We start from the raw sequence: 72,089 nt of genomic DNA on the forward strand, positions 1-72,089 counted from the left end.
TCATAGTTCTTGGTATTTTTTTTTTTTTTTTTAGCATATCTGGAAACAAAGCCATGGCCGCTAATGCTATATTACCTCTTTTAAGCACAGGAGGGTGTGGGACACAGGAGGGTCCGAAATTAGGCCCGATCATTTAAGATTGGTACATAACACTGACCCCTCAGCATCATACACTAGCGACAAACCACCAAGCTCCATCAGAATTCTAACCACAACGCCTAAAGATATTGTCATCTCCAATTTCACACAGTATTGTAAGACAGATAGGCCATTAAGTTGAGAACTGAATTACACCTTGGAAATTGAGTTCTCCATTAATATTGGTCACGAATTTTCAAAAGAACGTACCCTGGGTCCCCCCATGCTGGGCAGTTGTTGAAACTCTGGCTTGCTCCTTCTCAGGTAAGAGTCATGTTACTGTGGCTTTTCCATATTAACTTAATTGAGGTCTTCATCCTTTTCCGGCTTATTTCACGCAGCTCACTGTTGGAGAAAGTCAGCACTAAGACTCTACATCTTTTCCTTAGCCGATTTTCATGGATAGCACCACATGAAATCACTTGCTGCAGCTAATGATTCAAGATGGAGAGATGGGAATTCCAGGCCAAGTTAAAGTGGACGGAGAGTTTTGGCAGGAGAATTTACACGACCATGAAGCAATGTTGATGCCTTCGAAATTTATGGGAAACCCTGCAGCTAATTTAATGTGTAAGTTCAATGGTAAGCGATAATCATTATATGTTTCTTCACTCCAGTTAGAGCTATCGATATGCTTAAAGTGTTGTGTCTTTTTGAAGTAATTTTCCGTGATGTATTTCTCGATAGTTTAAAGGAGAAGCTTTTGCCTTTATTTTTCATATTTTTTTTCTTTTTACTAAACTGTCCTGTCCTCGTATACTTGTAAACCATCAAGGTTGTCTGTAAATCGATGCAATGTACTTTTAAGCATTCTTTCGTCAGTACTATTACAGAGATATTCCGTAGAATGAATACCATTGTCTATACGTACAGATCCAATTTTATAATGTACAATTTGCAAAAATAACAAAAACCAATGAAATATAAAAGGCAGCTATGAAAGCTTCTTTTTAAGACTAGGGGAAAATATGTCATCATACTTTTATGAGATTAAGCCTTTGAATATTTCTACTAGGACAATTTCAATCAGCCAAGGGGAAACTATTTATTGACAAACCCGTTTCTGTAGTTTCCTTCGAATGTCTTCATTACCACACGCCTTCTGAGCTACAAATGCTGTGTAATGGTAGCAGGAGTTAATCAGGCGTCATCGTACTGCAATATTTTATAAAATTTCCTTCCAAGTAATACAGCATAGATTAGCATAGGGGTATACGATCATAACTAGCACACACACACACACACACACACACACACACACACACACGCACACAGTGAGAGAGAGAGAGAGAGAGAGAGAGAGAGTCTGAAAGTGAATGACAGAGGGAGTAGTGGGAACAAAGGCAGCCAAAGTCAAAATCAGAGACTGGTTGAAGAACGTATGGGCTGGGGGTATGCTCAGTCAGAGATGGTGGAAAAAGAGTCTAGAGGAACATTAATCCCTTTGCGCCACGCATCCCCAATATGGGACGGAATTGGGCCTTTTCCAGTTTTAATAAAGAAGGGAACCCCTATGAGCTTTGCGACCCTGAGCCGGCAGGCGGAGGGCAATACGCCTAGCACCCTTTCTCCGAAATCCCTCGCACATGAACTCTTGGTGGTAAGGGGTTAATGGAATGAACTCACAGTCATAAGTGACTTTGTATACTCTTCACTTGTAGGGTGTTTTGGTGCGGGGGCAGATATACTCTTTTCATTATAATGATGTCATTTATTTCACCTTTGGTACTACCAGTCAATGTAGTTTAGCTTCGCAGTGACTTTTCTAACTGGAGGGATTAGCTACAGCCTTCATTATCTCCAGCACTGCTTGATGTCATTCTAATAACTAATGATATTGTTTGGAGGTAACAAGAATAATATGATGAATTACGCTATCTTTGTGACGTGAAACGCTAGTAGTTATATGCTTCATTCTTACACCTCATACACCTGTTTCCAATCACTCACACCATCAGCTACACTTAACACTGTACATAACCGGCTCACTACCTCCAGAGTACAAGCACATCTCGGCTCTTTTGTTAGTAAATATTGTTCATAGCCACTTTTTGTACATAAATCATATAATTCTCCAGGAGAGCAGAGCTATCAATGGAACTCCCTCGTTGTAATCGCCGTATGCCAGTGTCTTTCCAATGTCTAAAACATACTTACCTTTATAAATCAGTTATTCATAATTATAACTAAGTTTGACTCAGTTACTGAACACAAAAGCTACCTGAAAAACATTAATACAAAGGCATAAGCATGCTAGAAGGAGTAACTTCTGCGAGTCCTGTCTTTTATTTGACCACACCCCGCAGTTCCGTCCTCTATCCCTGTGTCATCAATCCTCCCTTATCTTCTCTCCTTTCTTTATGTCGTCCACCCTCCCTCCTTTATCTTTGTTATTCATCCTGTCACGGTCTCGCCTCCTTCTTTATCCTTTCCCTCTCACTTGTTACTGTAGCTAAATCTCTTTTATGATACTGTCTGAAATAACCTAATGAGAACTGATCCAGTCAAACCTACCCTAAGAAGATTTACTCTAAATTGATTTAACCTAAGTCGATGAGGTACAGCATTCATAAACTAACCAGAATAATTAAATTTTTCCCTACGGAGACGAATTAGTTTATTTCATTCTTGCTATCTCCAGATAAATTTATTGGACTTTGGAAACTTTTTTACATTGTAGGGGTTATTAAAACCTACATAGAACCACACTGGCTTGAAAAATCTCCCCTAAGCTGAATAAAGTCATCACCAAGAATATTCTTGAGTAAATTAAGTGACATCCTCTGGCTGACGGGATAAAAATAACCTGGAAATGCTCGGTTTTAATTTTTACCACACTGGAAAAGGATAAAAAACCTGCGTTACCCCCAATCCTCTTGTCCAGTCCCTACGCACTAGATCAGTCTTGCACATCAAACCTTGGCTACTCAATCTACGGAAGATCATGAAACCTCGAAGTTTGAAAACAAGCGTAAATAATATCAAAAGGAGCCCTGGTGAGTTTCTCATAACAATACATTACTTAGCACTGAACCATTTCATGTAACACTTTCCAACGCTCCTGGTTACTAGGCAATGGTTACGATTAAATCATCCACCTGGAGAGATACGGTGACGTGTCTCCTCCCAGGAGCTTTACAAAGTACCTTCCACCAGACGATACATAGTGTCAAAGTAAGCTTTGCTGTTGTTCCTGTTTTCTTTTGATACATTTCTAAATGGATAGTGTATTTCTCATACTGTTTAAACTTCACGTTCATATAAAGCTAATGCAAATTATTAAAAGTGCATAGTTCTATGTTGCCTATGTTCGCTTTTGTCTTTGACCTTGTACCTTTCCTTCTTGCTGTTACTTTGCTCTCATTCAGGGTGACCATTCCCAACCCTCATACAATTGTCAAATTGCTTTAACATCCTGTGTCTCAAAAGTATTGTAGTTTACTCTTAACAAAAATTTTAAAGCATCTTTCCTATCACAACCTTCATTCTGATCGTCAGTATGTGTTCCGTCAGGGAAGCTCCACTGGCGATCTTCTCGCCTACCTTTCAGACTCCTGGTCATCCCCCTTTCGGGACTTTAGTGAAAGCTTTGCCATCGTACTTGACACCTCAAAGGCTTTCGATCGAGTCTGGCATAAATCTTAAATTTTCAAACTGCCCTCCTACGGTTTCTATCCTTCTATCTGTGCTTCTATCTGTGCTTCCTTTCTGGTCGTTCTATAGCCGCTTAATGTAGACGGTCATCGTTCTTCTCATAGATCTATCAACAGTGGTGTTCCTCAGGGCTCTGTCCTATCACCAACTCTCTTCGATTTATTCATTAATGAAAATAAGCTGTACATCTAACCCTATCCACTCGTACACTGATGATTCCACGCTTCACATTTCCATTTGGTTCTCGGAACGTCCATCCCAGCAGTTACTTCAACAAACAAGAGATAAGCCTATGGCACACCTAGTGTCTGACTTGGCTTGTATCTCTGACTGGGGTAAAAATAATTTTGTTGTTTTTAATGCATCAAAGACTCAGTTTTTACACCTATCAACCCGAGAAAATCTTCCACAGGAGTATCCACTAATGTTTAATAATACCCACCTCAATCCTGCATCATCCTTGAACATGCTTGGAGTTTCATTCACTCGGGATTTATATTGGAAAGATCATATTACTTCTCCTGTAACATCAGCTTTCAAAGAGATTAGGTGTGCTAAGCCGAATCTGTACCTTCATTACCCGTACACAGTTGTTGACTTTATACACGGGTTTTATTCGTCCCTGTGTGGAGTACAACTCTCATGTGTGGGGAGGCTCCCCACATACAGCTTTTCTCAGTAGGGTGAAGTCAAAGGCTTTTCGTCTTATTAACTCTCGTCCTCTTAGTGGCTCCCTTCAACCTCTGTCTCTTCGCCGCACTGTTCCACCTTTATCTCTTTTCTATCGCTACTTCCATGGTCACTGCTCCTCTGAACTGTCTACTTGCATCCGTTCACCTCTACGACGGGTGCGTAGCGCCTGTCTAGCAACTATTTCTCATCCCTTTTCTGTCCAACCCTCTAATGCAAGAATTAATCGTTATTCCCAGTCCTTCATTTATGCAACAGGTCCACTCTGGAACCCTGTTCCCCTGTCTGTATTTTCTACTTCCTATGATCTCCAGTCTTTCAAACGCAGGGTGTCCAGGCATCTCGAAATGAACAGTTCTTGAATTTGGCTCACTTTTGTATTGTTTTTGTTTTTTCTTTGAAGAAATTGTTTACGGGCTCCTAGCCTTTGGTTCCTTCTTACTCTAAAAAAAAAAGTAATGACGAAAAGAAAACCGATTTACTTTTTGATCTATTAACGAAGATTCAGTGTCTGTCTATCTATCTATTGCCAGACGCCTCAATCCCGTTTGGGGTGGCCACAAACAAATCGCCTCCAAGTCGCCCTGTCCCCCGCCATTTCACTGCCCTGCTCCCAACTCACACCCCCCTCTCTCATATACCTCTCCACCCCATCCCTCCATCTCATCCTCGGCCTCCCCCTCCCTCTTCCCCCCTCCACCTCACTCACATACACTCTCTTCGTCAGTCTTTCACCCTCCATCCTCTCCACATGGCCAAACCACCTCAGTGTGTTCCTCATAACGCTTCCTATCACATCCACATCCACACCACAACGCTCCTTTATATCCTCATTCGTCAGCCTGTCTCTCCATGTGACTCCACAGGCTCCTCTTAAATAACTCATTTCCACTGCTCTCACTCTTGACTTGTGTCCTTCCAACAACAGTGTAACATTAATTATTACTCATGTCAAGGCATTAAATAGTCCGACATCTAATTACTTACGCGCTCGCGAATCGAGAGCGGGTCTTATGTTTTTAGCAGTGTGTGTGTGTGTGTGTGTGTGTGTGTGTGTGTGTGTGTCTTTTAACAAGACAACCCAAACTGCTTTTAACTCTTTTAAACCAAATTTAGTGGAATGGTGAAGGTAGAGCTGAAATAAACACTCCATGATTTTTAGTACAAGTCAAAGGTCAAGGTCACAAGGCTAGGCCAAACACAGATCTTATAAAATTAATTGAATTAGTTTTTGTCTCATTTTGACCCAATTTGGGGAAAAGGTTTAAGGTTTGGTAAGAATGAAATGGTTAAGTTTTAAGAGCAAGTGGTCAAAGTTAAAGGTCACAGGACAATATCAAAGTTCGATTCATGGGTGGAATTGTTAACAAAATAACTAAAACAGTTTTAATCCTATTTTAACCAATCTTGGTGGAAGGTCTGAGGATTAGCCAAGGAGGAAACCTATCTTTTTATTTTTTTTAGATCAACAAGTCAGAGGTCATGTAAAGGCCACATGAAAAGGTCAACTTAAAGATTTATCTGATGCAGACCAAACATAGTGAAAGTGTGCGGGGTGTACCAAGGATGAGAGTTTCTTTTGGAGAAGAACGAGTTAAAGGTAATGGTCACGGCAAATGGCAAAAGTCATGGTCAGTGGACCCTGAGTCTAGTAGATGGGTGCGGGTGTTGCACTCTTTACGTGCTCTTTCTGTTTTTTTGCTGAAATGTTTCTACGTCCAGATGATTGTTTTCATTCTCTGGGAGCCCTCCTTTAATAAAGAGTTTCGAAAAGTTTCCTGAGTCAATTTATTTGGTGGTATCATGAATATGATTACAAAATGTTTTATTTTTACTACAATATGGAAACAGATGTCCCTTTATGCATGCAATAATAATAATAATAATAATAATAAAAACAACAACTGCAATTACAGTTATAATATTAATGGTAACAACAACAACAACAAAGATAATAACAATAACAATAATAATAATAATAATAATAATAAAAATAGTAATAATAATAATTTTCAGTTTATATATTCATCACTGCCAATGGCTGAATATACAAAGGTTGTTCTTGAGGACCGTTGACACACTACCAAGCCATACCGAGACTGCAGTGAGGTGTAGGCACAAAGGGACAGACCGCCTAATCTTTACCCTGCCAAGCTTCGAACCCTTGTGGGTCTTCTACCACAGTGTGGCTTGAGCTACACTTAACGTGGGAGAGCACACCTTCCCCAGGCAAGCAGCGCCGTCTGAGTGGGATTCGAATTAGGGTCACCTGGAATGGCAATGGAGTGCTATATCTTCCACGCCACCATGTGTGTGTGTGTGTGTGTGTGTGTGTGTGTGTGTGTGTGTAGCTGAAAGTCATCTTGTGGTGGTTCAAGTTTGGTGGCCGGGTGGGTAGGTTCGTGGGCGGATGAGTAGGTTAGGTGAGTGAGTGGGTGGGTGGACATGGGGTGGGTGTGTAGGGAGGGAGGGCCGGGTGGAGGGACAGGTTGGATTTGTGGTCTGGGTGGGTACGGTTAGTGGAATAGGTCGAGAAGGTGAGGTACCGTAGGTGGGTGTGATGTGCGAAGTGGGTGAGGTGCGTAGGAGCCAATGACGTGGGTGGGATGGTTAGGTGGGTTAGGTAAAATGGATGGAGTGGATGGGGTACGATAGGTGGGTGGGGTTTGGCTGGTGTTGTGGGTTGGGTGCAAGGATGGTGTGTAGGGCTTTTCAGGTGGGTGGATGGACTGCTACGGTGAGTGTTTTTTTGAGTGGGTGGGTGGTTGTGTGACTTCGAGGGGGACAATCTAGGGGTTGGACTGACTAGTCTGAAGACAAAATACATCCATGTAGAAAGCTGTCCTGTGGTCCTGATGGCCCGAGGTTCGAATCCTGGCTGGGGCAGAGAACAGTTCAATTATCTGAATTTAATAAATCAGACTCTACTGATGTACCAGCCGACCCGACGACATTTCATAAAACATCTCTGCTATACCTGTAATACCAATACACCAATCCTGTATGAGATAGCCCTAGCATGCATTCAATATTGACGGCGGGTGCTAGCGCCGAAGTGGTGATATGTGGCCTTGAGATTAGGCTGTGAAACCAAAGCCCACACACACACACACACACACACACACACACACACACACACACACATAGCTATCTATCTACCTATCTATCTATCTATGTTTATTTTTATATACGTAAATCAGACAGAGAGAGAGAGAGAGAGAGAGAGAGAGATCATGTGTGGAGAAAGGAGGTCCATGGAGGAAAAACAGGTCCATGGTAGGAATTAGTCTATGGAGAAATTAGGTCTACGGGGACAAAATTCAATATCAGCAAAAAGCTTCAGACTTCGCCTGCTGAACCACCTTAAGTGAAGTTCTCAAGATTGTCACTGCTCTGTGCAGAGGCCCAACGGCATGATCGTACTTTTGGCAAGCAGGGGTGGGGGGTCCAGCATTGCATCTCAGGCTCCTAGCCAGCAACAACACTTCAGTTGCTCTCTGACAGTCAGGCGGGGAGTATGTTTGGATGCGTCTGTTTCATTGTCCCCAGGTTTCTGACAGAACTGCAATATTATACCTTATTTTTTTTTCTCTGTGATCCACAATGACCAAGAAGTGTCTTAGGAAGGAGGATGGAGTAAACATACTCCCGCTTAGGGAAACATGTGTGCTCATGTGGGACGCTTAACCCGCCCCATCCCGACCACTTTTCCACCACTGACTCCCCCCAATCCTGACCATTTTTGGAAATATTTTTTTTGGGCTCAAACCTCCGCTTTTGGTGAGGAACATCGAAAATTCATAGAGAAATCGCTCACCTGAGGTTTAAAATACTCGATACAAGTAGGAGTACCTCCTTACCTTACTGGGTTTTCTAACAGGCTGGCACCAAAGAAAACAAGTTCTATGGGAGGATAACTATTTCACACCACTCATAAACGATATTTATTTATTTACTTGGTACGAATTTATATGTAGTATGAGAGTATATTGGTTTTCAAGCAGTAATATAGGCATTATAAGCATTGTTTCACTCACTAACTCATCACCTTACCTGACCGTTTTTTTGCCACATTACCTGATCATCATTTCTGATTGTTTCTTCCTCTAATGCTATGTAAAGTTTGTCATCCACATTGTCATTGATTGGGGAATCACTCTGGCCCTGAATTTCGTACCGTGGCATGACATGGCTTTACTGGCCAGGTCACTTATAACAGGTGAATTGCTGAGACAATGGCATGCAGGGGGGGGGGAGGTCATGCTGGGTAAGGCATTGTCCCTGCCTAGCATCTTGTAGAGGAAGGTGTCTCGTGTATATGTACCAAAAATTACTCGCGAAAATTGAAAATTGTGCAAATTAGGGACCTTGCAATTGATTCACGTTTATGTACGTCGATGGGACTGGCAGTGACAAAACGTGTGGATGTTAAAGAACGTCGGTGGGACGCCGCGGGTTAATAGCCACCATTTGCCGCCTGCTTGCTGCCACCCGGAATTTGTCACCCGACGTGACCATTGCACACGAACGCTTCCCTGGCCGCCCTGGGAAGACTTCTCCATAGACAGACCATATCATAAGGAGAGAAATGATGAGGGAGTCCACAACTACAGTACATCCACACGATAAAACAGAGCAACCCCAAGCTGCTCAAGAACCTCTCCACCTGGACCATATGTCATTATGAAGTGGTCAAGGAAAGGGAAAATAACAGTAAAACAACTATTCGGAAAATAACAGTAAAACAGTTATTATCCCCTAGGATGCGACAAAGTACCGACAGTGTTTTATTTCATTTTTCATAAAACAGTTATATTCTGTAGGGAAAGAAAGTAATCGGCACCATCATCATTCTCACCATTTCTTCGTCCTTAAGATGGGATTTTGAAAACAGTAAACGTAATGCAAGGAAAATGATATACAGTAAGCCCCCTCGTTTGGCGAATTTCAACTTGGCGAAACTCACTTTTGGCGGTAGGGTTGCCACGGACCACCGAATGCGCGCTTGGCGATTTGAATTCAAACTTGGCGGTCCCCTGGCGGCCGCACGTTGAACAATATCAAGAAAAATTGAAAATGTCAAAGCAGGCAAAAATAACAAAGTTTTTCTTAGAGAACCTGGACAGACAACGCAATATCCAAGACGTCATTGCCACCATTCCCGTAGACGATGATAACTGAAATCATTGATACCCCCCCCCCACTCGATGTGCCACAAGAACAGCCCCAAAAGCAGCCACAAGAACAGCCACAAGAACAACCGCAACCTCCCCAGCCATCCCAACCTCCCCAGCCACCCCAACCTCCCCAACCTCCCCAGCCAAGCTTCGCTGCCCTCTTTAAGCTGGATGCTGACTTTTCTGGCTTCGATGAAGTGGATGATCAAGCGAGACAAATGGTTGCTAAGGGGGTTATGGGGGAGGAGGGGGAGAGTGATAAGGAAAGTGGTGGTAGCAACTAAGCTGCCCCCACTGCCACTCCGACGTCCCCAGCCAAGCAAGCCTATCTTCACTCTATTTATGGTTAGTTACAACCTTTATATCATGTCTTATTAGCTTTATTTATTGTTTATTGGTCTGTTTTCTACATGTGTATTAATATGTGAAGGCAAAAGATTTTATTTCAGCTCGAAAGATGGTGTTTTAGGGGTCAAAAGGGGGACTTTGGCAATGACCAAAGACTGATTGAGGCACTTTATAGGCAATTTATATGGTAAAAAGAACTCGCGTTTGGCGAAATTCGAATTTGGCGGTAGTTTCGCCAGACTAATTGGATCGCCAAACGCGGGGGCTTACTGTATATATATATATATATATATATATATATATATATATATATATATATATATGCCAACAGCATATCCAGTAAAAAGGGAAGAATTATTCGCAGTTATTACTTTAGGTTCAGAACAACACGTAGGCTGGAAATGTTCCTTACCTGATGGAAAAGAAGACCAACGGATAGTGAAGCATGGCTGGTCGCCATATTAGGATGTCCTTGGTCTTCGAGAATCGCTTTCTATAACAGCAAGTTTGCACGTTTGTTTATTTTCTTACACTCACCATCAAACTATAGGTCAGAATACCGCCATTAATACCCAAATGGTGATATGTATGGGTGTGTAGCGAGTGGCGACATAGCAGTACTGGGTGGGAAGACTGATTGGTGTTATGGATTGGAGTGAATGCATTGCGTTAGCATCAGCCTGACGAAGATCTCTAACATCAGATTTAAATTTGTTGACTAAGTGTTCTGAGATTATTATTGTTAATATTAATATTATTATTGTTATTATTAGTATTATTTTTGGCAATTAACCAAGAAACTTCCGGTATTTCTTAACTTTTAACTAACGCTCATCGATTTTAATGTAACCATGGGTTAGTGTTTATATTGTGGAAGTGATCTAGTTCTTTCAGGTGAAAAAGCGCACAATAATCACAACTGTTCTAACAGGATATGCTTAACTAGGGCCAACAGCCCTACAGAAGGTATCCTATTGTCTTGTGCTTTGATGGTCTAACCACTAGATGAATGGGTGTTATTTATAATGCATCTCGAGAACACACATGTATCTTGAAACCCACACAGTTAAAAAAAAAAAAAAAAGTGATCAATCCGTACCGTCTGTGGCTGATGTAGATAAAATAAAAAATAGCAGGATAACAGGAGGTCTTAAAGTCATGACATACCCAATCTACGGAGAATTAACAGCTTTGCCTATGCATTAAGAGATTGTCGCCAAGATACTGCGTATCGAATTTAATAAGAATTGCTCTCACAACATCCAGGTCAAATTTCGAAATGACTTTCAAATGTAGATTTAGCAACATACCAAAATGATCCATTAATTCATAGTTCTTAGTATTTTTGGAATCAAGTTTCTTGTCTTTTTTTTTTATTTTTTTATTAGTATATTTGGAAACAAAGCCATAGCCTCTAATACTATATTACCTCCTTTAAGCACAAGAGGGTATGAGGCACCGGAGGGTCCGAAATTAGGCCCGATCATTTAAGGGTGGCACATAGCCCTATGACCCCTCAGCATTATACATTAGCGACAAAGCACCAAGCTCCACTAGAATTCTAACCGCAACGCCTAATGATATTGTCATCTCCAACTTCACACAGTATTACTGTAAGACAGATAGCTTATCAAGTAGAGAACTGAATTACTCCTTGGAAATTTAACTATCCCTTAATATTGGTCACGAATTTTCAGAAAAACGTACCCTGGGTCCCTCCATGCTGAGCAGTTGTAGAAACTCTGTCTAGCTTCGTCTCAGGTGTAGGGGTCATATTACTGTGGCTTTTCCACATTAACTTGCTTGAGATTTTCGTCCTTTTGCAGCTTAGTTTACGTAGTTTACTGTTAAAGAAAGTCAGCACTAGGACTGTAACATTACGTCAGGCTGTTAATAAAGATTTCAGCTGTGGTCGACAGGAATATGTTAGGTCCAACTGTGCTGACCCAAAGAGATGCGCGTCCAGTAATTAATGCAAGTGTTCCAAAAGCAAAATGAAATGGTCCAGCTGTTGTCATGGCAGCCTACTATGCAAAAAGAAATGACGTTTCTTTTCTGATGAATTCTGATATATGATATTCTACTGTATGCGCTCACCATCCGCTCACTCGATGTAGTGCTGCTCGTGTAACTGCCTTTCCTCTCTTCCTTCCTTCTTTCCTCCCGTCCTCTTCTGTCTTTCTGTCCTTCATTCTTTCCTCTCCCTTGTGCCTACAGGTGACTGTACAGTCCCTCTTGTCTTTTTTTTTTTCATTCTTTCCTCTTCCTTCTGCCTATGGGTGACTCTACACTGAGTGACAAGCCAAATGGTTTCCTGTACTACAGGAAACCATTTACTACGCTGGGAAGTAACCATATAACCTAATTATGGCGCCTGATGGGTTAGTGGGTAATTCAGGTATTCCAATTGGATTGAGCCTATGCAGGTTTCCATAAACAAGGGGTGGTTGGGGTTTATTGCTTATGTATTGCCACTCAGGGATGAGTGAGGCTGGTCAGTTTCATCTTAAATGTAAGGGCGAACTTGCCTAGCTCCGGACTCCTAATCTCCTCATTGGGCAACAGAGGATAAGATGATGATGATGATGATGATGATGACACTGATGTTTTACAAGCTTTCTGTCTGATGTATAAATGTGTAAATTGATTTATCTTGAGTAACAATAAAGGTTTTACATTACAAATTCATTGTCACTGAGTAATAAACAGCACTTCAGTCATTTCATGCAAGGACTGGTCATGGTTTTTGGTCCTTTTATTAAATTACTGGAATTTTTTGTCATTTCACATATTGCCTACAGATTACAGGCATATAGCGAAGTTACTGATTTGTTTAGGCACTACGTAAAATGACTGGTTTCTCAGATGGACTGTATGTACGAGTAGAGAGAGAGAGAGAGAAAGCAGCGCCATTGAGAGCAGAGAGATGCAGCGATTTCTCTATGGCGCTGGAGAGAAGCAGTGCCGTCAGTGTGCTGCTCGTTATACGAGTATAACTGTTAGATGCATGTTTCTCGAGTATCTAGTGTCAAGGAAATTAGAGTTCGCAGTTTGCATTGTGATATAAAATTAATGATCATTTATTAAGTTGCAATAAGACTTCCATTACGTGTTTGCATATCTCTGTTCATAATGCCATAGGGCTTAGATTTTGTAAATTGTATTTAACACAGAAGCAGAACTGTACATAAAAGCTTAGGTAATAATGACAAAATATGTTCCGATATGCATATTTGTATTACCCAGTGACCTTACTTTTATGTATTATGTGTGCCATATAAAAAAAATTATGTTCATGTGGTAGGTAAACCAGTTCTGCTGTCGGGCCCTGCTGCGGATGTCACTGATTGCATTGCGCAGTTGACCCTGGTGCGGTGTGGTGCGGTGAGGATCTGTCCGTTCTCCCCTTTGGGGCTAAGATGCGAATGAATGTGTTTGAATGGATGAGTAAATGGAGAGTGTGTCGTCCTGTCTCGGCTACCTCCCTTTCCTTGGGGGAAGCAGCCTAGGTATATAGATAGATAGGTAGGTGGGGGCTACTACCATTTACTCACTCGATAATATGCAACCTTTAGGCGATCACAGCGAATGGCAAGCCAAATAGTTTCCTGTAAACCAGGAAACATCCATAAATGATTACCGAACAACCAGATGACTCCCGATGGTTTAGTGGGCTAAGGCGCTCCAACCAGTTTGGGCTTATAAGGGTTTATACAGTATCTGAGAAGTGGTTGGAGTTTATTGTTCACATATCACGTAGGAGCGAGTGAGGCTGGTCACCCTCGCCTTAAATGTCGGGTGTTAGTAGCACAGTCCCGGATTCCTATGCTCCTGATGGGGCAAAATAGGAGTGGATGATGATACGGTAATAAATTCTTAATGTGTCTGACTGCCTATTGTAATACTGCAGGACTTGAGATAGATGTGTGTGATTTAAAAATAGGATCTGAGATGAATGGTAGCAATAAAAAACGCCGGAAAAATTACAAATGAAATAGTTAAGCACGCCACAGTATTGAGCGACGTACTTTTTCCCTGTCGCATGCTATAAGTTTGCGTACAACTTTTAAGCGAAGTTTTGTGATTATTCTTGGGTAGATGTTATAGTATACTTAGAGTTTGATGAATCTGAAGTGAGCATGCTGGTTCTGGCGGAGCAACTTTGCCTGGACTGCGTTTAACACGGCACGCGAGAACTCCATCACAAGTATATGTATAGAGTAAAACGCGATTGGGAGAATGGGGACTTCGTATGCGTCGTGAAAAAATGGAACATTTGCTTGTAAAAAGATTTACTTCCACAAAAGAACGTGGATTTATCCGTTCACTATATATATATATATATATATATATATATAAATTTCTGGTCTGTTCTTTTATGTTGGTGTCACACGGTTATATTCAAGTCATAAAGGATTTCTAGCGGTAATAGGGTTCAACAAGTCTATATCTAACATCTTCAGTTCTCAAAGTCCCTCCCAGTCTGACTAGAGTTGTGTGATGGGAAGAACAAAAATATGCAGACGGCATCATGTTCGTGAAGTGATTACTCCTTCACTACGAAAGCGTCCAAAATGCATATCTCTGCTATCCCCAGACGATTATATTCAGATTAGGAGAGGCTTTTCTATCTGGTGGGGTTGGCCTTTATAAACCCATTCTAATTAGGAGGATTATCCCTAACTGAAAGAAATCAGTTGGTAGTAGCAGGGATAAAAGTGAAAAATATATATATATGCCCAAATTAAGAGGGAATAATGATTTCTTCACACACACACACACACACACACACACACACACACACACACACACACACACACACACACACACATACGGAGAGAGAGAGAGAGAGAGAGACGTCCATTGTTCCTTTGTTCTGTATGCCACTCGCTGCTGCAGGTGTGCATAAGTTAAGCCGCAGTATTTACCCCTGTTGACAGGCGCATCCCTAAGGTAAAAAGTCAGGTACCTACTGTTCTGTGTATCGATCAGTTTTGATTCAGGTCGTCCTTTGTTCTGTGTGCCACTCCCTACTGCGGGTGTCCATAAAAGACCTCTACCCGTTACTTTTCTGTCACTCTGTCTAAAAATGTAATATTGGAAAGTACTCACTGTCGCTCCTTTCATTTCCCCTGTGGTTATTTTGCATATATATATATATATATATATATATATATATATATATATATATATATATATATATATATATATATTATGCTCTCTATATCTACACTCTCTCTCTCTCTCTCTCTCTCTCTCTCTCTCTATATATATATATATATATATATATATATATATATATATATATATATATAAAGTATATATATATATATATATATATATATATATATATATATATATATATATATATATATATAAAAGAATGTTCCCACTAATACTGTTAATGGCTATGCACACCGTGAAAACTAAATCAAAGTCACTGCTTCATATTTTTTCAGTACAAAATTACCCTTGCTCCCTAAAAATATGAGTGTGTGGTTCATTAACAAAACTATACTTACAATGTAACTATAAGTAACAGCTCCAAACACGTTGGCCTGGGTCAGTTTGCGGTGGCTGGGTTGGTAGGCTTTGGCTTGCCACCCAGCTGACGTTGGTTGAGTCCTGCAGCCCCCTTGGCCAGGAACAGGGCGCAACGCCGGAGTCCGGCCCAGGACTGACTGACCCCGTGACTGGCCTCTACCACGACCGTGACCACAACAGTGACGTCGCTAATGATGCCTCAGGAAGAGTTAAGCTCCTCCGGGAGATACTGTGTTTGGGGTTCACGGTTTTCAAAAAAGCCCCCCTTCTGTGGTGTTACCAGCCATGTCTGGTTAGGCCTCAAGATCATATAAAGTCCTCACAGACTTTATGATCCTTTCTTTTTTTTTCTTTTTTTTACAAAAATGTTATGTCTTGTTTCTGATAAATCATGCTATTCACACTAATGACTGCTCTGGATTAACGAATTTCTGAGGGTGCAAAGAGCAACATTAGCTAACGCTGAAAATATAGAGTAAATGCATTGTGTGTGTGTGTGTGTGTGTGTGTGTGTGTGTGTGTGTGTGTGTGTGTGAGAGAGAGAGAGAGAGTGTGTGTGTGTAACATCAAGCAATTTTATTGGGCTTTGGTAAGAACTCACTGTGCCATAAGAATCTGTAACCCTTCAGTACGCTGATTTCTATATTCTTACCTGCCAAGTTTTGTTTACTTAGCTTAAGAAAAAAATCTTGAAGGAGTTACCTAGTGCTTTAACTCTTTCATATAACCATTCCATCTATCATCCAATTGTCCCACGAGGAGTGTAGGGGCCTGTGACTAGGCAAGTTGGTCGCGACATTTAAGTTGAGAATGGCCAGTTTCTCTCATCCCTAAGTGGCATTACTTGAGCAATAAATCCAAACCACCTCTTGGATATAAACCTACACAGGCTCACTCCGAATGGAGCACCTTAATTACCCTCTAAACTACCAGTCGCTATAAATTGGTTACATGGTTACCACCCAGCGCAGGAAATGGTTTCCTAGTGTACAGGAAGCCATTTGACTTGTCACTTTGTGTAGATTCACCCATAGGCAGAAGGAAGAGGAAAGAATTAATGGAAGAAAGACTGAAGAGGGAGTGTAAACTCATCCGCAGACAGAACGAAGAGGAAAGAATGAAGGAAAGAAAGAAAAGGAAAGGAGGAAGAGAGGAAAGGACAGACACCCAAAGCAGCACTACATCAAGTGAGTGGATGGTACGCACTTTCAGATATTTTTCGTCTAAAATAACTCTCGTGGAGAAGATGTTTAGAGACAGTTGACCGTATTTACAATGGAGTCAAATAAATTTTTCCATTAAATTTAAGTATTTTCTCAGATATTTTCGCAAAATTTCACTCTAATGTTCACGTTGATTTGGTTATGTGTCTGGTATACTCTTTTCTCTCTAATTTGACCTATAATCGCTACCTGTCCATCTTGAATACTGAATTGTAACAATGGATTAGCACTTGAAAATGAAGTTGGTCACAAAGAAGTGCTGTGGAAAGAATGTAAAGCCGTAGCTTTTTTCGTTTTACGCCGTAATCTACGTGAAATAAACTGAAAAGGACGATCATCTGGGCCAAGCTCAGGTAAAAATAAGACATTTGTACTGTACGAGGGAAGAAAGAAGTATTAAAAAATCCTGCATATAACACACTAAACTAAGTCTATTAATACTGTCAAATAACCATTAAAGTTTTATAGTTGTTGTTGTTGTTGTTTTGGAGTCTACTTTTATCTGAAACATGAGCCTGATGGGCTGCTGGCTTACGTTTCCTTTCTCTTGCAGTCAACCATTATCCTTTCGGAGGAGATGCAAGTAGTTGAAGTGCGTATGTATGTCCAGGCACCTAAGTCTTCTGTTATATTGGTGCCACCACAAGAAAGCATTTTTCTGCAGCACCACCTTAAATACTGGAGATGACTAATCTATTTTATTCATGTTAATAGCAGATGATTGAGGTTATGTGCATTTTGGTTTATTCTTCCTACTGTCCATGCTTAAAAGGGACGCCTTCACGTAGTGAAACCGAGATAACTGGGTGACTCCGACGCCTGGTTTTACAATCATACAGTATCTGTTTCCTCCTTATCCCTGAAAAGGAGAATGGTGGACCGCAGAAGGGTAACTTCAGTACCCAGTCCGCTGTGTTCACGTTCAGATGAGTCTAGGGTTCCAGCTACTACTACTGACAATAATAATTCAAACGTTCTTATGCAGACTGTGGAAGAGCTGTCCTAGTCAAATTGTGTACCACCATCACCTCAGTTTTCATCTCAGCTATTATTTGAACATTCTGATCATTGTATTGACATTTTGTTAACAGTCAGTGAATGTCTTCGTTTCGTACTTATAGTGTTGTGCGTGAACTGAAAAGACAAATGAAATGCTTGTGAGGAGACGATGAAATTTAGGTGCTGGTGGTGATGGTGCTGAGAATAAGGAGGCTTTAACTAATGCTTGTCAGCTACACTAGGCTTCGTTAAGGTGCAGCCACACATGCTGGAAACGTGGTCGTCAGAATGAAATGAAGCACTTGGGTGCAGACGCTGCAATATAGAAGTCTGAAGGTTGGTCGGACCCCATCTTGCCTATCACATGTTTGAAGCACGTCTGGTCGCATCTATAACCGCACATTCACTTTTGACCAAGACCGTATCCTTCCCTAGATAACCACACTCAACAGTCCAATGTGCAGCGCAGGTTCCTATTGCAGATCTAGGTAAGGATGAGAGTTTAGTGTGAATTAGTTTCGGTCCAGTGGTCTTATTCTGTCTGGATCAGCAGACTCTGTTGCACCATCAAATGTACCGTCCAGATCCTTATTTCAATAAAATTGAGAGTTTAGTGGGGATTGGTAAGGTTTGTATTCTGGCTGGGTTTGGGGGCTTTGTAACAACATCAATATAGCTCATACCCGTATTTCAGTAAAAGTGAGAGTTTAATGTGCATTGGTCAGGGTTGTTTTAGCTGTGTAAGGAGGTTCTTCAGCACAATCAATTGTACATACAGTCCATTCCCTATTTCAGTAAGGGTGAGAATTTAGTATGCATTGGTTAGGGTCATGTTCTCGTTGGATCAGGAACCTTGTAACACCCTCGAATGTACAGTTCAGGTCCTTATTTCAGAAAGGGTGAGAGTTCAGTGTGGGACTTTGATGGATGGTTGCGAAGAGTGAGGACGTGTTTCTGAGCTCTCGTCTAGCTGCAGGGTTGCCTCACCGGCCGTAGCTTTTTGTTTTCCTCGCCACTAGGGCGTTTTTCAATAAAGTTAGGTTAGCTAGTACTAATTCTCCTCCCAGCCCTTTAGAGATATAGTAAGTGTCTATATCTGTTTCCTGAGATTGCCTTTGCTTACTCACCTCTGGAGTGTACCCCCCACTGATCGCTCTGGGGTGTGAGTTATACACGGGCGCGTCCTCCCGAGAGTGGTTTGAGAGGGTAATCTCAGACTAGGTGTGTCTTTCCCAGGTACCTTGTCCCTTGCTTGTTTTTCTTCTTCTTCCCACTTCCCCCGTGAGGGGGAAGTGGTTGCTATGACGGACGCCCCTACTGCCTCCCCCCCCTTCAGGGGGGGAGGTGGTCCTGACGAAAGTAGGAACGACCGGACTGACCACCCCCAGACTGACGGACGCCAGACTCGAGCCCCACTTGATATCCCGGTAGCTAATGCGACCTACGTCACCATACATGTGCTCGGTTCCACTCCCCTGTCCAGTCTCAATCCCTTCCTTATCAAGAAGGTGATTGACCACTGTGCGGGAGAAGTCGAACAAGTTAAAAAACTTGCTAATGGAGATCTCCTGGTCAAAACTGTAAACTCGGCACAAGTAAAGGATTTGTTGAAACTGCGCAAATTCCATTGTTACGATGTCGAAGCCAAAATCCCAGTCTCCATGAATTCTTGCAAGGGTGTTGTCACTTGCAGGGATCTCATGGTGATGAGCGAGGACGAGATCGTAAGTGAATTGGCGCAGCAAGATGTCATAGAGGCTAAATTCATAACTCGCTACTCTGAAGGCATAAGGACGAAGACAGCAACTATCATCTTGACGTTTGCCAAATCTTCTCTTCCTAATGAAATAAAAGTTGGTTACGAAATTATTCACGTTCGGCCGTACATCCCTAACCCTTTGCGTTGCCTGAAATGCCAGCTGTATGGGCATGGTACAAAGACTTGTCGGGCTTCCCAGCCAGTGTGTGGCAAGTGTGCAAGCCAGGGTCATGATGCGGAAAGTTGCACATCAGAGACAGTACGTTGCTTTCACTGCAAGGGTACTCACTCCACTTCCTCTAGGGATTGTCCCAAGTGGAAGGAGGAGAAGGAAGTCTGCACAGTGAAGGCAACTGAGGGTATTTCCTACTACGAAGCTAGGAAAAAGGTGAAGGAGTTGCATGCAACTCCCACGCCGAATAGGTCCTATGCTTCGGCGGTAATATCCCGTCCTGTGATGTGCTCTGTCGAGACGCAGACTGACCCTGTCTTCCTCCCTCCTGCCGCTCACAGTACATCTCCATCTCGACCTCCTGTCCGTTCCAACTCTCTCACTGACATCCCTAAAGCTTCAACTTACTCTCAGGCTGCTGCTGCCTCTCCATCAGTACGGCCTAAAACGAAGCCTGACAAGCCTACTAAGAATAACATGACCACCCTCACGAAACAGTCACGTCCTCATGTCCTTCCGGTTCCTACTCCAGCGAGGGAGAGAAGGGTTAGCTCTTCCTCGGGGGAGGCTGGGAACCTAGTTATTGATGATAATATGGAGGTTTCCATTAACAAGCACCAGGATAGGTCCCCCGGTAGTCGCTCGCCTGCCGGCGGGCGACAAAAAAAGACAAAGCACACTGGCCCCCAACGAAAATCTTAAACCGTCGCTTTCACTGTATTACAGTGGAATTGTAGAAGTATTGGGAATAAGTTACAAAATATAGCAATCTTGCTTTCTATACACAGGCCAGACGTTGTTTGTTTACAGGAGACACGCCTGGAGGATCGTCCTGATCCTCCACAGTTCAAACACTACCACTCGTATAGAAGATATGAAGGTCACGGAGTTGCCATTTACACACACAAATCACACCCACAAACGGAAGTGATTCTAAATTCTACTCTGGAAGCTGTCGCGTGCAGAGTAAAATTTAATAACACGTATCTGTCTATTTGCTCTCTGTACTGTCCTCCACATGGCCCCATTGATAGTGATGCTTTAAATTCACTAGTGGAACATCTGCCTGGAAATAAGTTAGTGTTGGGCGATTTTAACGCCCATCACTATCAATGGGGTAGCTTGAGGATTCATGGTCGTGGGGAGCAAGTAGCCGACCTAATACTACAGTCCAACCTCTGTCTTCTGAACGATGGTAGAGCGACTCGTGTAGATGATCGTACTGGTAACTTTTCGGCCATTGACTTATCTTTGGCCTCCCCTGGTATACATCAAGATCTCTCATGGGACCCTTACGACGACTCCTTGGGAAGTGATCATTTACCCATCTGTCTTTCTTATACACGCGACATCATTTCGGACCCTCCACCTCCAAAATTTAACTATAAGAAAGCAGATTGGGGATCCTTCTCAAGGATCGCCAATTTAGATATATCTGGGGAGACCATAGATGTTAAGGTCGAAAATATAACTACTTCCATATTACACGCAGCTGAGGCTGCTATTCCCAAGACTTCTACAGTTCATGCGAAGCATAGAGCACATTGGTGGACGCCGGATTGCCGACAAGCATTAAGAAAACGCAATAGGAGATACAGGATTTTTGATAGTCAGCCCACTGAGAAAAATTTTATTGCATACAAACAGGCACGGGCTGAGGCAAGGAGAATAATAAGAAGGGCCAAACGTGACTCCTGGCGGTCCTTTGTGTCCGCGGTGACTCGTACGACACCATTACGTAAAGTCTGGTCCACCATAAGAATATTAAATAATAAAGGCCCATATTTCCCCATTACCACCTTGCAAATAAATAATAACATCTATGACGAGCCCGTGGACGTTGCTAACATCCTCGCCAGGAGTTTTTCTCATGTAAGTAGCTCAGCCAATTATGACCCGCGTTTCCAACATCATAAACGCACGGCTGAGCTACAGATATTAGACTTTGCCACAGAAGACGTAAACTCCCCGTACAACCAAGAGTTTACACTAGATGAACTGCTCCTTGCCCTTAAATCCTGTAAAGACACCAGCCCTGGACCAGACACCATCACGTACGGTATGATCCAGCATCTTAATCAGGACAACCTGATTAAGATGTTAGCATTGTACAATGAGATTTGGGCGTCTCGAACGTTCCCAAACTCATGGCACTTTGCGCACGTCATACCGATACCCAAAGAGGCTGGTCGTCTTATGAATCCCACTTCATTTCGTCCTATTGTGTTGACTTCTTGTCTATGTAAGGTCATGGAACGAATGGTTAACAATAGGCTTCTTTTTGTTTTAGAGTCGAAGAATTTGTTAAATTATCAACAATGTGGCTTCCGTAAATACAGAAGTTCACTAGATCATTTAATGAATTTGGAGCATTGCATTGCAGAGGCATTTGCCAATAAAGAATTCATGATAGGGGTGTTCCTGGACATCCATAAAGCCTATGACATGACCTGGCGACACGGTGTACTAATGAAGCTCTATGCTTATGGTTTAAGAGGAAATTTGCCTGTTTTTATTTCAAATTTCTTAAGGGACAGAACTTTCTCTGTCAAATTGCCCCATAACGTAACATCGGATATATTTATCCAGGAAAACGGGGTGCCACAGGGAAGTGTGCTTAGTCCTACTTTATTTAGTATTATGATCAATGATATTCTGTCATCAGCTCCCATCCCGAGGAATCTTAAATACTCAGTCTACGCTGACGATTGTGCAATATGGCACTCTTCCCGTAATGCACAATTTTCGGCTGGGCGGATTCAAGCAGCCCTTGACTTCGTCCACCAATGGGCCTTGCAGTGGGGATTTAAGTTTTCCGTACGTAAGTGTGCCGCTATAGTTTTCACTAATCGTAACGTACCTAATTTGTGCTTAACTTTGGATAATCAGGCGGTACCTTTTCAAAATCCTGTAAAATTTTTAGGAATACATTTTGATCGTAGAATGAATTTTAAACTTCACGTTAATACTTTGCTTGCTCGTTGTGATAAACCGTTAAATGTCCTCAAGTACCTAGCGGGTACTACCTGGGGTGCCGACAGAAAATCTTTATTAATGGTGTATAAGTCCCTTATTCGATCGAAGCTAGACTATGGCGCACAGGTGTATGGCTCGGCATCCGATGCCACTCTGAAAGGATTGGATGTGTTGCAGAATAAATATTTGCGAATGTGTCTTGGAGCTGTCCGGTGTACCCGTGTAGCTCGTATGGAAGTGGAGGCGAATGTGCCTCCCCTCCGTATTCGCCGTGACCACCTGGCCTTGTCCTATGGTGTAAGGACATTAAGAAAAAGTAATATCGGCAATGTGGCCTGTACCCCCCTGCGTCAATACCACCACCTTCTGCGGGGGGTGCGTCGGCCACTTGCCGCTCGCCTCCACTTACTGACTCAGGAGCTTGATGTGGACCCCAGTGACTGTGACAAGTTGGTGCTTAAAAATATAGCGCCTTGGGAGCCACCCGGCTTTACAGTCGATGTTACATGGCTCCCAGCACCAAAGGCCAAGGCGCCGGAGGCGGAGGTCCACCACTTGTTTCGTAACATCATTGTTCGTCACTTGGGGTCCCATCAATTGTACACCGACGGCTCCAAGTCGAGTGAATGTGTGGGTGCAAGTGTGTGGTCGACTGAATGTGCCCTCAGGTATCGGTTGCCGACTCATACATCTGTGTTTACTTCAGAACTTTTGCTATTGACAAAGCCATAGACTATGCTCTCAATTCTAGACATGACTCATTTGTCATATTTTCAGATTCAAAATCAGCCCTTCAGGCAATTGCATCTTGCACTACGGACTCTCATGAGATCCAGGGCCGCATCGTTAATAAGTTGCATTCATGCAACAAGTCATTCACGCTGATCTGGGTGCCTGGTCATTGTCGTATCTACGGCAATGAGCAGGCTGACTTACTGCAAAGTCGGCTGTGGAGCTCGAGGAGACTTGGGACGTTCCTCGTGATCTACGGTCGAGTCTATCTCTCGGAAAGAAATCAATAAATCTTCTGTGGCAAGGTCAGTGGACCAGACTAAATATTCCAACTTGTAAGCCGTACCTGGGCGACTGGGACACTGCCAACCGTCCCAGTCGCCTAGAAGAAAAAGTGTTGGCACGGCTACGGCTGAATGCCACCATTGTAACCCACATAAAACCTTATATGGAAAGACGCTTCCCACCGCACTGTGACATCTGTAATGCGGTGTTATCTATCAGTCATATCATCCTGCGCTGTCGGCGATTTATTCGTGAACGCGCTTCACTTATGAATTACTGCGGCGCAGTAGACGTCCCCTTCACCCTTTCCACCATCCTGGGTGATGGGGACATTGTTATGACTGATAAATTGATGGCTTTCTTGAGAGAGACCGGACTGATCAGAGTGATGTGACTTTTTTACTGTGTGGTTATGGTTTTTATGAACAGTAAATATGTATATATTGTAATATTAATTAGGGTTGACAGTTGACATATTTTAAATAGTTCCTCCTCCCACCGATCTATTTCTAATATAGATGTCCCCTACATTAAGCCAAATTCCTTGCCTGACAGTCACCAGCTGATGAGTGCAAGTGTGCAATATAGGAAGGTATTGGGCACTTGCAGTCGATGGTAGTCTGCTGGGCGAGGTTCTTCAATTTTTGTATAAATTATGTAAATACATTATATTATCTTGCTTAAGTTATTCTAATTAGGGACGACAGCTGACGTATATGGAAATGTTCCTGACTCGTCTGGTTCCCTTTCATATATTGATGTCCCCTATATTAGGTTGTGCCTCGACTGACAGTCATCAGGTGATGAGTGCAGGTATGTAATGTAGAAAAGCATTACATATCTGCAGTCGATGGTGTTCTCTTGGTCGAGGCTTTTTGAACATTAGTGTAGGTCTAGTTATTTGTCTCTTAGGATTTAGTATAGGTTAGCGATTTGTCTGTTAGGTGGTTAGTTTTAGGGTCTTTAGATTAGGTATTTTGTTTATAAGTAATATAAGGTTAAAAATATAAAAAATAAATAAAAATAATAAAAATAAAACTACAAAAAAATAATAAAATAAAAATTATTATATATATATGTACGTGTGCATAAAAGTGTGTATGTTCATATGCATGGATGTGTGTATGTATGTATGTATATATATATGTTTGTATATATATGTATATATGTGTCAATATATATACATATATATATATTTGCCTAAATGACCAGAGGCTTCGGCCTCAATGGTCGATAGGCAAAAAAAAAAAAAAAAAAAAAAAAAAAAAAAGTTCAGTGCGGATTGGTTGGGGTTGTATTCTGACTGGGTATGAGGAATTGTTGCACCTCTTTCTCAGCAATTTATTTTCCATTTGATAACTTAATGCACGCATTGATGATATCTATAGCCATATCATATCAACACTTCTTGCATTAATAACATAAAATATTATATTAGTGTAGCAGATATATGGGCTGCAAAGAAAATGGTTGAAGAGACGAAGGGGAAGACAGGAGGAAACAGCTCCTGTGAGAAGAGTGGAGAAGCTGCAAGATAGTGAGAAAATGGCAGAGTATAAGAGCATAGTGGAAGAAAGACTGGGAAGGTATGAGTTAGAGGAGATGGAAGGGGTGGAAGACGTATGTAAGATATTCATGGAAGAGATAGGATCAGCGTGTGATGTGGTTCGTGGAGTGAGGAGGAGATGCAAGGGTGTGCAAGGGACAGCATGGTGGAATGATGAGGTTAAACGAGGTGTGGAACAGGAGTAGAAGGCATATAGTGAATGGCTAGCGAGTAGAGGTAGGGGAGAAGATGAGAGAGTGAAGAGAGAAGTATATGTGAGCAGGAGAAGGAAAGTGAAGAGGCTGGTGAAGGAGAGTAAGAAGAAAGTGGATGAAGAATTTGGGAGGAATCTGAGTGTGAAATGGAGGGAGAGTAAGAAATTGTTTTGGAAGGAGGGAAAGAAAGTAAGGCAGTGTGAAAGGGGAAATAGTAGGGGAGTGAAAGATAGGAATAATAGATTGTTGGTGGAGAAGAGAGAGAAATTGAAGAGATGGAAGGAGCACTTTGAGGATTTGTTGAATGTAGAGAGTGAGAGTAGTGCGAGTATAAGTGGTTGGGGAATGGCTGGGAGAAGAAGAGATAAGTGGAGGGAGGAAGAGATCAGTAGGGTGGAAGTAGTGGAAGCAATGAAGTAGATCAAGATGGGAAAGGCCCCAGGAATTGATAGAGTGTATGGTGAAATGCTGAGGTATGGGGATGAGATTGTAGTGGAGTGGATATGGAAGTTGTATAGATTGGCTTCGGAAGAGGAAGGGTTCCAGAGGACTGGAAATCAGGTATAATTGTTCCTTTATACAAACGAAAAGGGGAAAGAGATGTATGTGGTAACCATAGGGGTATTTCCCTACTTAGTGTGACTGGAAAAATATATGATAGAATACTCATTGATAGGGTTAGGAATATGACAGAGGAGTTAGTTGGAGAAGAACAAGGGGGATTTAGGAAGGGAAAAGGGTGTGTAGATAAGATATTTGTTCTAAGATGTTTAATGGAGAAGTATCTAGAGAAGGGAAAAAACAAATGTATGCTGCCTTCAAGGACTTGGAGAAAGCTTATGACAGAATAGATAGGCAAGGTATGTGGAAGGTATTAAGAATATATGAAGTGGAGGGGAAATTGTTGAGTGCTGTGAAGAGTATGTACGAAGGAGCTAGGGCTACGGTGCGAGTGGATGATGAGCTCAGTGAGTTCTTTGATCTTAATGTGGGACTGAAACAGGGTTGTGTGATGTCTCCATGGCTGTTTAATATATACATGGATGGGGTTGTAAAGGAGGTGCAAGGTAGGGCAGTGGATGTGGGGGTGGCTCTAATGAATGAGGGTGTGATTTGGAAGATTCCGGTGTTGCTGTTTGCTGATGATAAAGTATTGTTGAGTGAAGATGAATGGGAGTTGCAGGGTTTGGATGTGGTTGAGAAGATTAGGAGAAATACACTGAGGTGGTTTGGACATGAGGAGAGAATGGAGAATGAAAGACTGACTAAGAAGGTGTATGTAGGTGAGGTGGGGGGAGGGAGAGGGAAGGGAAGACCAAGGATGAGGTGGAGGGATGGAGTTGAGAGGTATATGAGGGAGGGGGGAGTGAGTTGCGGGGAGGGTAGTCAAATGGCGGGTGACAGAGCGACTTGGAGGCGTTTTGTCTGCGGCCACCCTTTGCAGGATTAGAGCATCGGGCTATAGATAGATAGATAGATATGTAGATGAATAAACTAGTAGGAAGAAGTGCCAGACAGCTTCCTTAACGTTTTGGCTGCGTTAGTGTATTTGGATAGCTTTTTTAAGCTGGCAACAGACGATTTTATTAGGCTGAGATATTTCCTTGTATATCCTTCTTACTCCAACTTAGCATAAAACTGCCGCGTCTTCATGTCCAGCTGTAACAAGAGATCAACACTAAAATTTGGTGCTAGTAACGAAGAGTGTTATGGAAAGAATGTATTGTCTCAGAATTGTCTTTTTCTTCCACTGAGCAGCGTGAAAAAAGCTACCAAAGAATTATGATATGGGACAAAGTACTGTTTATTAAAAAGTAGTCAAATATTCCAAAGGCTGTCTCAGGTGACATTTATAATGCTACGGTTTCACCATCATCATCATTATCATCATCATCATCATCATCATCATCATTCATCATCATTTTCATGATCAGTATTATCATCATCATCATCATCATCGTCATCATCCAACTTTTCCTTCTCATCGAAATAAAAGCATAAACAAATAAGTACTGTGACGAGAATAGAACGTCGGACTGTCTAACTCTACACTTAAAAACTAATGCACTGGGCCACCAAAAGGTTAAAGGAGAGGGACGCCTTCACGCGGTGCCATCGATATGACCGGGTGGTGTGGCTGCCGGGTTACATTAACCTCCCTCAAGCCTCTCTCTATCCCCAAAAAAGATAATAGTGGACTGCAGATAACTCTGACCTGCTGTCCACCCGGTTTGCATTCAGTTGAGCCTGGAGGCGCGACTGCTAATACGACTTTTTTTTTATTTTTTACCTTCCTAGGCACCTTCAACTAATCTAGGGTTCGAGTCCTGGCACAGTTCAGGTGCATTAATATTAGGTGATTCTAATTTCTTAGATTATAAGTTAAAGAAACAGTCTCATGCATGAATTAGCGTGAAAAAGTATGCCACTGTGAACTTCCGGTAATCCGGCATCCGATGGTTCGGAATTTTCAGCCCAGGGTCATTTTTAGCTTTTTGGGGTAAGAAACTGAGAGAAATCGGGAAGAAATAAAAAAATACGGAAAAATAGCTGAAAGTGGTATGCCAAACTTAATAAAGAAAATAAGGAAAACTTTCATTTTTTTACTTATTATATTTTATTATTGTTTTTGGATGTATATTGAACATCAACAGGTACCTGTCTGATAGTCCGGAAAATATGATAATCCGGAAGGTCCGTGGGCTACTGCATTCCAGATTAAAGGACTTTTACTTTGCGACTGCGTGGCTTTGTCAGCTGCCACCACTAAATGACGCATCACGGCACTTGAATGTGTTTTCCATGATATGACTTGTTGGTTTGAGCAGCGATTGAAGTGATTAATTCATGTCTCATTAAAAAATCGATACAATTTCTGGATACTGAAATAATTAAAAACAAGAGGAAACGTAATAATATTAATGATACTCCATTCCATCCATCCATCATCCAATCCAATGTTGCCCTATCCTATGACGAGTGTGGGAGTTCGGGGCTAGGTAAGTTGGTCCTGAAGTGACCAGCCTCACTCATTCCTGAGTGGCATTACATCAGCAATAAACCCAAACCACCCCTTGGAGATAAACCTACACAGGCTTAATCTGACTGGAGCGGCTTAATCACCCATTAAACCACCAGGTGCCATAATTTGATTACGTAGTTACCACCCAGCGTAGTAGAAGCGTTCCTGGTGTACAGGAAACCATTTGGCTTCTCACTCAGTGTATAGTCACCCATTGGCAAAAAGGAAGACGAAGGTGTGAAGGAAGGAAAGATTGAGGAGGGAGTGTAAAGTCACCCACAGAAAGTTAGAAGAGGAAAGAAGACAGAAGAGGAAGGAAGGAAGAGAGGAAATGGCAGACACCCAAAGCTGCAGCACATCGAGTGAGTTGATGGTGAGCGCCCCCACCTACCACATAATAATGATGATGATGATGATAATAATATTAAAAATAATAATAATAATAATAATAATAATAATAGTAATTTATTCCTAACAAGATAAGAAAATTATTGACCTATACTTTTCCTAACTCTTCTTGTGATTATTTTGTCTTCAGTACAAAATACTGCAGTTTATACCCTCCTTTTTCTTCTCATGACAGTTCTTCCTCTGAGATTTCTCCAGCTCTTTTCTTACATTTATATCAACCATTATCCACTCCTTTTCTCGAGGTAATTCACTAGTATTTTTCCTCTCTTTCTTTTCGTCTATTCTTCTGCGCTCTCTCTCTCTCTCTCTCTCTCTCTCTCTCTCTCTCTCTCTCTCTCTCTCTCTCTCTCTCTCTCTCGCTCGCTCGCTCGCTCGCGCTCGCGCTCAACAAAATTCAAAAATACATTATTCACGACAAACTCGACAGTATGTCAGCTCGGCAAACATTCGCGTTTATCGAAGCTCAATATTTAGTATTGTGTGTAGGTATTGCCAACACGATTACCTGTCGTAGAAGTGATAAGCAGTTTAGTGACATTGTGGTTAGGGTAAGGAAGTGCAAGTGAGGAGAAAGATGCTTTTCGGGGTAAAGAATGGGAGATGATAATACAAAAAATAATTTTTTTTAAAGAATGCATACGATTATATGAGATGTATAGACGCTCTTCTCAACTGCTATTACCACTACTTCTACTACCTACTGGTGCTGCTTGTACTACTGCTACTACTACTATTACTACTATTACTACTACTACTACTAATAATAATAATAATAATACATTGCTACTCCTCACCCTGCCCTAGGGTGGGAAAGAAGGTCCGGATGATGATGATGAATGATAGTAATATCAGCAGCAGTAGCAGCAGTACCATTCATAATAATAATAATAACAATAATAATTATAATAATAATAATAATAAAAGATGATGATGATAACAACAACACGGTAAATTTGTCCAACGACAATTTTGATCAGTTGCTTCAAGGATTGTATGGGTATGATTGAAAGTTGGAGAATACATATGTGGGCGATTGTGGGTGTGTGTAAGAGCCAACGAAAGATCGTGCAAGCAGACTGAAAGAATAGTTATGGGCAAATGTGAAAGCGTGCAGGGAAAAGTTTGAGTGGAATAAGAGTGTTTTTGACTGGATATAAATGGAAAGGCATGGACCGTGAAGGTGGATGGAGTAGTTGGTGAGTAGGGTGTGCTGCAAAAGTGGATAAGAATGGCAGCGCTCTAGTGGATGTTTATGCAAGGAGGGGTATAAGTGGTGTGTGATGAGATAGGTGGATGGTGAACTGAATGAACGAAAGGCGATCTTTGATTATGTGTGTGTAGATGAGAGAATGAGAAGGTATGTAATGGATGCAAGAGCATACAGAGGCTGGGGGAGAGGACTTTCTGACCACCACTTCATGGTGGTGGAAGTCAAGGTCCAACTGCAATGGAGCAACAGAAGGAGGGAAGGACAGGAAAAAGTAGTCTATACAAGGAGGGTAGAAAGGTTGCAAGTGTATGGTAAACAAACAGAATATAAGAAAGAAGTGGAGGAGCGTCTGGGTAAATATGATCTGGGGCAAATGGGAGAGGTGGAAGATGTGTGCAATATAATCACAGATGAAATTTGTGAACAATGTGAGCAGGTGTGTGGGGTGAAAAGAAGACGAAATGAGGTGCAGGGAGCAGCTTGGTAGAATGAAGAGGTGAGACAGGCTGTGGCGCGTAAGAAGAAAGCATATAGTGAAAAGATGGGAAGCAGAGGCATGGAGGAGGTTGAGAGATGGAAGACAGAATCATATATAGGGAGGAAGAGAGAGGTGAAATGATTAATAAGAGAGAGTAAGAATAGAGTGGGTAAGGAATTTGGAAGAAATTTGAGTGCTGAGTGGAGGGAATGTAAAAAATTTTCTGGAAAGAGGTGAAGAGAGTTAGACAGGGTGATAACGAAGTTCATAAGGGAGTAAAAGATAGAAATGGTACATTGATGGTGAAAAAGGGAGGAAAATTGTGCAGATGGAGAGAACAGTTTAAGGAACTGTTAAACATAGAGAATGAAAGTAATACAAGTATAAATTGGCTGGGGAATGGCTGAGAGAAGGTGGGAGGTGAGAAGAAAGGAAGAGATCAGTAGGATGGAAGTTGTGGAAGACATGAAGGAAGTCAAAATGGCGATATCCCCAGGAACTGATGGAGTGTGTGGTGAAATGATGAATCATGGGGGAGAGATAGTAGTAGAATGGATATGGAAGATGTGCAGATTGGCCTGGGAGGAAGGCAGTGTCCCGGAAGATTGGAGGTCAGGTATAATTGTTCCCCTGTACAAAGGAAAAAGGGAAAAAGTAGTGTGTGGCATCCATAACGGGATTTGTCTTCTTGGCTTAACAGAAATAATATTATGGTAGGTTATTTATTGACAGAGTTACAGAAGTAACAGAGGAATTAGTTGCAGAAGAACGGGGAGAACTTAGGATGGGAAGAGGTTGTATAGCCCAGATATTCATCCTTAGATCTTTAGTAGAAAAGTTTTTAGAGAAGGGAAAGAAGTTCTATGTGGCCTTCAAGTATATTGAGAAAGCATATAACTGAGTGGATAGACAGGGAATCTCGAAAATATTGAGAATATTATGGAGTAATTAAGAAGTTCTTGAATGCAGTGAAGGGTATGAATGAGGGTGCTAAGGCTGCAGTGCATGTGTATAGTAAACTGATTGAATTTTTATGTCTGAATGTTGAATTGAAACAGGAATGTGTCATGCTTCCATTGTTGTTCAATCTGTATATGGACTACGTTATAAAATAGATACAAGGTTGGGCAGTGGATGTTGAAGGGGCCCTAATGAGAGAGAGCAGTGTTTGGAAACTTCCTGTCCTGTCTTTTGCAGATGATAGTGTACTGTTAAGCGAAGATGAAGGGGAACTGCAAGGCTTGATAGATGAGTTTGGGAGTGTGTAGGAAACGGAATCTAAAGATGAATGCAGAGAAGAGTAAACTCAAGGTACTTGGATAGTGTGATGAGTATGGACGGAAGTTTTGAAGGCGAAATGCTTGAAAGTGAGCAACAAGGACGAAAGATTGCTGGTTCCTTGAAAGCAGAGATAAGAAATGGGGAAGTGAGCATGGAAGAAGAAAAGTCGCTGCATGATAGTTTTATGGTACCAACTCTAAAGTATGGAAGAGAAGCTTGGACCTTGCTGGAAAGACACAAGGCAAAAGTGAGAGCAGTGAAAATGAGTTAACAAGCAGGTGCATGTGGAGTTACCTGGAGAGACAGACTGACAAACGAGAAAGTGAAGGATAGTTGTGGTTTGGATGTGCATATGATTGAAAGCGTTGGGAGAAATACACTGAGGTAGTCTGGCCATGTGGAGAGGATGGACAGCTAGAGACTATTGAAGAAAGGGTATGTGAGTGAGGTGTACAGATGAGAGGGAGAGGGAGGCCGAGGATGAGATGGAGGTATGGAGTGGAGAGGTATATAAGAGTGGGAGGAGAGCAGTGGCAAGGTGGAGGACAGGGCGACACAGATGCGATTTGTTTGTGGCGACCCTTTAAGGTATAACGCGTCTGGCAATAGAGAGATAGACAATTTTGATAAAGAAAAACTTCCAACAGTCATTGCCTACTAAAAGACGAGCTACAAAAGGACCTTGAGGTTAAGATAACTGATCTTTTTCATGTCACCGTAGGCCATCACCGTCTATAAATCCACCAGTTTTGGTGCCTCTAACTTTAACCCTTCATGGAAAACTAGATGACATCCGGAACATCCAGAAAAGTTCCAGCTTTTTAACCCTGGCTATATCAGAGAATACTCAACCGATTGGAACAATACTCTTTATTTCACTTCGTCCGCCTTAATGCTTAATTGTAGTATAGTTTCAGCTTCCTAGCTTAAGCGGTTCTTGAATTAGCCTTGCTGTCCGACTAACTTGACCATGTTTAAAGGCTCTAGGCCAAATAACTATTGATATATTGCAATTTTTAAACAAGTAATAATGATGATAATAGTAATGGTAATAATAATAATTAGAGGTAGGTGGGGGAGGTCACCATCTATTCACTCGATGTAGTGCTGCCCTTGGGTGACTGTCATTTCCTCTCTTCTTTCCTTCTTCCCTTCCTTCCCCTTCTGTCTTTCTTTCCTTCAATCTTTCCTCTGCTTTCTGTCTACAGGTGACTCTATACTGAGTGACAGGCCAAAGGATTTCCTGTACAATAGGAAACCATTTACTGCACTAGGTGGTAAACGTACAGCCAAATTATGGAACCTGATGGTTTACTGCAGTGGGAAATTAAGGTGCTCCAGTCTGATTGAGCCTGTGCAAGTTTACATCCAAGGGGAGGTTGGAGTTTATTGCTCATGTAATGCCACTCAGGAATGAGAGAGGCTGGTCACCCTCAACTTAAATGTCAGGACCAACTTGCCTAGCTCCGAGCTTCGACACTTCTCATGGGGCAACATAGGATTAGATGAATAATAATAATAGTAACAGTCATAATAATAATAGTAATCATAATAATAATAATAATAATAATAATAATAATAATAAAAATAATAATAATAATAATAATAATAATAATAATAATAATAATAATGATGATGATGATGATGATGATGATAACAACAACAACAACAACAACAACAGCGAAAATAAAATAAATAGTTAACAATAATTGTAGTAATATAGTAGTAGTAGTACGTTAGTAGTAGTAGTAGTAATAATAATAATAATAATAATAATAATAATAATAATAATATTGACAAAATGAAATAAACTTCCCACAGGGATGTGGGAAGTATTAATAATAATGAAACAAAAGCATTCTGGGGCCGAATGCTAATCGCCTGCCAAACTACATTGTTCGCTAAGCTTCATGAATTATCTGTCTATCTATCTATCTATAGCCCAACGCCCTAATCCCGCAACGGGTGGCCGCAAACAAAACGCCTCCAAGTCGCTCTGTCACCCACCATTTGACTACTCTCCCCCCAAATCACTCGCCTCTCCCTCATATACCTCTCAGCTCCATCCCTCCACCTCATCCTCGGTCTTCCTCTCCCTCTCCCTCCCTCCACCTCACCTACATACACCCTCTTAGTCAGTCTTTCATTCTCCATTCTCTCCACATGTCCAAACCACCTCAGTGTATTTCTCCTAATCTTCTCAACCACATCCACATCCACCCCACAGCGTTCTTTCACTTCTTCATTCGTCAACCTGTTCCTCCCTGTCACTCCACATGCTCCTCTCAAGTAGCTCATTTCCACTGCTCTCACTCTTGACTTGTTCCCCTCTTGCAAGGTCCATGCCTCACTTCCATACGTCACGGTAGGGATCACACTACTATCATGCAGTGACTTCTTAACCTCCGTACTCACCTCCCTATTTCTCAATACTGCTTTCAGTGAACCAACAACCTTCCTTCCCTGCTGTACCCTTTCACGCACTTCATCCCCCAACGTTCCATCCTTACTCATCACACTACTCAAGTACTTGAATGCACTCACATTCTCCATATCCTCGCCATCCAACCTTACCGTGCATTCTGTGACTTCATTCCTCTCAAACTCCATAACTTTACTCGTGTTTACATCAACTTTCAGATTCCTCTTCCTACACACTGTCAGTACTTCATTAACCAAACCTTGCAACTCCCATTCATCTTCACTCATCAATACTGTATCATCAACAAACAACAACACCGGAATCTTCCAAATCTCACCCTCATTCATTAGAGTCAGCCGCACATCCATTGCCCTACCCTGCACCTCCTTTACAACGCCATCCATGTATATATTAAACAGCCATGGAGACATCACACAACCTGTTTCAGTCCCACACCGAGATCAAAGAACTCACTCAGCTCACCATCCGCTCGCACCGTAGCCCTAGCTCCTTCGTACATACCCTTCATAGCACTCAACAATTTCCCCTCTACTCCATATATTCTCAATACCTTCCACATACCTTGTTTATCTATTCTGTTATAAGCTTTCTCCAAGTCCATCAAGGCAGCATAGACTTTCTTTCCCTTCTCTAGATACTTCTCCACTAAACATCTTAGAACAATCTCTGATCTACACACCCTTTTCCCTTCCTAAATCCCCCTTGTTCTTCTCCAACTAGCTCCTCTGTTATATGCCTAACCTTATCAATGAGTATTCTACCATATATTTTTCCAGTCACACTAAGAAAGCAAATACCCCTATGGTTACCACATATTTCTCTCTCCCCTTTTCCTCTGTATAAAGGAACAATAATACCTGATTTCCAGTCCTCTGGAACCCTTTCCTCTTCCCAAGCCAATCTACATAACTTCCATATCCACTCCACAACAATCTCACCCCCATACTTCAGCATTTCACCACACGCTCCATCAATTCCTGAGGCCTTTCCCATCTTGATCTTCTTCATTGCTTCTACTATTTCCGTCCTACTGATCTCTTCCTCCCTCCTCTCATCTCTTCTTCTCCCAGCCATTCCCCAACCACTTATACTCGCACTGCTCTCACTCTCTACATTCAACAAATCCTCAAAGTGCTCCTTCCATTTCCTCAATTTCTCTCTCTTCTCGACCAACAATCTATTATTCCTATCTTTCACTACCCTACTGTTTTCCATTTCACACTGCCTTACTTTCTTTACCTCCTTCCAAAACAATTTCTTACTCTTCCTCCATTTCACACTCAGATTTCTCCCAAATTCTTCTTCCACTTTCTTTTTACACTCCACCAATCTCTTCACCTCCCCTCTCCTGATCACATATACCTCTCTCTTCTCTCTCTCATCTTCTCCCCTACCTCTACTTGATAGCCATTCACTATATGCCTTCTTCTTTTGTTTCACAGCTCGTTTCACCTCATCATTCCACCATGCTGTCCCTTGCACACTCCTGCATCTCCTCACTCCACAAACCAAATCACACACTGCACCTACCTCTTCCGTGAATATCTTACATACGTCTTCCACAACTCATACACGTTATCTACAAACCAAATTAAAAAAAAAAAAAAAATCCAAAACTCTATGGGACAGTAACCGCGTTTCACACACAAAAAAAAATCTATATTAAAAATGAAACAAAATCATTCGGGTGCCGAATGCTGATCGCCTGCCAAAATATGTCCTTGGCTAACGTACAAACTACCCACAAACCAAATTTAAAAACGAGATATTTTGGCAATACACACACACACACACACACACACACACACACACACACACACACACACACACACACACACACACACAAACTATATCGCCTTGCCTTGCTAAAGTAGGCAATAATAAATCGCAAAACTCTACAGAATTCAGTCACCGCAGCACCCGTCTAGCAGCAAACTCTCATTCCTTTTCTGTCCAACTCTCTAATGCAAGAGTTTACCGTTACTCACAGTCCTTCATTTATGCACCAGGTTAACTCAGGAACTGTCTCCCTCTGTCTGAATTTTCTGCTTCCTACGATCTCCAGTCTTTCAAACGCAGTGTGTCCAGGCATCTCGAAATGATCGGATCTTGAATTTGGCTCTCTCTTGTATTTTGTTCTTATCTTGGAAGGAACAGTTATTGAGGGCTCATAGCCTTTGGTTCCTTCTTCTTAGCATAAAAAAAGAAGAAAGCCAATAGGTATTTAAAAATACGCAGTTGCCGGCATTCGGTCGCCTTTGATCAAATCACCACCAAAAGTAATGGGTTTCTGCATATGCACATAGTAGTAGTAGTAGTAGTAGTAGTAGTAGTAGTAGTAGTAGAAGACAAACCAATAATAATAATAATAATAAAAATAATAGTAATAATAATAAAATAATAATGATAATAAACTGCAGAGTTAGATATTACTCTCTGGCATCATTATCTCTTTCTTTTCAAGTGGTCTTTCCTAGGCTGAGTTAGGTCGTCTGGTACTGGCTAAATCAACTAAAACAGGTGTTCGTACCATAAGTGTGGAACATGTTCGAGCCAAGGGGGTATTATAGGCCTTTTCAGCCAAATTTGGGTCTTCTTGTGAATAATGGCTGATACCACTTGAAGGCTATTTTCATGAGTTTCGAAAACAGAACGACATGCCTTGACTAAATTCATATGGAAAAATAAAAGGATTTGTTGCCCTGTTCTTGCCTAGCGAATTTTTTTTTTTTTTTTGGGGGGGGAGGGGGTGTTTTAACTCTATTTAACAATTTGGAGGGATAAAAGTCTGGTACATACCACTGGAAAGCCATATTCATGACAGTTTCAAAATGGTATAACTTGCCACGGTTGATTCAGTAGCTGAAAAGAATAGACAGTTTTGGTGCTCCTCAAGCAGGGAAGTTTTGCAAGACGTATGGGGTATGGGTTAAACTGCAGTGTTCTCGCTCGCTTTGATTTATCAGACATTCAAATTATATCATTGAGCACAATATCACCTTGTAAGGCCTTCAGCCTTAACGCAAGATCTTGATCTATGATCGATCTTTAACAAAATGGAAGCACTTCTACGCAGACCCAAACACACAATGCCTTTACAGATTTTGATGGAAAACGTATAAGGTATTTGTGAAATTACGCCGCGCAATAACATCTGACAGTTACCCGGGACCCTGCCTTCTGACTTACTGCATCAAAATCAAATTCTTATTCGGAGATGTGTAGTTTGATCCAAAATAGGTCAGGTATGCATGAGACATTTTCTTAGCAAACGTAAACTGTATAGATTAGTAAGCACATTCCCGGAAAAGGACTACACCACAATAGCAATGTCTCCAGCGCTGCAAATCATGACGTCGTAATAGCGAAAAGCTTGCCAGAGAAGAATGTGGAGAGAGAGAGAGAGAGAGAGAGAGAGAGAGAGAGTGAGAGAGAGAGAGAGAGAGAGAGAGAGAGAGAGAGAGAGAGAGAGGGAGAGGGAGAGAGAGAGAGAGAGAGAGAGAGATGAATATATGCAAATTGTTGCTGGAGCTAATTAAGATGAATTTTTCCATTGCGTCATTCTGCTTTAGTTGACAACAGTGCTGGTTTGGTGCTGTTTTGCTGCTGATATGTTTGAGTCCTAGGCAGGATCCTGAAAAGTCTGGGGACCCTGTGTGTGTGTGTGTGTGTGTGTGTGTGTGTGTGTGTGTGTGTGTGTGTGTGTGACATTTTAGTTTCTATTTTGGAGTGAAACTCAATGGGATCGATGTGTCTTTCTGCCATCTTAATTTACGAAATGAAAGAAATAATACAAAGCATTAGTGTCGGTGGAGGGTAAGGTGATCATCATTACGGAGAGTGAAGTTATGTGGTGGAGAGACCACTTTAGGTAAGAACTGAATTATAATTATGGATTTCATCTCAAGAACGCAATATCCATTCTTCTCTACTTATCTCCAGCTGACTATATTGAGCTTAGCGGAGGCTTCCTAAAGTGGAGGGGTAAGATATAGCAATTTTGTAATTTCCTCACAGCTAATAGTCTTCCCTAATTTGCTTAAAACAATCTGGAAGCAACTCGATAAATAAAAGTGTGTTGTATAGTTAAGGTAGTCATTTATAGGCAAGCGGTATATTGCCTTAGAGACAGGCACAGAGGATAGCTAAAGGATAATTTAGGATATCACGATGCTAGTCTAAAATATGTGTCTCCTTGAGCTGCCTACTTTCAGTGTCATAATAATTAATCCTCTGGATCTCTCTATAGGTTTTTTCAGTTTACTATTTTTCGCTATTCTATTGCTCCTGGTCACGCAGCAGTAAAATTAGGGACCAGGATATCAACTTCACTGGTAGGGGTCGTACTCTAAGGGAACAGAGACTCACGGGTAATTGTTTGCCTTAGAGATCACTGTGATGTTAAATGGCTTTAATCAACGCATTCTTTTTACTATTCTTTATCCTTCGTTTATCCTTTACCTGTTTTCTGAGTTCCTGCTTCCCCCTTCTGCTCATCGTCATCTCGTGTTTTTCATTTTTGTTTCTCTTAACTTCATTCTCAGTTGCCATCCGCGTGTAATTCATCAGTCTCTCTTCCTCATTTCCTCTTCATTTATTTCATCTCCTTTCCTCCCTTCTTTTAAATAATTTCCTCTTCTCTCCCCATTCCTACTCTCCACTTCATCATGTCCATCTTTCCATTCCTCCCTCGCTCTCTTCTCATCCTTTCTTACTCTCCAGTATTTCTTTATATTTTTCATTCCTCCCTCGATGTCTTCCTTGCCTTTGCGCTGCCCCCACCCCCAACTCTCTCTCTCTCTCTCTCTCTCTCTCTCTCTCTCTCTCTCTCTCTCTCTTCCAGGTTGCAGCCCACTTCTATCTCATTTATTCTCTTTCATTTCACTTTTTTTTTAATAACAGAACGGAGGAAGGAAAAACAAGTGAATAAAAAAAATCATCCATACACCAGATAACTGGTGTTCTCTGTTCATAAAATATCTGTAACAGTTAGATTTGAACAGCTGTGGGTTGAAATTTGGAGGGAAACAACTCTGGGGAAGCGAGTTCCAGAGAGATGCAGTTCGGTGAATGAAAGAATTCTGATAGGCAGAAGTTCTGCAATATGGCTGAGTGACATTCCAGTCATGAGTGCTACCAGATGCCCGTGCAGCACCAGCATGGAGAGGTGGCACCATGGACGCAACTTCGTCTGAGCATTTGCAAAAAAAAAAAAAAAAATCTGTAAAATAATGCAAGAGAGGCAACATTCCTTCTTACTTCCAGGGGAGGTAGTTTATTTGTAATGGCAGGGTTGTTAACAATTCTAATAGCTTTGATCTGAATTTTGTCTAGTTGTTTTAATGCAACCTCTCCACATCCATTCCACAAGGGTGAGCAATGATCAAGCTGAGAGTGCACATGACTCTTATAAATTATAGCTAACTGCTCATCAGCGAAGAAGTTACGGAGTCTGTACAATAATCCAAGTTTCTTTGAGGCAGTTTTAGCAAGTGATATGACGAGAGGTCCAGCTGAGGGCATTGTTAAGTGACACGCCAAGAATTTCAATACTTTTGGAGATGGGAATATTAGTAGCACTGAAGGTAATTTACGAATCTGGCATTATCTGTCTATTAGTAAATTATATATATTTAGTTTTACTAGTATTAAAAGAGACAAGGTTGTTTTATCCCCATTCCCTGATCGTAGATAGGTCTTGATTTACGGAGATGGCTGTACTGAGTTGAGAGGTAGAGATATTAGACTTTGTAAATAGGTGTCTGAGTGTGAATGAACTATGTAGTACTGAGTCATCTGCATATGAGTGGATGGGATTGTGGGTGCAGATAGATCATTACTATGAACCAGGAATAGGGTTGGCGCCAGAACTGATCCCTGCAGCACGCCGGCGTTAATTGAGTGGAAATTGGAATATACATAATCTTTTACTCTTATTTTCCTGTCACTAAGATATGAAGAAATCAAAGGAACAAAAGACATTAGTCCATAGCAAGGGAGTTTGGACAGCAGGGAACGGTGCCATACTCTGTCAAAAGCTTTAGAAATATCAAGAGCTACGGCATGAGTTTCGCCATGTAGATCAATTGATTGATGGATGGTTTGAGTTAGGAGATTAAGTATGTCAATGGTGGATCTTTCGTGGCGAAAACCATACTGTCTATCACAAAGTATGATGTTGGAATCAAGATGTTTAACAATGTGCTTATTAATTAAAGTTTCAAATACCTTACCAAGAGAAGATGTGACAGCTATTGGTCTGTAATCAGAGGGGTCAGAGGAACTTCCTTTCTTCGGAATTGGGTGGATATTGGCTTCTTTCCATGAGTTTGGGAATAAAGAAGTACGTATGCATAGTCTGAATAATTTAGCTAGAACAGAGGCAAGTTCAGGGGAACACTTTTTCCAGACAATTGGCGGAATTCCATCTGGGCCTGGAGCTTTGTTGGTAGGTAAATTGTCTAGGATGGATTTTACGTATCTTGTCTATTTTAACTGGGGCAATTTCGGGAGAGTCAAGTTCTAGTACTAGGACATTCTGGCTGGTATCGTCTATGGTAGAGTTTCTGACAAATGTACTGGCAAAAATATCCGCTTTCCCACGCGGGAATTCAGTTTCAGTTGCTCTCCTCCCGCTCTTTACTTCTTTGACCTTTTGCTTCCCCACAAGTTCTTTCTCTCTCTCTCTCTCTCTCTCTCCTTAAATACCCACAGCAAAAGCGCCCCAAATTCCACTCAAGAAATTTAGAACTTGTAATGGATTAAGTATTGAGAGAGAGGGAGAAAAGGGTATTTCATTCAGGGAACACAAATAACTTAGATTAAAAGATGTTTATTGCATTTTGAAGCAATTATCTAGAGACAGTATTACGTTAGTACCGTAGATAAACTGCCATAACACATAAATACGAGTACCAGGCAGAAATCAATCAGTTACACAGAAATTATTTAGAACCTAGTTTTCAGTAACAGAATATAGTTTGATGGCGGCAGTATAAAAGAAATACAGAAATAATTTGTCCTAAAAGAGAGAATTAAGAGTCACTGAGAATTTTTTGGGACAACAGTATCTTAAAGTATTATTGAAGTGGTTAAATGTAATGGGCATAGCTTAGAGCCACGCAGAAGTATTTATGACAGTGAATGGTTGATCTTGCAGTCATACATAAATTGTTATTGTTGCGTTTGTTGTAGTTGTTTTTGTGTAGCCCAGGTTTATCTGGACGTGAAACTGTCTGCAAGCAAACGTTGTCCCTTTCCTGCAAGCCAGCATCCTTCTTACGGTGTAGAGGCAGTTCAGGGACGTTTGTATCACTGTGCAGAGGAGCCGCTCGGTTGTTATCAGTGCCACCACATGAAGGTATCCTTCCCTAACATGTAAAACCAGAAAGTGCTCAATGAGAGCATACCTCCGCCAATGCCACTACTATTACAAAGGATCCGGGTCCATAGATATAGGATCCGGATCTGGATCCGCCCCCAAATTTAATAAATTGTTTCTTAGTCCATGGCACACATCTCCACAATATTTAACTGAAAATAACTAAGAACTTTTGGAGATTTTTTGCAGGATACTACAGATCCGGATCCAGCCCAAAATTTAATACCGGTAATTTCTTCCGTGGCCCATGGCTCACCCTTCCACAAAACCTCATCAAAATCCGTTCATAACTGCTAACACACAAACAAACAGACAAATAAACCAACGCTGGGTAAAACAGAACCTCCTGGAAGGAGGTAAAAAGGCAAATAAAAAAACACAGATATTACTAAGGGCAGTGGTTCATAACCTGGGGGGCGCGAGGACTCTGAGAAAAAGAAACAGAGTGGCATGAACAAGTGTGTGTGTGTGTGTGTGTGTGTGTGTGTGTGTGTGTGTGTGTGTGTGTGTCACAGTGAATCAATAATTTACATTCAGCTTTCATATTTTGTCACTGCTTCATCCTTCATATCACATTTTTCTTTGTACCCGTGTAATATATATATATATATATATATATATATATATATATATATATATATATATATATATATATATATATATATATATATATATATATATATATATATATATATATATATATATATATATATATATATATATATATTTTTTTTTCATTTCTGTCACCTGATCACCTTCCTGCTTTTTCCTCTCTCTCTCTCTCTCTCTCTCTCTCTCTCTCTCTCTCTCTCTCATTCTGGTTGTTTCGAGAGAAAGTTAGACCTAAAAAAGGCTTATATTTCAAGGTGGATCGCAACCAAGTCATAATATAAACGTCTCCTAACTCCCCTCCCCATATCACCCAAAAAGTGGGATACTAAAGTACAAGAAAAGGGATAATTCAGCCTACATTCACTTGAGTTAACGTCCACTTCAACCTGCAGCAACAGCAACAAGAACAACAATAATAATAATAATAATAATAATAGCAATAATAATTCGGGAATAAGTTTTTAAAGTCAGCCGATAGTAGGAAGCGGGAGGGGGGAAGGGAGGCGTGGTTATATATGGACCAAGGCTAAGGAGGACGCGAACCAAAAAAGGTTGAGATCACTGACTTAGAGAAACAGAAGACATAATTCAAGGCACCATTTCCAAGGAGTAACTGCAAGAATGTAGAGTTATACTGTACTAACATCTGTTTGGGCCAAAACAATCACGCAAAGTCATGGAAATCGTACATTAATTATTTAAAAACAGATAAATGATTCATATACACAAACTTGATATCCAATTCAGAGAAAGGCCATTGACGGGAAAAAAAAATAATGAAGATAAAAATCTATTTCAGAGGAAATAATATATAAAAATAAACAAAAATCTTTAAACAGAGAGAAGTATCCTAGTCTTAGAGCAATAATTTATCCCCATGAGATTCCAATAGAGCCACAGAGGCACCATCTTCAGTAACAAAGAATTCACCAAGAGACACACATCAACACTTACGGAGATATAAACCAGCCAGACAAAGGCCACTTAGAAACAAAGGAATTGTAAGCTGTTAACAAAAGGAAGAGTTATATACCGGGACACCCGCATTGAGCCTTATAGAATTTAATCTCAGTTATAAAGAAGAGAAGAAAAATAAAATAGGTGAAGACGTAAGAACCAATTAAATCAATTCGGGCAGAGATATCTTTGAGCCAAAAAATCTTTAGATTCTTAGAGACATGATTAGAGACGTAGAAAGCAACTTTAAAGTCAGGAGGTATCTTACTGTACAGCCGCAGAAAAAGAAATCATTGTGAGGCCCCAGAAATCTTAGCGCGAAAAACAATGAAATGAGGGAGATGTGTGAGATACGCAGTCCGGCCGGCACAGTGTAAATAAACTGTGGACCAACCGTGTTTCAGAGGCATGACGTCAGGTTCCACCCCCCCACCTCTCTCTCTCTCTCTCTCTTGCTTACTTTTCACCTTTACCATTATTCACTCCCCTCCCTCTATCTGCCTCTCCAGTGACGCAAGTATTCTTTTATTATGATTTTAGATATCCAGCATGCAATATTACAGTAACTGCACCAGACTAATATATACGTTTCTAGTGTGTTGTTGCGTTATCATTGCATTAATTATATTCTCGCATTTTTAAATTTGTATTTGACATAGACAGTTATCATTTTGGTCTTCCGCTTTCATCTTGTCAGTTTTTCTGGCTATTGCCATCCTCATCGCCTCTCTCTCTCTCTCTCTCTCTCTCTCTCTCTCTCTCTCTCTCTCTCTCTCACGGAGGGAAATACGTATTAAATGCATGCGATTACATCTTTTATATGAACTGACCAAAGGATTTCAGTTTTCTATCGGTAGAATATCATGTGCATTAACTGGGCTTTTTACTTGCATTAACCTTTTTAATACAAAGATATTTTAAATACCTGTACTGTTTTTGTTACCATCACACGATGTTGTGCAGCTTAAAGGACACGTCTCTCATTGGTTCGTGAGGAAAAGTATTAAATAACTTTTTCTGTTCAATGGAAATAGAAGAGAAACAATGGTTGAAAGCCTGGACAATTTTCCCTTTCAAAGAAAGTTGAACAAATACAAACTATATCACGATCTCTTTAATTTGAGATGCTCGGACTCTTTGTGTTAAAGTTTTTGTAGGTTATTTGTTGTAGAAAAATCTGTGTGAGACAGTTCCATGTTTACCAGATGTGAACACAGAGACTGGGAATGCCTGTTAACGCCTGCATTAGAGTGTTGGACAAAACAGCCGCGGTACTGGAATATGCCGGGTAATTCGTGTCTGCCAAAATTCCAAAGCAATGTCAACAAAGAGTTCAGAAGAAAAATGACACTGGGCAATAGCGATAAGATAGATAAAGGTGTAAAATTTCGGCGACAAGAGATGATGAAAGAAGTCAGAGAATGGGTGTTGATGAAACCAAAAGTCAGTGACTCACACTGGTTAAAACTGTTGTATTGCTGAGTCCCACCTCCCCCTCCCGTCCACACACACACACACACACACACACACACAAGAGAGAGAGAGAGAGAGAGAGAGAGAGAGAGAGAGAGAGAGAGAGAGAGAATTAGGTGTTAAATAAAGGTCATTTATGACTGCACATTTTCTAAGACAGGGATTCAGGTAGATTCTGTTACTACACTGTACAGGGTTAAATTACTGAACATAAAAATAGCCAAAGGTGGTGGTGGGGAATACTGAAATCTAACAAGGTGATTTTAGAGAAAGGATAAATTCTCGTAGAGAGAAAGGGTTTCAATTTAACGAGAACGAGTTAAAATATGATGGAAAGTCAAAATACGTAACAGCACAGATACATAATATTTGGTCAGAAAGTGACGGAGACTGTAGGAAATTAAAGAGATCCACGTTTTGAACGCGAAATATATTAATTTGTTCTATAAATACACACAACTACCACCTTTGTAATGCTGTAACTTGAGGGGTACTTTCGTGCTGGTTTCTAAAAAAAAAACTATAAAATGTCACCTGTCTGACTAACTGACTGACTGGCTGGTTGGAAGAGTCTCGGAAAGTTAAAAGGGCACTGAGTGATTATGGTAACGGAAAAACAGTCGTACTGTCGGTTTTGGCGTTTCAGCATTTTTTAAAATTAAAGTCGCAGTAAAAAATGTATATAGACTGAATCTTGTTCTTTCCAATGTCTTAGTTTTAAAATTAATTCTTGCAGTCCCCATGCGAGTTTATTCAGCTTCAGAGAGACTTTTGTAACTGGAATGCTTGGGCACAGATGCTTGGGCACAGCTTTCGGTAACCCCTTCATTAACAGAGCGCTAGTCTAATATTAATAAATTTTTTCTGGTGGGAACACGAATTATTTGTTAGTGACATACACGAGGTGATGTAGTTAACCAATTTTCTACAATGGAAAACAAATTTCCACAGAAGTAAAAATCAGCAGAAATATTTGTTTTTCTCTGAATTTTTTCCTTTTCACTGCTGTATTCGTGTAATAATTGGTGGCAATATAGGTGGACATAAAAGTATGAGTAACAAACCTTATTCACAATTTAAAATAAAGTTTGGTAAATATGAAGAAAAATCAACCATGACCAATTCATTGTAATGGCGTATTTTTCATACTATTCTTGGTGTCTATAGATTATTCTGTTTAACTTATAACAGACTTTCAGAACTTGGGGAGGTAGAAACCTTTAGAAAGTATCGTACCTATTTTTTTTTTCTCACCAACCAGTTGGAGGATAAGGGGAGGGTTTTGTGTGGTGCAGTGCAGGACCTCCTTGCACATGCGTGAGTAGTTCCAGCCTCCACGAGGGACTCAGTGGCTGTCAGTCAGCCTGTGTTCATGGTCGAGCACCTTATGCGTCTTGTGCTCCGGCGCTTGTCATGTTGACCAGAAAAGTCGAACAACGTTACTGCATCAAATTTTGCCAAAAACTAGGTGATACCCAAGTTAAAATTATCAGGAAGATCCAGCAAGTTTTTGAATTCAAAACATGGGGGTAACGCAAATAAAGGGTTGGTACAATCACTTCAAAAATGGCCGAATGACAGTCGAGAGCAATCAACGTCCTGGGAAGCCATCAACAAGCAGGAATGCTGAAAATGTGAAGAAAGTCAGATATTTGGTCATGGAACATCGTCGGTTGACTGCCAGAGAAATGCAAATGAAATTGGAATTAGCCGTGGACCAGCACACGAAATTTTAACGGATGATTTGGCCAGTAGAAAACTTGCCACCGAGTTCGTTCCAAAGCTCCTTTCACGTGAACAACAAGCTCTGCGGATGAACGGTGCTCAAGACATACGGTACTGGAGTGTGCAAATCCTGATCCAGACTTTCTGAAGACTGTTATCGCTAGAGATAAGATGTCTCAGAAACCAAAACACTGTCGTCCAAGTGGAAGCATGCAGAGTCGCCACGGCTCCCCAAAAAAGCTCGACAGGTCTGCAGTAGGGTGAAATGCATGTGGACAGCTTTTTTTTCTTTTTTTTGACTACCGTGGTGTTGTGCATCATGAGTGCTCCCAGAAAGTCAGACTGTCAACAAACATTACTACTTCGACGTTCTCCATCGCCTTCGTGGTGCAGTTTGGCGGAAGAGTTCAGAACTTTGGAAAGTGGCAAGTTGGAAGCTGCACCATGACAACCTCCCTGCCCATTCTTTTCAACTGGTTCAGGAATTTTTGGCCAAGGACAACATCCTGCAGGTCCGGCAGGCTCCATACTTACTAGACGTTGCACCGTGTGGCTTTTGATTATTCTCTAAGCTCAAAAATCCACTGAAGGGTCCACGATTTGAGAAGAGTTCATGATGAATGCGACAAAACACCTGTAGGAGATTCCGAAACTGTCTTTGAAAAATGCTTCAGGCAATGAAATGAACTTGGATTGATGTCCTAGCTCAACAGGCTAGATATTTATTGTTTTAAAGCTTTTGGTCGGATACTTTTTGAACACACCTCGTATGGTATTCAGTAATTTCTTCACAACAATACGTGTCCCGTAAGTTGGATATCGCCTAAAAGTAGCTACAGAGTATTAATAGTAGGTCATCGAATAGAAGGGATGAACCTCTTTCAGTGACGTAATTCCTGCATTATACACACGAATTTATTCATGTGGGGGGACCTTTAACCTGCAGGTAAAATATTTAGTCAACAATTTCAGATAAAAATTAGAAGAAAAACTCTGAGATACCTCATATGAATAGGGTTGTGAAAAAAAGGTGTGTGTTAATCAGCTGGAATGTATGATGCCGTATGGAAAAGCAAGAAGAGGGTGGATGGATATAGTTAAGTGACTGTGTGAATGAACGAGAGTACTACAGCCCAGTAGCCCACAACAGCTTATAATGTAATATGAATTCCTCCACCACAAGGACATCATCTTCATATTCATGCTTCCACTAAACGAATTCATCAACAACTGTATTCACCTGTAGTACTGAAGAGGTGATGAATGTGTTTCTAACCTATGTAGTTTGAAAGGTCTCCTCAATTGTGAAAAAATCGTCTAGTGGTAGCAAGAATTAACTAATAAAAATCACCCTAGTGAAGGGGTTGGTGTATAATACGTACAACATATCGTTAAGGAAAAGGTACAACAAGGCCCCCTAGGATGACAAGGCTGCGACCAATTGTCCAACAAAAATACTACACGATAAAGAGATTATTGAGTGTGAAGTGGAATGAGGTCACAAAAAAACCGCGTCTAGTCTTGTTCGGGGATTTTGTGTGTGTGTGTGTGTGTGTGTGTGTGTGTGTGTGTGTGTGTGTGTGTGTGTGTGTGTGTGTGTGTGTGTGTGTGTGTGTGTGTGTGTGTGTGTGTGTCTGTGTGTGTGTGTGTGTGTACTTCCTTCCTCCCATGTATTTTTTTAACATTTGAATCCCAGTACCGGTAGTTTTCTGGACCTATGTGATGCTTCTGCTGTATTTTTCCGATACTGTTTTGCCAAGAATAAAAGCAGCTTTCGTGGAATTTTCCTCAGCCAGCTGTCGTTTTAAGAAATGTGTTTTTAATCCTTTAATCTGATGTCGTAGTTCATATTTATTTCTTACAACTTCCTGATGACTTTATACAATATCAGATAACAAATATAGAAACATAATTAATACGGTGTCATCAGAGTCATGAGACTAAAACGTTTAATTGAAGTTTGTGTATTTTGTAGCCGATTTTACTTTGTTTTTTTGTTATGCTGTCAGGATCAGTTTATTTAATTTGTTTAGTTCAGTGACATGTATATGTAATATGTTATTCCTCTTAACAGACGGTTTTATACAGCTTAGGACAGTCACTAGTAACAAGGGGATTAATGAAGTCTGCATCAGACCTATTCACTTTGAAATGTCTTTAAACTGCATGAAAATGTTCAGAACAAACTAAGATTAGAGAAACAACACAAAGGACACCTTTGATAGCCACAACCATCCCAACTGGATCCACCACGAAAGCTTTCAAAAGAAATTGTTTTTCTTTGGAAGCATCCCCCGACACTCCTCAGACAAACTTTGGTATACACCACATTCTCCTCAAAACACTTTTCAAACACCCACCAGACACATCCCATCCTTCTTAATAGCCAACCACCCATTGAAAGTTTTAATAAAACTCTACGGTTTCAACTTGCCAGATAACATTAGTCAGTAAACTACAGTGACTCAGTGTGTGCGTGGGTGGCACAGTAAGGAATACACACTAGATTTGGTTGATCCTGCGAGTGCAGCAAAAATTATGTTGTTCTCGGCCGGGAGGGAAAAGTCAGTCAAATGGTGTGTAATCCTACATAATATTTTCTGTAATAAAACCAACTCGATAAATTCTTTACCAAACGGGCGCGGCCTTTCCATAGTTTCTGTTGAAACGAGTCTTCCTCAGATTACTTGTCATTATTCCATGATTATCACAGATACTGGACATTTGTATAAACTTACCTCAGAAAGCTATAAGTGAGAATTTAGAATGCGTTAGTATTTCGCCGACATCTGCCAGTAGCTGGCCATGTTTAACGTTCCTAATTGCGCATTTTTCAATTTGGAAGCTGGCTGTTAAACGCAATTGAGGTTAAGCTGGATTAGGCATGGTTTAGTTAGGTTGGATTAGGCTTGGTTTGGCTAGGTTAGGTTTGGATAAATCATTAAGTTTCCCATTGCTTTGATACGGGATACACTGATGCGTCCAGTCAGAGTGATGGCTGGCAAACAACGCGGCCAGTCGGAAAGATCGTCGGTAAACATTCCCGCGGGCGACCTGGCCGCTTCCTTAACTACCCCAAAATAGGTATATTTTGTTTTTTTCAATCACATCTTGCAGTCACAGTTCAACAATTAACCATCTGTGTTGCATACATATCAAAATTAAGTGAGACCGTGAGTTTGATATAGGTGGAATCGCCGTGCCCTTTATTGAAGAATTACCCAAACCTTTCATTAAATACAACATCCTTTCACTTCCTGAAACCCGCTTAAGGTCTAAGTCAATCATTCTTTTGTAGCAAGAATGTAATGAGTAAAACAACACGGTACAGAAAGTTGCTTTGCGACAGTTCATTCACCTTAACTTACTGGACTTTTTTCGTTCTTTTAAGATTATTTACAGTAGCTCAACGGCAGAAAACACAGTACTACTAATTCATTTTTTTTTCCATTGCAACTGTTCGTGACGAGCACCATATTCTTCAGTTTATCTGTTGCTACTGCTACATGGGGGTCACAAGAGGTCGATTGCACCCCTTTTTGCCTTCCTTTGTTCGTCCACAAACTCTCATTTCGAATTTCATGCCTATCTTGCATACTCCACATTATTACTCTGAAGTATAAAATGTAGCTTTTATAAACTTTGTTCATAATTACTGTTGCATATTCCCTGTGTGCATTCTCCTTGTCTCTTCTTACTCTTCTTTAAACGTCAACCATGTCCTCCATCCTTGTAATCTCTGTTTTCTCGCCATTTTAACTGCAGAACCCTTATCTAGCAGTGAATACTCTCTCTCTCTCTCTCTCTCTCTCTCTCTCTCTCTCTCTCTCTCTCTCTCTCTCTCTCTCTCTCCTAACTTCCTTATGTATTGTACATCCTTTCTTTTCTCCCTTTCCCATCTTAATCTCCAACGACATCCTTCCTTCCTCTTTTCTAATGCAAGGAAGAAGGAACGAAAGGCCAGAAGCCCGCAACATTGTTCTCACCAGGAAAATAAACAAAAACAAGATAACAGAGACAAAAATTCAAGACCAGTTCATTTCGAGATGCCTGGACGCATTGCGTTTGAAAAACTTGAGATGATAGGCAGTAGGAACTACGGACAGAGGAAGACAGTTCTAGAGCTGACAGTTTGCAAACATAAAGAACTTGGAGTAACGGGTAGTTTTTGCATCAAAGTGTTGGACAGAGAAGGGATGAGACCTTGTTACTAGACGAGTGTTACGCGCCTGCTGCAGTGGTGAAGGAATGCAAACAGACACTTCAAAGGAGCAGTGGCCATTGAAGTGACGACAAAAAAGAGATAAAGATTCAACAGTGCGGCGAAGAGACAGAGGTTGAAAGGAGCCAGTAAGAGGAGGAGATTTAATGACACGAGAAGCCTTTGACTCCACTTTGTTGAGAAGAGCTGTATGTGGGGCTGCCTCCACACATGAGAGTTGCCCTCTTCACAAAGGCAAACTAGAAAGCAGTCAGAGAGTGCATACCTCCGTCAATGTCACTGCCATTAAAAAGGATCCGGATCTGGATTCGTTGAGATATTGTGTGGAATACATAGGATCCGGATCCGCCCACAAATTTAATAAATTGTTCCTTGACCCATAACCTAACCTTTCACAAAATTTTATTGCAATTCATTGAGAACTTTTGGAGATATTGTGTGGGATACATAGGATTCGGATCCGGATCCACTCCAATATTTAATAAATTTTTCTTGTCCCATGGTCCACATTTCCGAAAAATTTCATTGAAATTCCTTAAGAACTTTTGGTGATATCGTGTGGTCAAATAAAGGGACAAACGTAGGTGAATACATAACCTCCTCCAACTTTGTTTGCAAATGCAATAGAACGTCAACAACTGGCCAGGGATAAGGAAGGCAAAGAGTCGGTTAAGCACACCTTATCTCCTGGAAGCAGATTTTGCAAGAGAGGTAATATGATCTTTCCAAGATAGATCCCGAGAGAATGACACCCCAGGTATATTTAAAGTGATGCCGGATTGAGTAGGATATTGTAAAAACATTAAAGGAGATTCCTTCGGAAGATTTTGACTGGTAAAGAATGTAAGAACTTAGTTTTTATAGCATTAATACTCTCGCACACACATAAATTTCAGTAAGTTTTCCGGCACACGATTTTACTTGACTGGCCGCCCATGTGGCGCTGGAAACTCGTATTCTCGCCTTATTTTCGCCACCCAAACCTCAATATACTGCCCTGAAACCTATATGATCTTATTCGTCGATGTTTGTTCTAGCTGATAAGCTAAAAAAAAACAACAACAACAGGAAAACACAAATAAAACAACAATAGGCGGCCCTGAATAAACATTTTGCAATGTCAGTTTCACTTTGCAACATCACCATTCAAATGCTTTCCATCATACAGGAAAATGTTATTAGAAGTTTTGATAGAGAATTTCATCAGCTTTATAATGAGAAATATCCAGTTGTGATACGATTCGTATTTTCGAGAAAATAACCAAAACCTGAAAGCCATTTTTTGATTAAAAAAAAAAAAAAAAAGGGAGCTTTTCTGCAAAAGTTTTCTTGCACAAGTGATGTTTTTATCTCATAAGTTTGTGTAGAATTTCATCAGCTTTCTCATGGGCCAAACCAATTTTTGATAGGCCTCATAGTTTTCGAGTAAATCGCAAAAAACTACTGGGTACTCACGACCGTGCTGCACTTTCATGTGCTCAAAATAACCTTTATATTCCAGCCTCTGTAACAACGACTTTTCATCAGAGATAATACATTGTTATGTCCTGTACATGCATAGAATTCACTGATATTTATCATGGTTCTTACATGAAATCGATACGTCTAATAGTTTTTGGGTAAATGGACGACAAATGTAGAATACTCCTCCTCTCCCGGATTCGAGATAAAAACACTCCCTTTCTCTGTTTCACCCACATCTACTTATTTTTGCTCGTTAGGTTTTATTATTTTCTTTTTTTTACTCAAAGTACTGTATACATGTAAAATATCATAAGCTTTTTAATAGTGCTCTCAGAAACTTGACATGACCACGTCTTTTTGCTAGGTAGTGACACTGAAGTTGAACTTTCTTCTATCTCATATGTGTATATGTAAAAAAAATAGTTATTTGTGTAAAAAATATAGAAATAGGTCAATATACAAATCAACACAATATGGATAACTCACTTCCTCCAGAGGTGTTGAGATGTTGACAGAACTTTGAAGGGTTTGAAGACGAAGAATTATGTACAGTAGTGTGTGTGTGTGTGTGTGTGTGTGTGTGTGTGGTGTATTTTGTTCTCCTTGCACTACACATGCAATGCACACAATAGATTTCTCCACGAACATTCGCTGCACGACATACGTATATATGTGTGGCATATTTCTTGTCTCTGATCTTTGTGCTAGGTTTTCGCTAAGTCAGTCAATGCATGCAATATTTCTCGGGGAACACTCGCTGCACTGTTTTATTTGTATGTTTCACACTAGACCATACGCAATATAGCACTGTCTGAGATTGGTACAACACCTTCTCACTGAAGTCTGTGACTGTGTGGCGTATTTGTTGTCTCTGATACTTGCGCTACGTTTGAGCTAAGTCAGTCACATCACGCAATATATCTTGACGAACACTAGCCGCACTATTTTATACATATAGTTCACACTGAACCATGTGCAATATAAAACACTATCTCATGATTCCATCCCAGCCTCCTTTATTATTCCCTTCCTGACTCTATGGTGTATGTGACCACTTGTTTCCTTAGGTACAATGGCATATCTCTATGGCATACATAATGCATGCTATGGTAGGTCAGTTATTTAACTAATAAAGGCACTATATATTGCACAAAAATATAAGTACTGGCTTCATTATAAAGGTAAAATACTCACATCATTTACAGGCAGGGTGGAGCAGAGTGGAAACCCCATTATAACAAACCACACTCCTGCCTCTAGGTCAAACAGCTGATAATGGGCCACAATGCATTACAAACAATATATCTATGTTCCATAGACACAGTCACCTTTACATTATAGTAAAAAACACTGTACAATCACAATATTTCAATAATAGCTTCTGCATCAGGTGGGAGGGGGAAAATGGCGGATTTAAATGGACGAATGACAGCAGCATTACCCTTCAGCTCACCTGGTCATGAGATACTGAGGTTTTTCTGCTGCGCATTGCCTTATCAGAGCAGTCACAGTGTTGCCAAATGTTTACCTTGGAAGAGAGATGCACCCACTAGAATGCACCAAAATTTGACGCAAATCGGCCAAAAACTTCCTTTTGACGGTATTTTCTGTGCTTAACAACACAATTCGCGTCTTCGTGCATTTATGTGGCAAACCACAAAGAACGCAACTAGCGTCAATGTGCCTCAGAGGGTTAAAAACACGATTATTTCTACCCCAATCAGAAATATGAGCCAAGTCAGTCACTAGGTGTGCCATAGCTTAACCCCATGGTTGTTGAAGTAACTGCTGAGATGGATGTTGCAGGAAGCAAATGAAAAGGTGAAGGGTGGAGTCATCAGAGGATGAATGGATAAGGTTAATGTACAGATTAGAAGGTCATCGATGACAAGAAGGAGGAGAGTTGGTGATAGGAAAGAGCCCTGAGGAACACCATTATTGATATATGTAGGAGAGGAATGGTGGCCGTCTACAACAGCAGCTACAGAATGCCCAGAAAGGAAGCTAGAGATGAAAGCACATATAGAGGGATAGAAATTGTAAGAGGCAAGTTTGGAAATTAACAATTTATGCCAGAATCGATTGAAGGCCTTTGCTGTGGGCAAGCTTTTGCTAAAGTCCAGAGTGGAGGATGACCAGGAGTCTGAAAGTTAGGTGAGAAGATCGCCAGTGGATCATCGTGAAGGAATCCATACTGATGTTCAAAAAGAAGGTTGTAATAGGAAAGGCACTTTTTTTTGTTTTGTCAAGAATAATTTTTAAAACACTTGAAATAAAGGATGTTAAAGCAAGTGGGCGATGGTTAGAGGGCTGGGTATGGTCACCTTTCTTTGGGACTGGCTGAATGACAGCAAATTTCCTGCAAGAAATAAAGATACAAGGTGACAGATAAAGGTGAAAAAGTTTATGTAGGCAAGGTGTAAGCTCAAAAGCACAGTTCTTGAGGACAACAATAGGGATCCCATCAGGCCCATATGCTTTGTTAGTATTGAAGCCAGTGATGTCAGAAAATGCAACAGTTTAACAAATTCTATTGTCAGCCATGAGGAAGTCAAAAGGAGGAAGTGATGGAGAAACAGCACAGGAATCGTCTAAGGAGGAACTGGAGGAGAAAGCCTGAGCAAAGAGTTCTGCTTTATCAGTAGGAAAAACTGCTACAGAGCCATAAGAATGGAAAAGAGTTGGGATGGATGATGAGGTAAAATTGTTAGAAAGGATTTTGGCAAGGTGCCAGAAAGAGTGGGAAGAATTTGAATTGGAAGAGTTCAGAGCATTTAATATGAATGGAATTATTTTTAGCAGCATGGAAAACAGACTCAACATGAATCTGGACAGTAACATAGAAGAGATGAGACTGAAGGGTATGTTGACTCCAGCATTTTTCTAGGCCCTCTCCTTGTTGTGGACAGCATTAGAGCAAGCATGATTAAACCAAGGTTATATTTTATTTGTTTTGCATTAGTCACTGAAAAAGAGAAGGGAGGTGTGCTTCAATGTCTGACAGAAAAACCTCCGTAATGCGCAAGGCACACTCAGATGGCTCTCGGCCATGGCAACAATAATAATTTCAGGGAAAATCAAAGAAGTACTTCCGGAGGGCCTCCCAATTAGCAGATTCAAAGTGCCATTTCTTGAGGGGGTTTACAGGCCTTACCGCAGCGGTAGGACAGGTTAAAGTGATAAGGTTGTGATCAGAGAAGCCCAACGTAGAGAAAAAAAAAATAAAAAACAGCATAAGCAGAAAAATTAGTTGTAAGGAAGAGGTCAAGTATTTTTGAAGTCTCTCAAAGGCTGTCAAGGAGATAGATAGGTTATTGTACAGGCTCCTGAAAGTCATTAATGATAGGAAACCTGTAGGCTTATTCACCAGGATGATCAGCGAAAGGAGAGGAGAGCCAAAGGTGGTGGTGAACTTTGAAATCACCTGTAACTGAAATTTCAGAGAAAAGGAGAAATTGATAGTGTGTGTTCTCTCTCAAAATATAGTCAAAGAATTTTTCATTGTTAGTGAATAAGGAGATAAGTAAACAACACAAAAATATTTCGTTAGCAAATGACAGGACAGCCAAAGCCAGAGAGTAGTGAAATCAGACTATTAAAGTTCAGGAACATGAGAGCAATATATGTTGTTGTGTACATATACACAACGGCCACCTTTGGCTCTGAAGTGAGCATGGAGAAAGTAATACAGAGACGGGTTAGCTATCAGTCGTCTCAGACAGTTGAGTCTCGGTGAAGAAGAGTAGGTGAGGTTTAGAGGAGAAGAGGTTGTGTTCACCAGAGAGAAATTAAGAGGAAAGGCCGCGAATGTTGCATAAATGAAAAATAAAAAGTGAGTCAGACAGTGGAACCATGCATCTCGCTGGGTCGTCACTGGGAGAGGGAAGAGAACAAAAACGTTCAAGAAGAGTTTATCTAATTTCGAAGTTCGAAAATTCTCTTCTCAGCTGAAGAAAATCATTTGCTTGTATCAAGAATTTAAAAAAAAAATCTGGCAGAGAGAGTTAAAGGGAGTGATGGAGAAAAAATGACTGGATTATGTCACTGAAGTTCAGGCTCATCCAGAGTGAAAGTTATGGTTGCTCCTTCCTCAGTTGAATTAAATTATTTAATTTTTTTGTTCATTGTCAGTAAATGACGTTCACTATGGTGTCTTACGGGTATTTCGAAGTTATCTTGTCACTTGGTTCTTAACTTTAATACAGTAAGGTGTCGAAACTCTATGAAGTTTGACTTGCTTTCTTCGCTAGTTTCCATTTGTGTAGGGCTACTGTAGTTCAATTTGTTAGTGTGTGTGTGTGTGTGTGTGTGTGTGTGTGTGTGTGTGTGTGTGTGTGTGTGTGTGAGAGAGAGAGAGAGAGAGAGAGAGAGAGTGAGATTTCTGCATATGGCAAAAACTTTTCACACACACTCGATAAGTTTTTAGGTCTTTAACACCTTCAATTAGTTGATGTATTTCTTTATATTATTCATGTTTCAATATGATTTTCTTCAACTAAAAAGACTCCTCCACATGGTCAAGGTGCTAATAAAGGTTAATATTATCCATCTAGTTCGAATATTCACTCCAATACTACGAAAATCATCGGAAGCTAGCAAAAATATAGAATATTAAATTTAAGAGGTTCATGTCACTTGTTTAGTGAAGCAGAATATAATGGAGTAATGGAAAATGTAGCAATGATGTCATTATGTACGACGGAGGAAGGAAGAGGGATAAGGTTCCACTGGGAGTCACAGACCCACACGGTGGGCGGGGCAAATATGGTTACTGGACAAATGAGTTTTATCTACAGCGTCACACCAACAGGACCTGGATTTCTGGTTCTGTTAGTTATGTATGTTATCAATCTCACCCTAAATTCATTGATAGTGACATACTGAAGTCATTATTAGGAAATGTTATTCAAACTGAAACAATTTGCACTCTAGCACAGTATCGTTGAGGTATTGAGGAGTAAAACATTGTAACAGTGAGGGTAAATATTGGGTTGTCACAAATATGATGGAGCATATTCGCACGCAATCTGTAAATGATGCAAATTTTCGCATTGCGGAGGGCAATAGTAATGCAGTGTTTTTTGTGCTTCAGCACACAATTTTTAAGGAGTATGGGGTGTAAGGTAGGTGGGGAGGCCCATCCTCCACTCACTTGATGTAGGGTACCCTTCATGTTATTCTACACTGGGTGACAAGCCAAATAGCTTCTTGTAATCCAGGAAATCATATTCTTCATTCGGTGGTAACCATAAAACCAATCTGCACTGGTGTTTTATGGAGTTAGGGCGCTCCAACTGGATTGGGCCTCTAGGGTAGTAGTAGTAGTTGTTCCCTAGGCAGTCTGGCGAACAGCCCCAGGTCCCTAAGTAAGGCCATGGCCGAGACCAGGCTTTCCCATAGAGCTCTCAAGGAGTGTATGTTGTGTTGCTGGCGTAGGTGATTGTGTTCAATGCAGTCTTCCATAATGTGCTTAATAGCATGGGTTGCTGTGTTACATTTTGGACAGGCATCAGCGATGGAGTCATCCAGCCTCTTCTAGTAACTTAAGAGGGCTGGATAATGCCCCATCTTAGCCTAGCCAGGTGGACCCCGTCCTCACGAGGGAGACAGGATTCAGAGGGTGGATATCAGGAGGCCTTGCATGCAGCTGTGTGTTGTCTTTAAGTGACTGAATGGAGCGGCGTGTGATTTGAGTATGGGTGCGCTTCTGGAAGCTGGTCTGAGGCGGGCGAGGGGGGAGAGATGACAGTATTTGTGTATGATATCGTGTGCTGGGTGTTGTTTTGATGTTCCTTGGTGTGTGTGGATGTGCTGCCATTTAGTGTAGTGGATGTTGTGGGTTTGTGGAGGCTGCAGCGAGAATTTGGGTGCCTCTCAAGTCTAGGTGATCCTTGACTTTAAGGACTTTGATTTCTTGATGTAGGTGGTCTGTGGATGTAGCAACTGTGCAGCCTGTGATTATTTTTAGGGCCTTGTTCTGTATGGTCTGTAGAGTGTTGTAGCGTGTTTTAGTGAGGTTAGGGGCCCAAGCAGGGCTTGCATAATTCATCACTGAATGTATATATTGTTTGAATACTGTGGTGGTAGTTTCTTTGTTGTGTCCAAATGTTGTATAGGCAAGTGACCTCAAGGCACTGAGTCTTAGTGTTCTATTTTTTTTAATGTTTGTGATGTGTTGTTTAAATGACATTGATGTATTGTATGTTACATCAAGGATTTTGGGTGTGTGCATGTGTGTGGTAGGGGAGCGTTGTTTATTGTGAGGTGTGGAATGTGACTGTGTTCTCCTGTCCAGTTTGTGAGAAGGGTCACGGTATTTGGCTAGGGCTATTTTGAGCCTCTTTATTGTGAATCATTCGTGTAGTGTGTTGAGGTAAGGCTGGAGGATGTGTACAGCTGTGTTTGTGCTTTGGTGCATACATGTGTTGTCATCTGCATAGGAAGCTATGTGTATCTGTGGTGTGTGGGGTGTGGGTATGTCGTGCATATATAGGTTAAAGAGTGTAGGGGACAAAACAGATCCTTGGTGGATGCCATTTGTGAAGTTTCTGATGTTCGAAGACTGACCAGCAAATGTTGCATGTGCACATCTGTCTGCTAAGTAGTTTGTCAGCCATCTTTTTGTGTTATTGTGCAAGTTTGTGTTGAATATTTTGTTTGTGAGGTTGTGGCAGGGGATGGCATCAAAAGCTTTGCTAATATCTAGTGTGACTAGGAGTGTTCTGTGTGATGGCCCAGCTGAATTCATGCCATCAAGAACTCTCTGTGTTAGGTCTGTAAGAAGAGTGCTTGTGGAGTGTAGTGACCTAATGCCATGTTGTGATGGGGCTAGGGGGGTGTGAGGTGTAACAAGTTGTAGTACCAGTCATTCAGTGACTTTGGAGGGGGTGCAGAGGAGTGTGATGGGGCGGTGTGAGGAAGGTAACGTGGGGTCTTTGTTGGGTTTGGGGATAGTGATGATAATGCCATGCTTCAAGATGTTGGGTATTATGTTGTTTGAGTAGCTGTAGCTTGATATGTTGGTGAGTGCTTGTATGCCTTGTGGTCCAAGGTGTTTAAGGTGAATGTTGCTTATGTTGTTTGGTCCACAGGCAGATGAGTGCTTAAGGTTGCTGATGATGTGCTTTGTCTGGTTGTAAGTGAAAGGTGCGAAGTCTGGGTCTGTGGGGAACTGTCTCTTACGTCAGATGGTACGTCGGTCGTCGTGATGGGGGTTTAGATGGCTGACACGTGAAAAGTGATTGATGAGAGTGTTTGCTTGTTGTTTGCTTGAAGGTATGATGTCTGTTGTTGTGATGGCAGCATGTGATTGTGTAGTGTTGCTATTGGACAGTGTGATGCTGTTTAGTGTTTTGTAGAGTTTGCTGGTGTTTGTTTTGTGGTCAAGTGTTTGGAGATAATTATTCCAGTTTAGTGTTTGCTGTTCTGATATTTTATTGTTTATTTGAGTGTTGCATTCTTGTATTTGTTGTACGGTGTCTTGTGTATGGGGTGTTGAGGAGTCTTGTAGTGTGTCCCGTTGACTGATGAGGCCTTGAATTTCTGGTGTGCAGCTGGGGTTGTGTCTCTTTCTGTTGCCTCTAGGGATGTGTCTTTGCGTTTTGTATAATTGTCTTGAAAGTGTGCACAATGGTGTTGATGTCTGGTATGGATGTACTGTTTAATGTTTCGAAGGGTTGTTCTGTTTCATTTGTGAAGGCCTCCCAGTTGGCTCTCTTATAATTAATGTATGTGTATCTGTAGCCTGCTGGGGTGATTCTGTTTTTGGTAGTGATGATGACTGGGAGGTGATCAGATCCAAGGGTTTTGACCACTCTCCAGGATGTTGTGGGGGAAAGGTTTGGAGAACAACAGATGATGTCTGGGGATGATGGGAGGAAGAGGGCTTGGTGTGGGATATGGGTATGTTGATGAAGCCCGTAAGGGTTTTCATCCATGGATGGATGGGGTTAAATTATTACATTATGCCACTGATGGACGAGATGTAGAAATCGTCCGGTGATAGAAAAAGTGAAGATAAAGGGATGTCATGGTTTTAAAGAGATTAACAGCGAGTCAGACAATTAAGACAGAAGTGAGGCCAGTTGTTAATAAAATATGAATAAGAAGAATTAATGGAAGAGCAGTTGGAGCATGAGCGGTGAAAGTGTGGGGAGAGAAAAGGGGACTGAAGGAAGCAAAAGAGACATCGACGTAATGGAGGGCGAAGAGGGGAGGATAGGAAAGGAAGAGAAAGAGGAAAGGGAGGAGTAAAAACGAGAAATTGCTGAGTAGCAAATGAAAAGAGACTGTGGAGGAGCAAAACGAAAGAGATGGAAAAGGTAGAGAAGGAAATATGGAGAAGTGTTGGGAGGTTGGGTGAGGAGGGAAGCCGAGAGGGAGACTGGGAGAGGGGTTGGGAGGACGAGGGGTGTGACTGGGCGAAGGGGAAGACAGAGGGTAAAAGAGTGAGATAAAGGGGAGACAGTGGACAGAAGTTGAGGGAAGCAAAAAAGTGGAGAGTTGGAGGAGGGAAAGAAAGCGGAAGGGAGTAAAATGAAAGAGATTGGTGTTGCAGTGTGAGGTGAGAGGGACAGAGGGGACGGGGCAGAAGCATATGACTGACTGACAGGACGGGGGAACCAGTGTCAACCTGGAATAATATTGACAGATAAAACTCTTCCTGTAAAGCCTTTAAGAACGTGTCCATTTTTCATGATTCCCACGCTTACTCTCGTATTCTAATGTACACAGGCTGTGTGCTCTGTACTGTCGGATGGAAGTTTGGTTAAAGTCCATAGTCTGTAAGAGCTACTAACCATTTCATTATAGCTATGAATATTTTATTCTTCCTCTCTCCAGATAGTTCTATTAACCCCTGTCAATGACATGACATCTTTTGTGTTTTTCTTACCACTAGACACTATTTTTCAGCTTCGAATACACTCTCTAAATTGGAAAAAATCTATACAAGCTTCATTAATCCCTTCAACCCCAAGATATAATTTTCTTCTTGCCGTCCCTTGAGGGTTTAATTCAGTATACGACTCACTTTTTAAAATGGAGGGGTTTAGGATAACGATAAACCCCTTCAAAACAAGAAGCCTTTCCACACCTGAATGAACTTGTTTGGTGGCGGATAAAATATATCTAAAAAGAACGTCACACTGATTCAGTTTGAAAAGTCTGCATACACGGTTTATGTGTTGTGTGCTATAAATAGGGATGGAGGTTGGGACAGTATTCGATGTTTGTAAAAACTGTTAACCATTTCACTGCTATGACTTTTTGATGCTTGGTATTCCGAGACAGTTTCAATAACCAGTTCAACGAGAGGACGTCTTTGACACTTTCTTCTAGGTACTGTTCTCCTTTTCCTCAAACTTTGCCTAAATTTGTCATACTTTCATTTTGAATGTTGGATTGCAACGAGAGATCACCAATAGAATATGTGGCTAGTCACGAATAAGTGCTCTGTCAAGGATGTAGAGCCATAGCATTGTCGTCTACCACTGGGGTACGTGAAAATTAATGCAAAGCGACGAAAGGCTGGGTCAAGTTCAGGTGAGAGAACTATACCAGATAATTTTACTCACCGTGAGAGAGTTCATTGGTAGTGAAATGATTATTGACATCCGTTCTTAACCCTACAGCTCCGATGATCTAAAGTGAATAAAATCGTCTGACGATAGCAAGAATAAAATAGAGAATAAAATAATCGGACTAAAGGGTTAAACCGGCACAGGTATACCCACTAATGTTTAATAATATTCAGCTTAATCCTGTATCATCCTTGAACATGCTTGGAGTTTCATTTACTCGGGACTTATCTTGGAAAGATCATATTACATCTCTTGTAAAATCTGCTTCCAAGAGATTGGGTGTGCTAAGCCGACTCCGCTCTTTCTTTACCCCTGCGCAATTGTTGACTCTATACAGGGGTTTTATCCGCCCCTGTGTGGAGTACAACTCTCATGTGTGGGGTGGCTCCCCACATACAGCTCTTCTCAATAGGGTGGAGTCAAAGGCTTTTCGTCTCATTAACTCTCCTCCTCTTACTGACTCCCTTCAACCTCTGTCTCTTCGCCGCACTGTTGCTTCTTTATCTCTTTTCTATCGCTACTTTAATGGTCACTGCTCCTCTGAACTGTCTGCTTGCATTCCTCCACCTCTACGACGGGCGCGTAGCACCCGTCTGGCAGCAAACTCTCATCCTTTTTCTGTCCAACTCTCTAATGCAAGAGTTAACCGTTACTCCCAGTCTTTCATTTATGCAACAGGTCAACTCTGGAACTGTCTCCCTCTGTCTGTATTTCCTGCTGCCTATGATCTCCAGTCTTTCAAACGCAGTGTGTCCAGGCATCTCAAAATGATCGGATCTTGAATTTGGCTCTATATTGTGTTTTGTTTTTCTCTTGGAGGGAACTGTTACTGCGGGCTCATGGCCTTTGGTTCCTTCTTCCTCGCATAAAAAAAAAAAAAAAAAAAACTATGACTGGCGAGTATACTGTAAATTCCTCAACATCTTCCAAAGACCATCATATTCTTCTTGCCTGCTTCTAGCTTTACAGTTCATCATCTTTAAAAATAACGATATTTTCTTACCTGACTCTGTAACTTCACATCCTGATAATGTATCACCCACAAAAAGACACGGGGACAGGCGCCACCCACTTCCTCCTGTCTTCAGAACCACCTGCATCTCAAATGATCCTAGTTTCACTTCCCTCAGTATTTTATCTGAATGCACAGTGAACCATCTTGGAGACATCATATAGCCTTATTTCAGTTACATTAGTCACTTGATTTCCACCTGGCGAGGAAAACAAGACAATTGCAGTTTATGTGTTCAGTAGCTCAGTCTCATAGGAAGTCGTTAACCTTCTGATTGGTAGGGACCCCCCATCGTTAAACATACTTTTCAAGATCAGGCAGAATAAAGTACATGCAAAAAACAAAGTCAACTTAAGACTTACTGAATGACATGACATATCAGTGGCAGAATTCATACCATCCTACTGAGAATAATTTGAAATATTTTCTGGCCGTGGAGAAGTTCTGTATGGGAATCCCGTACAGTCTATAAAGGTATGACGTAACGAATGTGGGAAAAGTTTGAAAACAATTTAGTGGAGCAAAAATTACTAAAATTGATTAAAGGAAGCAAAAGTTGACTGCTACCTTCCCAGCCGTGAGCTTAGAACAAGTTTGATGTTAGTAAGCAGAGCTTGGTCCGTGCTAATTGAGTTACCAGGCTGCTGCACATTACACTGTTCTCTTCCCCTCACTAACCTAATTGCAAAGGTAAAATGACACACTGCCACTAGGCTCTACCTGCTGGACAGCTAACCCACTCAGTAAGATTATATCATTTATTATATGGCGGTTACCAGGTTGTTGCACACCATTCTTTATCAGTTTAACCTAACCACTAACATAAAATACGTACTGTGACGTCGATTTATGTACTTGTTTGTTAAGCCACTCAGCGCGATCATGTTGACCTTTGAGTAGACATGAAATATTTTCATTTAACCCCTTCAGTACGACGATGTCTTTCCTGTGTAAAATTTGCTACTTTCAGATGCTTTTAATGAGCTTTGGGGAGACGTGTACCAGTGAACAGGTAAGAAACAACCTCCATGTTTTATTGTTGCCGCCGCTGAGGTGGCATGGTTGGTGGTGGTAGTGAACAGTCAGAGAAGCGGATACGCTAACGCACCACGAGTCAAATCCACAGAATGGCTGTAAGTTTTTTGCATCATCATCCTGCTAGGATTATAGAATTATCTTCTATGGCCTAATGGCCTGAACCACGTTAGTTCAGCCTCGGTCACTCCTATGCTCTTAACCCTCCAGGCTCCCAAACGCATAATAAAGGATTGGCTGCTGGTGCTGCTGCCATATTACCCAGCTGAGATAAGACCTTATGAATAGTTTGTGTTAAAGAAAGGGCGTGTGATGTGTTCTATACTACATAATCATTGTAGGTCCTTACTATCCTCCTCTCTGCCAATTAATTTGAATTTCATTACACCAAAATATTTAGGCCAATCGCATGGTATGCAGACGTGCAGCTTTATATATTAATACCGGGAAGTATGCCTCGGGCCACCTTTTCTTCCCCGGTAATAATAATTCGGAGGTTAATAGGGGTGCCATTATGGATCATGACCAACTTACGGTCCGTGGTGTTTACAGTCTGCAATTTGCTGCAAGAAATTAGCTCAGGTTTAACTGTTTGGGTTGAGCAACATTAGTAACGACGAATACATAATTATAAACTGCATCATGGTACACCAGGGGCCGGATACTCAAAACGAGCCTTTAGCCACTGCCTATTTTCAAGGCAGGTCAAAGGCGCCTTTGATGGCACACCCAACTCCCATACTCAAACAAATTTAAAGGTGACTTTGATGTGCCTTTCCGCAGAAAGGCAACTTTCCCACAGAAGGCATCTTTTGATCCCCAAGCCAGTCACAGCAGCTTTATGAAAATACGCTTAGGAAATGCTTGCCAATCACAAAGCAGCATTTCCTATCAACTGATGGACGTAAACAAAACATGAAGTGAGGGTGCAACGCAGTAGTTCCGACATATTTCCTTTTTTGTTGTTATATTTTGTAGGAATGGTGAATAATCATAAGTTGGGATTCAGTTGCACTGACTTCAACTTATATGCGGGACCTTAACTCGCTGCACAAAATAAAGATAAAGTTTGTTCATGCGTGTACTTTCAGTAAAACCTTCCTTAAATATTTAGTAAACACACACATTTTATATAATATATATATATATATATATATATATATATATATATATATATATATATATATATATATATATATATATATATATATATATATATATTATAGGAACTTGTGTAACCTGTGATTTCATGATATCCCTTGGGAATTCGTGAAATGAGCTTAAATTAGGATGGGTTAATTAAGGTTTGGTTGATTTAGGCTGGGATAATCTAGGTTACGTTTAGGTTAGGTTAGGCAAGGTTAGGCAAAATTAGATGAAAGCTTAACAACTTAGCATCTATCTAAATTAACCTAAACTAACTTTACCTAACTGACCTAAACTTACCCTCGATTACACCAGCCTAACCTAACTGCAGCCTAACTCAACCTAACTACCTAAACTTAACCTTGATTATCCCAGCCTAACCAAACCGCAACCCAAATTAATCAAACCATAATTAACCCATCCTAATTTAAACTCATTTCACGCATTACCAAGGGATTTCATGAAATCACTAGTTTCACAAATTCCCTGTAACATGTATATATAACAAGGTATATGTATGGCCACTATTCCTCACTTCTAAGCAAGTAAAGTAGAAGCTATTTATTTTCCTAGACTTACTGGTGGATCAGCAGCTGCTATCCTAGGAAAGAAGTTAGGTTAAGGTGGGAGAAACACCAGCATTACTGCCTTTCATATTCAGGACTAAATTTTCTTGATTTTGTTTGTCTTGTAGCTTGAACACCCAGCTACGATAGCAGGTATGTCTCCTCACATGCACAACATTTTCGTAATGTATCTTTTCTGTCATAATTAATTTAGAATAATTAGGTTAAGGCTGACTTCAGTTGGTATAACATAGTGAAGAGAGAACCTGTATTTTTACACAGGAAAAATCATCAGAGAAATTACCAATATGCTGGAAATCGAACCCAGGACCCTCAGGTGAGAGCCAGGCAGCATACCACTACACCACGACCAGGTGGGGGGCGGAGGGACGTTGGCTACAAGATTGTGACAACGTGAGTTAACTTTTACCTGGTCGTGGTGTAGTGGTATGGTGCCTGGCTCTCACCTGAGAATCCTGGGTTCGATTCCCAGCATATTGGTAATTTCTCTGATGATTTTTCCTGTGTAAAAATACAGGTTCTCTCTTCATTCTGACTTGCCGTAAGTGCTTGGGATAGATTAAAAGCATCTACTTGCCCGAGTGCCAGAGGGTTAACTCACCCTCTTCAGGCCCACAGTGGGGGCGGAGGGACATTGGCTACAAGATTGTGACAACGTGAGTTAACTTTTACCTGGTCGTGGTGTAGTGGTATGCTGCCTGGCTCTCATCTGAGAGTCCTGGGTTCGATTCCCAGCATATTGGTAATTTCTTTGATGGTATAACATAGATGGAAATCAGAGGCGGTAAATTTGTATTTTTGGAAACACACCTTAACATAAATTACCAATATCCTAAACTGACTTAACCTATCATAATCTTGGCTATCAAAATCTAACCTACATATTTGAAGTGTAAATTGGGGGGAAACCCATCATGGGTGGATTTTTCCCTGCTGCATGTTACTGTAATCGGAGGGGGGCAGGATCTTTGTACCTCCAAGTTAGGTGCCATGCCGTGAACACAATGAGAATTTGGTTTAATGCTCAAAGGATATTATGGGGGAAAAGTGACTGACCAAATAAAAAATCATCCGTGCTACCCAAACCAAAGTTAGACTGCCACAATCTTCATTCCTAACCACATTACAGTATTAACCCCTTAACCGCGGGGTGCCACTTTTGTGACGCTTGGGCGCAATGGATCATACTGCGGGGTGTCACTTTTGTGATTCTGTGTTATTTTGAATTCTCCCGGGCTTACAAGTGGTGGATTGTATCATCTATCAATACTGCCAATGTCCAACACTAGTCAGCACTCCAAATCTCATCTGTACTCCCATCCAATGTTGACAATTTAGCCATTTTTCCCTGTTCCTGACTCCCCTCCCTACCGCCCCTCCATTACTCTGTCCTCTCACCTCCCTGGCCGCGCTGCGCTAAATCAAATTTCCCCCGGACTTATCCACTGATTTCTTCCATTGAAATAAGCCCTATGCCCTATTCTTATACAAAATAATATATACCAAAAAGAAATAAGGTAAGTGATAGTGCTATACACCTTGATTTGGCTAATTATCACATGACAACACCTCACGTGCACTCGTTCGCTAATTTCCCATGGAAATTTCCCCTTTGAAATATGCCGTATAATCTATTCTCGTAACAAAAATATATATAAGAAAGGAAGGGAGAAGCTTAAGTGACATTTACATTCACCTGGAACTACCTACTTTTTTATGTATTTTCGAGATTTCCTACTAATAATTTTTTATCATGTACTGCTACTGTCCACCAATAGTCAGCACTCCTAATCTCATCTGTACTCCCATCCATTATTGACAATTTAGCCATTTTCTCCCGTTCTTGACTCCCCTTCCTACCTCCCCTCCAATACCCTCTCACCCCTCCCTACCTCACCTCTTTTACCCTTTCCTATCGCCTGCCCTGCTGTGCTGCGCTAAAGCAAATCTCCCCCGGATTTTTCCACTGATTTCATCCACTGAAATAAGCCCTATGCCCTATACTTATACAAAATAATACATACCAAAAAGAAATAAGGTCAGTGATAGTTATATTCACCTGGAATTGGCTAATTATCACCTGAGAACACCTCATATGCACTTGTTCGCTAAATTCCCAGGGTAATTTTCCCTTTGAATTATGCCTTGTAATCTATTTCCATAATTAAAATATATAAAACAAAGGAAGGGAGAAGCCTAAGTGACATTTACATTCACCTGGAACTACCTATTTCTTTATATATTGCCGACATTTTCTACCAATAATTTCTTAGCATGTAAGTTAGCAGCTGTCAGCCCCATTGTCACTGTCAACCCTTGCCTTCTCAGATAAGCTGCGCCATTCAGTTCCTTCTCCTCTGTGGTCAAAGCATGTTGCACTTGCGCCCCGCCATTTCTGCCTCTTCTGCGCCCATTGCAAACAGCCCCGTGACCTCTACCCCCAGAAAAACTCGTGTGGGAAGCAGGAAAGGACTAAGTGACTCTGCAGTGGAACGTGAACTAGCCTAATTATCAATGATAATGATGGATAGTGACTTTGATCCTTCTGGTGATTCGTGTGATGAGCCGGGTGAGGAAATCATGCCAGAAACTCCTAGTACGAGTGCTTCAGTGTCCCAAGTTATCCCAAGCTCCAAACGAAAGGAGCCCTTAGTGCAGCAAGGGAAGGAACTTGGGAAGGGAGTGAAAAGGTGGCGGGTTAGCCCCGGAACAATGGCCCCGCGTGACCCAGCCCGCCATGAGTCCTGAGGTGAATGACATCCCCGTTCCTCAAGCCCCACTTCACTCATTTCTTCCTCTTCTTCTGTTGAATTTTCTCTGGAGTCTTCGTCATCGGAGTCGCCACCAGCATCAACAGTGAAGGCAGGCCATAGAGGAAGAGGTAAATCCCTGACCCGTAAAAGTAGAGTTGCCAGTAGAGTAAGGCCTGCTAATGCTGTAGGGCAACCCAGGGTCAGTGTGAGTGACCTTGAGCCAGATAAATCTGCCTCACAGCCACTCTCCACCCTCACCCACCCTACACCGCCATGACAGGGAATCCTGGACGCCTTTGCGTGGACGGAAGGGTCCGATTTTGTCCCAGAACATCTTTATTTCAACGAGAGTTCCTCAGAGATACAGCCTGCCTTCAATCTTGACGAGGATGCTGAGTGTGTTGACTTCCTTTTGGCCTTCCTCGATGACGAAGTCATGCAGCATATATATATGAGACCAAAAGGTATGACTCACAACGTGCTGCAAGTGGTACAGGTGCAGCCAAGATGCAACAGTGGTCCATGCTGGGAGTGCAGGAGCTGTATGTGTTCTTCGCCCTCATGCTTCTGATGCCACACTCAAAGAAGCATGAGTTGGAAGAATACTGGTCCATGGACCCCTTACTACCCTCACCCACCTTCAATAAGTACATGGCCAGAGATCGCTTCTGGAACATCTTCGGAAACCTGCACTTTGCCGACAACGATGTACCTTCCCAAACTGACCCACTCTGGAAGATCCGGGAGATTCTGAGTACAATGAAGGCTAAGTTTATGACATTCTTCCACCCCTTTCAGAAGGTTGTCATTGACAAATCCTTGGTTTTGTTCAGAGGACGTCTTAGGTTTGTGTAGTACATTCCAAGCAAACGCAAACGCTTTGGAATCAAGTTCTTTGTACTGTGCGACTGTAAGACAGGGTACATCCTTGACTTCATCATTTATTCAGCCAGCACTGTCAATCTTGATAAAATACACCTCCTTGGCTTCTCTGGCTGTGTAGTGAAAGTGCTCCTTGAAAGGTATTTTGGTGAGAATCATGTGCTATATACAGACAACTATTATACAACACCGAAACTTGCCAAATACCTTTCAGAGCACGCCATCGGCTCCTGCGGCACTGTCAAGAGTAATCGTGCCCACTTCCATAAATTCCCAGAGGCAGGAACCTCGCAACGAGGAGACGTGCACCTACACAAGTCTGAGAAGATGCTGGCAATACGGTGGCATGACAAGAGGGTCGTGCACATGCTCACCACCGTACACAAGGGGGAACTGAAAGACAGTGGGAAGGTCGACCGTAGGACAGGCGAACCTGTGAGGAAACCTGATGCTGTCATAGACTACAATATCAACATGCGGCTGGTGGACAAGTCCGACATGATGATTGGAGAGATCGACTGCCTCAGGAAGAATACTAGGTGGTACAGGAAAGTTTTTCTGCATATCATAGACATGACGATGCAGAACGCCTTCATCCTGTACAAGATGAAGGTCAAGCCACCCAAGTCTTTCTCCCTGAGGTTGTTCGCCAGAACTTGTGTTCAGCAGCTGCTTGAAAGATATGGTAAGGTGAGAGCAGCAGCTCCAAGGCACCATGCAGTAAGACTTCCCGACAGACTTGAGCAGAGGGCATACATGGATCGGCACAGACTGGTGCAAATGCCTGCCACAACCAAGAGGAAGGCTGTGATCCGCAGGTGCCAGGTGTGTGCACATACCACCCGACGCAGACCTGAGCACAAACGCACCTCTTGGCAGTGCGCTGAGTGCCAGGTTCCCCTCTGCATCACCTGCTTCTTTGATTACCACAGCCAGAAGCAGTTCTAAGAGTGCAAGAGGGAAATGAAAATAATGTGTAAATAATGTGTGAATAATGTGTAAATAGGAAGTGAAAGCAATGGATGTACATATGATTGAACAGTGTAATATAGTTTTATGTTACTGCAAGTGACAGTGAATAAAACAGTGTAAGTAAAATAGAAGTGTAAATATTGAAAATACAATAGAAAATGTAAATAGAAATGTAAATAATTAGTAATAAAAAATATGAGTACAAATACTTGAGGTTATAACAGTGAAAGTGAATCTGTGGCTCTCTACGTATTATACTGAATGAAAAATTGAATGACTTCAGTGACAATAAACTAATACTACTGAAGGAAACTTATGGATAAAGACTGCAGATATATATAAGTGTTATACAATAATAGGAATATAAAGGGTGAGTGTTTGTTTGAATAATAAATGACAGAATACCAGCAGCGAACAAGCGCAAGTGGGAAGGTCATTCGCGCACGTAATTTTCATTGCTTTCACAGTGTTTTTTTTTTTTTTGGAGTATGGATTTCAAACTACTTGATAATCATAGAATAGTGTTTCTAGTGGTAACATCTGCCTGTAGTAATCATATTACAGTTTGTTGGGAAGTGTAAAGTGGAGACTTCGTTACCCAAATTCAGAGGTCTCCACAAGTCCTACGGTACTCGACGAAGGCTCAACAAACATCCCAGGAGAAAGCTGAAGGTATGTGCCATATGCAAATTTGATTTTAATATTCTAGGACTAATAATTGATTTTTGGCAAATATTTTTTGAGAGTCTGTCGGAGCCCGAATATGCCCGCGGGACACGCAAGACAGAGCAAAACAAGCCCGCGGTTAAGGGGCTTAAGCAACCACAACAGCAAGAAACTGTAGGTTATAGCCTATAATGTTACAGTAAATCTGTGTAAATAGTAATTTTGTGACTAGTGACTCTGTGAACTGGATTTTTGGTCAGGATGATTTTGGTTGATTTCAGGTAAACTCAGGTCAGGTTTGGTTAAATATGGTTAGGTTTGATTAGATTAAATTATTTTAGATTATGCTCTGTCTATAGTCATAACTTTTATTAAAGAAACATATACTAGCTAGACCTAAGAATAACATTACCTTACCTAACCTAACCCTTCTTAAATAATATTGTATATTAACCTCACCTAAGTACAACTTTCATTTATACTACTATAACCGAGATAACCCAACGTAAACAAAGTAAAATCCATTTCACAAAGTGACTAGGGTTTTTATAAAATTACATTTTCCACACATGCCCTGGAATGTAAAATTTATCAGTGAAGAGGCAACCTGACTTACTTCAGGAGACCAGTAACTACAAAGGTTAAAAAGGAACATATCCTGTTGCTATTGACAAAGTCCGGTATCTCTAGCTGAAGCTGATAGGTTAGGCATACACTAGAAGTGGCTGATCCAACAGAAATCATACTGATTTATTCATATATCACTGAATATAATACCTATATGCATTGAACATACTGCAGCATTAGACACACACTGGTGCTATATGCATTGTCATATTATGGCTACATATATTCAAAAAGCAACATTCAGCACCAAATACCTCTACAGCCGAGTTGGCTATGTCCACATACCACACATATTCTCCATTTATGTCATTATTACTATGGAATATGTTACCTTGCTACCCAATAACTACTTTTGACACAAACCATTCCACTCCAAACAAAGTAATGAGGCAGAAATTTATATAAATAGGGTCGAAGAGCACAACACATATCACCTACAACTAGTTCTCTAGCAAAGGCGCCTTTTGATTGGTAGGGTTCCCCCAACTCTGCCGGTCCCATAAGGCGCTAAAGAGAAATGTTTTCTAATAAAGCCGCACCCAGCAAAGCTTTTGAGTATGCATCATTCACGGAAAGGCGGTGTGTAAATGAGCCTCTGGCACAAAAGGAGCAGTTAAATGTTTTGATTATGCGCCCCTGGGTGGGCCATCAAAGGTGTCTTTGACGTGCCGTACAAATAGGCGCCTTTCAT

The sequence above is a fragment of the Coenobita brevimanus genome, chromosome 34 (assembly GCF_032717465.1).
Source record: "Coenobita brevimanus isolate Jiangsu-jjx chromosome 34, ASM3271746v2, whole genome shotgun sequence".
NCBI classification, from domain to species: Eukaryota; Metazoa; Arthropoda; class Malacostraca; order Decapoda; family Coenobitidae; genus Coenobita; species Coenobita brevimanus.